The sequence below is a fragment of the Neoarius graeffei genome, chromosome 5 (genome assembly GCF_027579695.1).
Source record: "Neoarius graeffei isolate fNeoGra1 chromosome 5, fNeoGra1.pri, whole genome shotgun sequence".
NCBI classification, from domain to species: Eukaryota; Metazoa; Chordata; class Actinopteri; order Siluriformes; family Ariidae; genus Neoarius; species Neoarius graeffei.
The window spans coordinates 4354354-4426442 of record NC_083573.1 but is presented as its reverse complement, the minus strand read 5'-3'; the positions used below and the strand labels follow the sequence as shown (position 1 = coordinate 4426442).

Genomic DNA, 72089 nt, shown 5'->3' with positions numbered 1-72089 from the left:
ATTTACACTCCATTTACACTCCACTCACACTCCACTCCATTTACACTCCATTTACACTCCACTCCATTTACACTCCACTTATACTCAACTACATTTACACTCCATTTACACTCCACTCCATTTACACTCCACTCACACTCCACTCCATTTACACTCCACTCCATTTACACTCCACTCCATTTACACTCCATTTACACTCCACTCCATTTACACTCCACTTATACTCAACTACATTTACACTCCATTTACACTCCACTCCATTTACACTCCACTCACACTCCACTCCATTTACACTCCACTCCATTTACACTCCACTTATACTCAACTACATTTACACTCCACTCCATTTACACTCCACTTACACTCCACTCCATTTACACTCCACTCTACTTACACTCCACTCCATTTACACTCCATTTACACTCCACTCACACTCCACTCCATTTACACTCCACTCCATTTACACTCCACTTATACTCAACTACATTTACACTACACTACACTTACACTCCACTCCATTTACACTCCACTCCATTTACACTCCATTTACACTCCACTTATACTCAACTACATTTACACTCCATTTACACTCCACTTACACTCCACTCCATTTACACTCCATTTACACTCCACTCCATTTACACTCCACTTACACTCCACTCCATTTACACTCCACTTACACTCCACTTACACTCCACTCCATTTACACTCCACTTACACTCCACTCCATTTACACTCCACTCCATTTACACTCCATTTACACTCAACTACATTTACATTCCATTTACATTCCACTCCATTTACACTACATTTACACTCCACCTCCACTCCACTCCATTTCCACTCCACTACTCAACTACATTCTACTCAACTACATTTACACTACACTCCACTTACACTCCACTCCATTTACACTCCACTCCATTTACACTCCATTTACACTCCACTTATACTCAACTACATTTACACTCCATTTACACTCCACTTACACTCCACTACATTTACACTCCATTTACACTCCACTCCATTTACACTCCACTTATACTCAACTACATTTACACTCCATTTACATTCCACTCCATTTACACTACATTTACACTCCACCTCCACTCCACTCCATTTCCACTCCACTTACACTCCACCTACACTCCACTCCATTTACACTCCATTTACACTCCACTCCATTTACACTCAATTTACACTCCACCTACACTCCACTCCATTTACACTCCACTCCATTTACACTCAACTACATTTACACTCCATTTACACTCCACTCCATTTACACTCCACTCCATTTACACTCCACCTACACTCCACTCCATTTACACTCCACTCATACTCCACTCCATTTACACTCCATTTACACTCCACTTATACTCAACTACATTTACACTCCATTTACATTCCACTCCATTTACACTACATTTACACTCCACCTCCACTCCACTCCATTTCCACTCCACTTACACTCCACCTACACTCCACTCCATTTACACTCCATTTACACTCCACTCCATTTACACTCAATTTACACTCCACCTACACTCCACTCCATTTACACTCCACTCCATTTACACTCAACTACATTTACACTCCATTTACACTCCACTCCATTTACACTCCACTCCATTTACACTCCACCTACACTCCACTCCATTTACACTCCACTCATACTCCACTCCATTTACACTCCATTTACACTCCACTTATACTCAACTACATTTACACTCCATTTACAGTCCACTCCACTTACACTCCACTCCATTTACACTCCACTCCATTTACACTCCACTTATACTCAACTACATTTACACTCCACTCCATTTACACTCCACTTACACTCCACTCCATTTACACTCCACTCTACTTACACTCCACTCCATTTACACTCCATTTACACTCCACTCACACTCCACTCCATTTACACTCCACTCCATTTACACTCCACTTATACTCAACTACATTTACACTACACTCCACTTACACTCCACTCCATTTACACTCCACTCCATTTACACTCCATTTACACTCCACTTATACTCAACTACATTTACACTCCATTTACACTCCACTTACACTCCACTCCATTTACACTCCATTTACACTCCACTCCATTTACACTCCACTTACACTCCACTCCATTTACACTCCACTTACACTCCACTTACACTCCACTCCATTTACACTCCACTTACACTCCACTCCATTTACACTCCACTCCATTTACACTCCATTTACACTCAACTACATTTACATTCCATTTACATTCCACTCCATTTACACTACATTTACACTCCACCTCCACTCCACTCCATTTCCACTCCACTACTCAACTACATTCTACTCAACTACATTTACACTACACTCCACTTACACTCCACTCCATTTACACTCCACTCCATTTACACTCCATTTACACTCCACTTATACTCAACTACATTTACACCCCATTTACACTCCACTTACACTCCACTACATTTACACTCCATTTACACTCCACTCCATTTACACTCCACTTATACTCAACTACATTTACACTCCATTTACATTCCACTCCATTTACACTACATTTACACTCCACCTCCACTCCACTCCATTTCCACTCCACTTACACTCCACCTACACTCCACTCCATTTACACTCCACTCCATTTACACTCAATTTACACTCCACCTACACTCCACTCCATTTACACTCCACTCCATTTACACTCAACTACATTTACACTCCATTTACACTCCACTCCATTTACACTCCACTCCATTTACACTCCACCTACACTCCACTCCATTTACACTCCACTCATACTCCACTCCATTTACACTCCACTTATACTCAACTACATTTACACTCCACTTACACTCCACTCCACTTACACTCCACTCCATTTACACTCCACTCCATTTACACTCCACTTATACTCAACTACATTTACACTCCACTCCATTTACACTCCACTCACACTCCACTCCACTTACACTTCACTCCATTTACACTCCACTTATACTCAACTACATTTACACTCCATTTACACTCCACTCCATTTACACTCCACTCACATTCCACTCCACTTACACTTCACTCCATTTACACTCAATTTACACTCCACTTATACTCAACTACATTTACACTCCACTTACACTCCACTCCATTTACACTCCACCTACACTCCACTCCATTTACACTCCACTTATACTCAACTACATTTACACTCCATTTACATTCCACTCCATTTACACTCCACTCCATTTACACTCCATTTACAGTCCACCTCCACTCCACTCCACTTACACTCCACCTACAATCCACTCCATTTACACTCCACTCCACCTACACTCTACTCCATTTACACTCCACTCCATTTACACTCCACTTACACTCCACTCCACTTACACTCAACTACATTTACACTCCATTTACACTCCACTCCATTTACACTCCACCTACACTCCACTCCATTTACACTCCACTATACTCACACTCCATGACATTCACATTACACTCCACTCCACTCCATTTACATTACACTCCACTCCACTACACTACACTACACTCACATTACACTCCATTACACTCTACTACAGTCACATTACACTCCATTACATGCCACTACATTCACATTACACTCCATTTCATTCACATTACACTCCATTACACGCCACTACATTCACATTACACTCCATTTCATTCACATTACACTCCATTACACGCCACTACATTCACATTACACTCCATTACACGCCACTACATTCACATTACACTCCATTACACACCACTACATTCACATTACACTCCACTCCACTTCACTATACTCACTCCATGACATTCACATTACACTCCATTACACTCCACTACACTAACCCTCCACGACACTCACACTCCACTACATTTACTCTACATTTCCACTATACTCCACTTACACTACAGTCACACTACATGACATTATATTACAATCACGCTACATTCATAATACTACATTACATTCCACTGCACTCACACTACATTCACACTACACTACATTATACGAAATTTACACGACACTACAGTATATTATATACAATTACCTGAGAGAAACACAGAGAGAGAGAGAGTGAGAGAGAGAGAGAGAGATGACTGAGGGTCAGCTGAAATCAATATTTGTCTCACTTCTCTGATATGTCAGTGTTTTGGGTGAAAAAGGAACTGTGTTTTTCTCACACTGCAGAGAAAGCAAGCAAGAAAAAGATGGAAATGTACAGAGAGAAAGCAATAAATAAATCTCATCTCATTATCTGTAGCCGCTTTATCCTGTTCTACAGGGTCGCAGGCAAGCTGGAGCCTATCCCAGCTGACTACGGGCGAAAGGCGGGGTACACCCTGGACAAGTCGCCAGGTCATCACAGGGCTGACACATAGACACAGACAACCATTCACACCTACGCTCAATTTAGAGTCACCAGTTAACCTAACCTGCATGTCTTTGGACTGTGGGGGAAACCGGAGCACCCGGAGGAAACCCACGCGGACACGGGGAGAACATGCAAACTCCACACAGAAAGGCCCTCGCCGGCCACGGGGCTCGAACCCGGACCTTCTTGCTGTGAGGCGACAGTGCTAACCACTACACCACCATGCCGCCCGAAAGGGATGGTGATAAAGAAAAATACTGTGAAACTGAAAAAAGACAACAAAGAAAGAATGATTTTTTTCACCTTGCAACCAAACTGACCAAAATATGGAAAAGAGAAAAAGAAACAAAGGAAGGGAGCAAGAAACAAAACAGCAAAAGAGAAACAAAAGAGAAAGAAGGAAAAATAAAAAATGAAAGTGTGAATTAAGAAAAAGACAGAAACAAAGAAACAAAAGACAGAAAAAGAACAAAGTAAAAAATAAAAAAGACAAAAATGAGAAAGAATGAAAGAAAAAAACAGAGATGAATTATTGAGAAAATAAAAAAGTAAGAGGGAAAGACAGCAGGAAAGCTAGAAGGAGAAAGAAAGAAAGAAAGAAAGAAAGAAAGAAAGAAAGAAAGAAAGAAAGAAAGAAAGAAAGAAAGAAGACAAAAACGAGATCAACAATGTGAAATAATGACAGAACACATCTTTCTTTCTTTCACTTATTTTTCTCCATTCTTACTGCATCCTTATATCCTTTTTTACTCCTTTTTTTCTTTCTCTCATATTTCCTTTCCCCCCATTTTGTAATTGTTCCACACTTTTTCTCTCCTATCTTTCTTTCCATACTTTTTCTTCATCCTTTCCTTGCAAATAATTGACACTTTTTTCCCTTTCCTTAATTTTCCTTTCTTTCCTTTTCTTTCCTGCCTGGGTGTGTCTGAGTGGAAGTCACAGATGTGTCACGTGGCATAAACACCGTAACTCAGTTGGTGTGATCAGAACATGAGGTTTGTTTTGTTTTTCTTCACACTCCTGCGCTGCACATTTTGCTGCTCACACACACACACACACACACACACACACACACTCCTGACTGAGCTGTCTCAGTGCTGAGAATGTGCAGTGCACAGGGATTCCATATCTGACAAATCAATACGAAGAAGTCACAAGGCCTGATTTAGTGCAAGTTTGGACAGAAGAAGCGAAACGGCATGGGGCGCGTTTATAATGTGTCAAACAGGAGCTAATTTTACTGTCAAATCACGGCTGCTTGTGAAGTATGGAATCATTCTTGAACTACATTAAAAAGAGATATGTGATATCTCAGAAAAGTGATATCATCAATGACAATGTGGATCTTATATTATAATGTTTTCCACAGCTGTGTGTTTTGCTTCTGTAGTGGGGAAATTACCGTAAATGCTAGAGTAGTACACCTACCGTAAATACACAAAATAACAAAATGACATAAAAACTGGGTTCTTGAAGTTCACCAGTGGAAGAAATATATCCTGTATGTCTCAAAATACAGTCCTTTTTATTTGCTCTTTAATATATTTAAATTTACTCTTCTTTTTTTTGTAAATTAGCGTGAAAGTCCCAAGCTAAAGTGATGAATCCAGTTCCACGGACACTGTACATTTTCCCAGCGGAATTTTTCCTCGATCGTATTTCTCAATTCGTCGCTTGCAATCTGTGTCATACAGCTGCCTGACCCAACAGCTGCTCCATGTCGTCTCTGCCTTCAAAGCCCCTCAGAATCTCCTGCCCAAGTGCTGCTCTGGGATCAGTGTGTGTCCATCAAACCCTCAGCAGCTGGAGCTCGGTGGAGTTTCACAGCTGCAGATGTGCAATATGCTGCACATCAGCGCTGTGTTAACAAGAGCAAGACTGTGAACACAATTTAAACAAATCCTCATGATGATTGTATATAACTTCATGTTATTATTTTAAACATGGTTTATGTGCAGGAGAAATCGTACATGAGCTGAAATCCTCCTCCTCCTCCTCCTCTCAACCCCACTCTGGATTTCTGTTTACTTTATATATGTTTCAGATTCAAGAGAAATCTTTCTCTCCTAAACACTTCCAACAGAACTGCACTCTGTTTTTTCTTTACTTCTTTTCTCTCTTTTGCCCCATTCGTCTGTTATTTTAAATCCTTTCATGATTTTTTTCTCATCTCATCTCATTATCTCCAGCCGCTTTATCCTGTTCTACAGGGTCGCAGGCAAGCTGGAGCCTATCCCAGCTGACTACGGGTGAAAGGCGGGTGTGGCAGCGGGGGCATGGTCAAGCGCCGGTCTGTGACAGGAGGGCGGAGTCAGGGAAGGTAAGTGGCAGAATCTCCTGATACACCTGATGTCAATTAACCTGTGTTTGTGTGTGTCTTCCCAGTGACCGTGCCCTACTTAAGGAGGGAGAGCGTAGACCAGAGGAGCTCATCCCTGAACCAGACGCCGGTCGTGTGTGTCTGTATAGTTTACGAGTTGTTCACTGAAAAGTGTGGCAATAAAATCCCTGGTTACGAACCTGATCTCTGTCCTGCCGTCCTCTGTGCTCCACCCACCCATACAAACTGTTACAGTGGTGCTGAAACCTGGGATCTGGAGCGCAGCAGCCGAACAGCCCCATGGAGTCCTCCCCGTTCGCCGAACTGGTCCACGCCCTCACCACGGCCCAGCAAAGCCAGCCCCAGGCACTAGTCACCCTCCGAAAGGAGCAGGAAGAGCGGTTCGAGGCCCTGGTGCTGGCCCAGCAAGAAGATCGTCAGGCGTTCTGGCACCTCCTCGCGTCGGCGGGGTCCATCAACGCTCCCACTGCGGGCCCGTCCCACCTCACCCTAACAAAGATGGGCCCGCAGGACGACCCCGAGGCATTCATCATGCTCTTCGAGCAAGTTGCGGAGACCTCGGGGTGGCCGATGGAGCAGCGCGCGGCACGCCTCCTCCCCCTGCTAACGGGAGAGGCACAGCTGGCCACACTACAGCTCCCCGCCGACCGCTGGCTGGCCTACACGGACCTTCGCCGGGCCGTCCTCCAGCGTGTGGGGCGCACCCCGGAGCAGCAGCGTCAGCGCTTCCGCGCTTTGCGCTTGGAGGAAGTCGGCCGGCCGTTCGCGTTTGGCCAGCAACTCCAGGACGCCTGCTGGCAGTGGTTGAGGGCCAACAACCACGATGCTGAGGGGATCATCGACCAGGTGGTACTGGAGCAATTCGTCGCACGCTTGCCAGCAGGAACCGCGGAGTGGGTCCAGTGCCACTGCCTGGCGTCGCTGGATCAGGCCATCGAGCTGGCGGAGGACCATATGGTGGCTGTCCCGGCGGCAGGACAGCAGACAGCCTCTTCTCTCCTCTCCTCTTCTCTCTCTCTCTTTCCTCCTGTGTCTTGTCCTCGCCCCATTCCCCCATCGCGGAGGCGGGGGCCGGCGCCACCGGTGCTGGCCCACTGCACCCATGGTGCCCTCCCATTTCTCCCTTCTGTGTCTGTCTCTCCCCCCCTCAGGTGAGTGAGCCCCAGAACACCGGTGCGGAGAGGAAGCCCGGGCCGGTTTGCTGGCGCTGCGGGGAGTCGGGCCACCTCCAACAACAGTGCATGGTAATGGAGGTGGGTGCGGTGGTTCGGATCCCTGACGCGCCAGGAGCCGCCCTCAATCGGGCCGGAGCGTATCGCATACCGGTGAGTATTCAAGGGGATACATATCGGGCGTTGGTGGATTCTGGTTGTAATCAGACCTCAATTCACCAAAGCCTGGTGCAAAACGAGGCATTGGGGGGAGCACAGGGGGTGAAGGTGTTGTGTGTGCACAGGGACGTTCACAGCTACCCTTTGGTGTCGGTCCACATTTTTTTTCGTGGGGAAAAATTTATAGTGAAGGCGGCGGTTAATCCTCGCTTTACCCACTCTATAATTTTGGGGACTGATTGGCCGGGATTTCGGGATTTAATGACACACTTAGTGAAGAGTGGGTCCTGCCATTTAACAGGGGGAGGTCCCGGTGTCATTTTGGCGGGAGCAGCTGTCACAGAGCCGTCTACGTCATCTCTGCGTCAGAGTGAGGAGCCGCCAGCCCCTCCTCTCTCTGTTGGGGAATCCCTCGCGGATTTCCCATTAGAGCAGTCGCGAGACGAGACTCTGCGGCGTGCATTTGACCAAGTGAGAGTAATCGATGGTCAAACGCTCCAGCCGAACGCCACCCCATCCTTCCCCTACTTCGCAATTATGAAGGATAGATTATACCGAGTGACGCAGGACACTCAAACTAAAGAGCGAGTCACGCAGCTTTTAATTCCGAAGAGCCACCGGGAATTGGTATTCCAGATGGCTCACTTTAATCCCATGGCTGGACACCTAGGGCAGGATAAGACACTAGCCCAAATAATGACCCGATTCTATTGGCCGGGGATTCGCGGCGATGTCCGTAGGTGGTGTACGGCGTGCCGCAAATGCCAGTTAGTAAATCCAGCAGCCATTCCAAAAGCGCCTTTGTGCCCGCTACCGTTAATTGAGACCCCGTTTGAGAGAATTGGGATGGATCTCGTCGGGCCATTAGATCGGTCAACACGAGGGTACCGCTTTATATTAGTTCTGGTGGACTATGCAACGCGATACCCGGAAGCCGTGCCTCTTCGCAATATCTCAGCACTCAGAATTGCAGAGGCACTCTTCCGCGTCATCTCCCGAGTTGGAATCCCGAAAGAGATTCTGACTGATCAAGGCACCTCGTTTATGTCACGAACACTGAACGAACTGTATGGGTTATTGGGTATTAAGCCGATCCGCACCAGTGTGTATCACCCACAAACGGACGGTTAAGTTGAATGGTTTAATCGCACCCTCAAGAACATAATTAAAAAATTCGTAAGTGAGGACGTACGTAACTGGGATAAATGGCTCGAACCCTTGTTATTTGCAGTGCGAGAGGTCCCCCAAGCCTCCAAGGGGTTCTCCCCATTTTAATTATTATATGGGCGTAAGCCACGCGGCATTTTAGATGTGCTGCGAGAAAATTGGGAGGAGGGACCTTCACCAAGTAAAAACGAAATTCAATACGTTATTGACCTGTGTGCAAAACTCCACACACTCACGCACCTAACCCAGGAGAATTTGCAGCAGGCCCAAGAATGGCAAACCCGCCTGTATGACAAGGGTACGCGCCTTAGAGAGTTCGCACCAGGAGATAAAGTACTCATACTGTTGCCCACATTGAGCTCTAAATTAGTCACCAAGTGGCAAGGACCCTTCGAGGTCACACGGCGAGTCGGGGACGTCGACTATGAGGTGAGGCGAACGGACAGGGGTGGGGCGCTACAGATTTACCACCTCAATCTACTCAAACTCTGGAACGAGGAGGTCCCTGTAGCGTTGGTGTCGGTGGTTCCGGAGAAGGTGGAGCTGGGGCCGGAGGTTCAAAAAGGCGCACTGACATTGCATACCTCTCCGGTCCCCTGTGGAGACCACCTCTCCCCGACCCAACTCGCGGAGGTCGCCCAGTTGCAGACCGAGTTTTCGGACGTGTTCTCGCCCCTGCCCGGCCGCACCAACCCCATAGAGCACCACATTGAGATGCCCCCGGGGGTGGTAGTGCATAGCCACCCTTACAGGCTACCCGAACACAAGAAAAAAGTGGTTTGGGAAGAACTCAAGGCCATGCTCGAAATGGGCATCGTCGAGGAGTCCCACAGTGACTGGAGCAGCCCGGTGGTCTTGGTACCCAAGGCCGATGGGTCGGTCCGGTTCTGTCTGGACTATAGAAAAGTCAACGCGGTGTCTAAATTCGACGCGTACCCAATGCCTCGTATTGATGAGTTGCTCGATCGACTAGGCACTGCTCGCTTTTATTCGACACTGGATTTAACAAAGGGATACTGGCAGATCCCCTTGACTCCACTATCCCGAGAAAAAAATGGCCTTTTCCACACCGTTCAGTTTACACCAATTCGTCACATTTCCGTTCGGGCTGTTCGGGGCGCCCGCTACATTTCAGTGGCTGATGGACAGGGTCCTCCGCCCCCATGCCACCTATGCGGCCGCCTACCTCGACGACATAATCATCTATAGTAATGACTGGCCGAGGCATCTCGAACATCTGAGGGCCGTCCTTAGGTCGCTGAGGCGAGCGGGTCTCACAGCCAACCCGAAGAAGTGTGCGATTGGGCGGGTGGAAGTACGGTACCTGGGCTTCCACTTGGGCAACGGCCAGGTGCGTCCCCAAATTAACAAGACCGCAGCAATTGCGGCCTGCCCGAGGCCCAAGACCAAAAAGGGGGTGAGACAGTTCCTGGGGCTGGCTGGCTATTATCGGAGGTTTATACCTAATTATTCGGACGTCACCAGCCCGCTGACTGATCTCACTAAAAAGGGGGCACCAGATCCGGTCCAGTGGATGGAGCAATGCCAGCGGGCTTTTTCTGAGGTAAAGGCCGCACTGTGTGGGGGGCCACTTTTACACTCCCCTGACTTTTCTCTCCCCTTTATGTTACAGACGGATGCGTCGGACAGAGGGCTGGGGACTGTTTTGTCCCAGGAGGTGGAGGGGGAGGACCGCCCAGTCCTATACATCAGTAGGAAGCTGTCGGTGCATGAGGGGCGCTACAGCACAATAGAAAAAGAGTGTCTGGCAATCAAGTGGGCGGTCCTCACCCTCCGTTACTACCTGCTGGGGTGCCCTTTCACCCTCTGTTCGGACCAAGCGCCCCTCCAGTGGCTCCACCGCATGAAGGATGCCAACGCGCGGATTACCCGTTGGTATCTGGCACTCCAACCCTTTAATTTCAAGGTGGTCCACAGGCCGGGGGCGCAGATGGTCGTGGCGGACTTCCTCTCCCGTCAAGGGGGGGGGAGTTGGCTGCAGGCCGGACGGCCGCCCGGCCTGAGTCGGGCGGTGGGGGTATGTGGCAGCGGGGGCGTGGTCAAGTGCCGGTCTGTGACAGGAGGGCGGAGTCAGGGAAGGTAAGTGGCAGAATCACTACACCTGATGTCAATTAACCTGTGTTTGTGTGTGTCTTCCCAGTGACCGCGCCCTACTTAAGGAGGGAGAGCGTACAGTAGAGGAGCTCATCCCCGAACCAGACGTCGGTCGTGTGTGTCTGTATAGTTTACGAGTTGTTCACTGAAAAGTGTGGCAATAAAACCCCGGTTACGAACCTGATCTCTGTCCTGCCGTCCTCTGTGCTCCACCCACCCATACAAACTGTTACAGCGGGGTACACCCTGGACAAGTCGCCAGGTCATCACAGGGCTGACACATAGACACAGACAACCATTCACACTCACATTCACACCTACGCTCAATTTAGAGTCACCAGTTAACCTAACCTGCATGTCTTTGGACTGTGGGGGAAACCGGAGCACCCGGAGGAAACCCACGCGGACACGGGGAGAACATGCAAACTCAGCACAGAAAGGCCCTCGCCGGCCACGGGGCTCGAACCCGGACCTTCTTGCTGTGAGGCGACAGCGCTAACCACTACACCACCGTGCTGCCCTTGATTTCTTTCTGTATTTTTTCTTTATTTTTTCACTCATGGATCATTCTTCCATTTTTATTTCGCATTTTTAATCCTTTCATATTTTCCTCTATATTTTCTTTCTCTCTTTTGCCCCATTCATATTTTCTCTATTCTTTCTTTCCTTCCCAGTATTTTAACTGTTTATAATCCTCACATCACTGTCTTTCCACTCTTTTTGTGCTTCCATCCTGCTTTCTCTTTCCTTTTTCTTCCTTCCTTTCTTTTGCGTCCTTTTCTTTCTTTTTTTTCCTTCATGTATTCTCTATATTTTGTTTCTTTTGTTCATTATATTGTTAGTTATTTCTTTATTTTATACTTCTTCCCCCTCATCTTTTCTTCTTTCTTTCTTTCTTTCTTTCTTTCTTTCTTTCTTTCTTTCTTTCTTTCTTTTGCAGTATTTATTCATTATCTTGACAAAACTCTTTCCACTGTTTTCTGCGCTTCCTTCCTTCCTTCTTCATATTGTTTATTTCTTTGTTTTACATCTTTTTTCTTCTTCATTTTTCTCCAATTTCTTTCTTTTGTTGATTCTGTTGTTAGTTCTTTTTTCTTTCATACTTTTTCTTCCCCATCTTCTTTCCTTCTTGCTTGCCCAGTATTTATTTATCCTTACAAAACTCTCTTTCCATTGTTTTTGTGCTTCTTTACTTCTTTTCTTTGTTCTTTTGCTAGTTCTTTCATTCATACTTTTTCTTTTTACCTTAGCTGTTCTTTCTTTCTTTCTTTCTTTCTTTCTTTCTTTCTTTCTTTCTTTCTTTCTTTCTTTCTTTCTACTGATTTATTATCCTTACACAAATTTCCACTGTGCTCCTTCCTTCCTTCCTTCCTTCCTTCCTTCCTTCCTTCCTTCTTAATATTCTTTCTTTCTTTTACATCTTTTCCTTCTTTTTTCATTTTTTCTCCAATTTCTTTCTTTCTTTTGTTGATTCTGTTGTTAGTTCTTTCTTTCTTTCATACTTTTTCTTCCCTATCTTCTTTCTTGCTTGCCCAGTATTTATTTATCCTTACAAAACTCTCTTTCCACTGTTTTTGTGCTTCCTTACTTCTTTTCTTTATATTTTCTCTCTTATTTGTCCTTTTGTTACTTCTTTCTTTCATATTTTTCTTTTTTCCCTCAGCTGTTCTCTTTTCTTTATTTTTTTCATTCTTTCTTTCTGAGTATTGATTTATTATCCAAACATAAATCTCCACTGTGCTTCTGCTTCCATACGCCTTTATTCCTTCCTTCACTGTTCGTTGTTAACTCTTGACAGCACATACCCTAAAACGACATGGACAGTAACCTCAGATAAATTTGGTTTTGTAAATATTTATCATCACAGAAAAAACCCAAAGGCTTTTCTCTTCAACTACACCATATTAAACGTGTTTTTTTTTTTTTTTTTTACTGTATAGTCTACCCTTTGGAACATTCCTCAAACCCAGTAAAAGCATCTCCACTGGATCTTCTCCCACTGCTCACGTCTGGACTGCTGAGGGAGCAGGGTGGAAATTCAGGTGACCTGAGAAGAGAGCAGAACTGACTGTCGATGGCGTGCCACAATAAATAAATAAATAAATAATTGAGAGGCGGCATGGTGGTGTAGTGGTTAGCGCTGTCGCCTCACAGCAAGAAGGTCCGGGTTCGAGCCCCGTGGCCGGTGAGGGCCTTTCTGTGCGGAGTTTGCATGTTCTCCCCGTGTCCGCGTGGGTTTCCTCCGGGTGCTCCGGTTTCCCCCACAGTCCAAAGACATGCAGGTTAGGTTAACTGGTGACTCTAAATTGAGCGTAGGTGTGAATGTGAGTGTCAATGGTTGTCTGTGTCTATGTGTCAGCCCTGTGATGACCTGGCGACTTGTCCAGGGTGTACCCCGCCTTTTGCCCGTAGTCAGCTGGGATAGGCTCCAGCTCGCCTGTGACCCTGTAGGATAGGATAAAGCGGCTAGAGATAATGAGATGAGATGAGACGTATGCTACGCTAACTCAACATGATGAAACACTCATCCGGGATGGCGTCATATGTTATGTACATGTTTGCCATTAAGTATAGCAGCACTAAAAAAGTGTTTATAAACACAAGCGTAAAGTGCTTATAACACAGGGAGGTCCAAGTTATCATATAAACATGGAGGAAAAAAAGCACATGGCTAATGTGTACTAGCATTGAAAACTGGATGTCTCGTTCTTGTTTCATGTATATATATTGGGGTATTTCCAGTGCTGTGTCTCTTACTGGTGTTAATAACATGCTTGGTGTGTAATTAATCCTTTCCAGCCAAGGAAATGCCATGATGCGATGACTTCCTGTTTTAATAAGTGACGTGTTAACATTATTAACTCAGAAAGACATGAACGGTTAAAGATTTAGCTGGTGGGAAAGAATTTCCAAGCTGTAGATGTAGACAAGATACGAAAATGCCAGATATGTATGTACAAGATTACAATGTTATTGTTCTGATTTAATTATTACATTTTAATTTCACATGGCTGCATGTTGCCCCTCCCCCAAAAAATCCATAGTTTCTGATATTACATGACACAGATTGCTCGCTACAGAGGATATTTTACTGCTCAAAGAATCATCTTTTATAAACTTATATCCATTAAAAGTTGTGATTTTGAAATAATTACCAAGTTATATGTTATTGCAGTTTATGAGCATTATGTATGATACAGTAGTGCTTGAAAGTTTGTGAACCCTTTAGAATTTTCTATATTTCTGCATAAATATGACCTAAAACATCATCAGATTTTCACACAAGTCCTAAAAGTAGATAAAGAGAACCCAGTTAAACAAATGAGACAAAAATATTATACTTGGTCATTAATTTATTGAGGAAAATGATCCAATATTACATATCTGTGAGTGGCAAAAGTATGTGAACCTTTGCTTTCAGTATCTGGTGTGACCCCCTTGTGCAGCAATAACTGCAACTAAACGTTTGCGGTAACTGTTGATCAGTCCTGCACACCGGCTTGGAGGAATTTTAGCCCGTTCCTCCGTACAGAACAGCTTCAACTCTGGGATGTTGGTGGGTTTCCTCACATGAACTGCTCGCTTCAGATCCTTCCACAACATTTCCATTGGATTAAGGTCAGGACTTTGACTTGGCCATTCCAAAACATTAACTTTATTCTTCTTTAACCATTCTTTGGTAGAATGACTTGTGTGCTCAGGGTCGTTGTTTTGCTGCATGATCCACCTTCTCTTGAGATTCAGTTCATGGACAGATGTCCTGACATTTTCCTTTAGAATTCGCCGGTATAATTCAGAATTCGTTGTTCCATCAACGATGGCAAGACGTCCTGGCCCAGATGCAGCAAAACAGGCCCAAACCATGATACTACCACCACCATGTTTCACAGACGGGATAAGGTTCTTATGCTGGAATGCAGTGTTTTCCTTTCTCCAAACATAACGCTTCTCATTTAAACCAAAAAGTTCTATTTTGGTCTCATCCATCCACAAAACATTTTTCCAATAGCCTTCTGCCTTGTCCACATGATCTTTAGCAAACTGCAGACGAGCAGCAATGTTCTTTTTGGAGAGCAGTAGCTTTCTCCTTGTAACCCTGCCATGCACACCATTGTTGTTGTGTTCTCCTGATGGTGGACTTATGAACATTAACATTAGCCAATGTGAGAGAGGCCTTCAGTTGCTTAGAAGTTACCCTGGGGTCCTTTGTGACCTCGCTGACTATTACACGCCTTGCTCTTGGAGTGATCTTTGTTGGTCGACCACTCCTGGGGAGGGTAACAATGGTCTTGAATTTCCTCCATTTGTACACAATCTGTCTGACTGTGGATTGGTGGAGTCCAAACTCTTTAGAGATGGTTTTGTAACCTTTTCCAGCCTGATGAGCAACAACGCTTTTTCTGAGGTCCTCAGAAATCTCCTTTGTTCGTGCCATGATACACTTCCACAGACATGTGTTGTGAAGATCAGACTTTGATAGATCCCTGTTCTTTAAATAAAACAGGGTGCCCACTCACACCTGATTGTCATCCCATTGATTGAAAAGACCTGACTCTAATTTCACCTTCAAATTAACTGCTAATCCTAGAGGTTCACATACTTTTGCCACTCACAGATATGTAATATTGGGTCATTTTCCTCAATAAATAAATGACCAAGTATAATATCTTTATCTCATTTGTTTAACTGGGTTCTCTTTATCTACTTTTAGGACTTGTGTGAAAATCTGATGATGTTTTAGGTCATATTAATCAGAAATATAGAAAATTCTAAACAGTTCACAAACTTCCAAGCACCACTGTATATAGGAAGTATGGACGCAATTCTTTTTCACATTACCCAGTGCATAGCAGCAGCAAAATTACTACAAATTCTTTGTTTTTTTGCTTAGCAAGTTAAGTTGCAAAGTTAAACAAGTTAAATGTTGCAATTTAAACACAAGTCACAAAGTTAAAAATTATAGTTTGCAAGCATCACAAGTAATGTATTTGTAATTATGCATTTTTTCACTTGTAAGTGATAAACTACAAAATTATCTAAATTATAAGGTAGAATTTCAGTATGTTAGATTAGTTTATGAACATAACATGATGTATTTGTTTTTTTTGTGTGTGCCATTTTTTCTACATTATCCAGAAAGCTTGCTCCATTCAGTGCTTTACTATCGTAAATTATGAACAACTTCTTGTTACCAACAAGTTTGATGTCACAAAATTATAAAATAAGTTCTAAGCTAAAATTTCAGTTTATGAGCATTGAGAATGCTTTCCTATAAAATGATAATGATTTTTTTTCTTTTTGCACATAAATGATAGTTTATGATCATTTATAGCTGTTCAAAGCTTGAATTTCAGTGTAGGTTATAGGCTATATAGGTTATAATTTCATTTTACAAGCATTACGTATTACTTATGAGTTATGTACTGTGCTTGGAAAGAAGTTCTCTGTTCTTTTTTCACATTACCCAGCAAATAATAAATTTTTCTTTGCTTTGCAAATGATAAGTTACTAAGTTCCATAAGCTACAAGCTGCAATTACTCGATATGTAACAAATTGCTAAGTTGCATAAGTTCCAAGCTGCAAAAACAACATAAGTCACAAATTACTAAAGTTACATAAGTTGCAAGTTGGAATTACAACACAAGTTAGAAGTTATATAAGCTACAAGTTGTAATTACTGCGTCAGCTACAAATGACGAAGTTACATACGTTACAACACAAATTATAAAGTTACCAAGTTACAAGTTGTAATTAAAGCATAAGTCAAATTACTAAATTGCAAACTGCAATAACAACATAAATTACTGAGCTACAAGTTGTAATTCGAGCATAAGTCACAAATTACCAAGTTACAAAAGTTACAAGTTGTCATGACAACATAAGGTACAAGTTACTAAGTTCCATAAGCTACAAGTTGTAATTACTGCATCAGCTACAAATTACTTCTTGCAAGTAATAAGTTACAAAGTTACATAAGTTCCAAGTTGTAATTACAGCATGTCACAAATTACAAAGTAACAAGCTGTAATTATGAAAAAAGTTACAAATTACGACATTACAAGTTGTAATTAGAGCACAATTTATGCAATACAAGTCATAATTATGGTTTATGAGCATGACATGGAACGTTCATTTTTGCTTTATAAATTACTACAATTTCGATCTCAGCCAAGCATTTTCCAGGTTTTTTGTTTGTTTCTTTGTTCTGTTTATTTATTTGTTGATTTATTTCAAGCTTTTTCATTCAGGCTTTTCCTCCATTTGTATATTCAAAATTCACATGAAACCTTATATCGTCAGTGAAAAAGTTATTTTATCATTTTAAAACTTAAAAACAATATTCGCTTGTTCTGGATTTTCTAGGCATAACTTCTTCATTCATTAGCTCTTTGCTTGCCAAACTTCTGTGGAAACGTTTGCTAGCTATGTACTATATTAAACATCAGGGAGCCACTCAGTTATTTCTTATTTCTAGTGCTTGTCTTTTGTGTCAGCTGAACGCTATTGTAATATTTATATTCAACATTACAAAAGTCTAGTGTGCCTGAAACAAGCATGAATAAACCTCATGCTGTGTGCCATAAAAAGCAAATGACACGTTTGAAAGCTATTTTGAAAGCTGTTTTGCAGACATTGCTGACATGCGTCTTGAATTTCAGTCATATCAAAACAGACAACTGGAGACAGTGTGTTATCTTTGACCTTTGGAGGATGGAGATAGCCTATCAATTTCATTCCTTGCGGTTTATTCCCAATCACAAGAAGCTCCATCTTATCTCAGTTCGCTGAATTTAGCCCAGAAACATCCGAACACTGATTTTATGACTGCAGCATAATCAGGAGCGAAGGAGACATCGTCGAGCTGTGCGACATCAACATGTTATTTTGATTTTAGACCATGGTGCTGTTGAATTCTCAAATCAAACTGGTCAGAAGTTGTTTGAAACATAATTGTCGATCTGGTGAAGTTTCCTGAAGGAGACATTTATTTACAGTTATTCACGAAATGAGTCTCCAGAGTCAGCAAGTTTTTTCAACATGGAAAAGTCTTCTGTTTTAAGATTGCTGAAATGGACATTACTTTTGAAGTTGGAGATAAGTCACCAAGTATGGAAAAATCCAGATTTTTTTTTTAAATAAGGGGCCAGGTGAAAGGATTGGTGTAAATCAATGCCTTGTTGAAGTGACTCGCTGAGCGAGATTAGCAGACGCGATGAAAGGGAGATTAAGGCTTGCGATAAAGTGAGCAGTTCGAGTGTCGAGAGCACAGCTGGAAGAACTCAATAATGTAATGAATTATGGAGGAGATGAAGTGCAGAGTTGGACATAATGCTGTTTGCATGGTCGATGCTGGAGGAGTCAAGAGCTCTCCGTTTTTCTCGTACAGTAACAGTGTTAGTATTAAAGAAAGCTGAAAACTCTGCATTTGAAAGCTGTTCAGATGAGGTGAGGTCATGGCTCAAATTAGATCCTATGACTTAATACTTCAAAGTATTTACCATGTACTAGTAACTTGTGGGGCGGTGTAGTGGTTAGCACTGTCGCCTCACAGCAAAAAGGTCCTGGGTTTGAGCCCAGTGGCCGACGAGGGCCTTTCTGAGTGGAGTTTGCATGTTCTCCTCCTGTCGACGTGGGTTTCCGCCACAGTCCAAAGACATGCAGGTAAGGCAAATTGGTGGCTCTAGATTGACCGTAGGTGTGAATGTGAGCGTGAATGTTTATTTGTGTCTATGTGTCAGTCCTACGATGACCTGGCAACTTGTTCAGGGCCTCTCACCCATAGCCAGCTGGGATAGCCTGCGACCCTGTTCAGGATAAGCGGCTACAGATAATGGATGGATGGATAGTAACTTGTGAGTACTTAAATACAAACATAAACCAATTCAATCTGTTTGGAACTCAAGCAAAATGGCCAAACTTCTCATTTTATTGCTGCTAATTTGACTGTTTAAACAGATCCAAAATGGCAAAATGGTAAGAACACTAACTCGTCATGAATTCTACCATTTGAGACAACCCTAAAAATTTGCCTTCAGAACATTAACTCGACATCGAGTTGGAGCCAATTTAGCTAGTAAGAACGTTAGTGTTGAATTCTAGCATTTGGGACAAAGCCAAAATATTTGACTATGATTAAGAAAGCAAACTAGTGATGAATTCTTGAGTTTGGGACAGAGCCAAAAGGTGAACTCTGAGTTAACAAACACTCCCTTGTTATAAACTGCTCGTGTTTGGGAAAGAGCCAAAATGGCTGACAAACTCGAGAATTCAGGAACAACTACTTATGTAAGAATACTAATAGTCAGACAGTTTGGTTTTTGTCACAAATGGAAGTCCTATTTGTTGTCCTGAAACACCATTTGGAGGCAATAGGGCACCTAACCACATCCAGTGTACTTAATTTTGATTTTATGGCCAGAAGTCACCATTTTTTTTTAGCCCCTTTTTTGAACTCAAATTGTAAAATACCAACTAGTTCAAAATTCTCACATTTGAGACAGAGCCCAAATGTCTGAATATTAGTCAGAACACAAACAGGTCTGATTTCGGGTTTGGGACAGAGCCAAAAAGCTGCTTTCGAAACACGAACCAGAGCATTCTCGAGTGTTCGAGACAGAGCCAAAATGGCTAATTATTCAGAACACCAATTCATTCGTAATGAATTCTAGTGTTTGGGACAGAGCTGAATGGCAATAGTGGGGTTTGATTAAATTTTGGGATGTTCTGTCCACCCTATCGAGGGCACTAAACTGCGTATTTGTGGTGGTTGTGTGTGTGTGTGTGTGTTTTTTTTCCACAAAAGCAGAATAAACTCAGGAACACTGCACCTTGTCTCTCTTCACATTCCTTGTAAATGTGTATTTTACCTCAGCGTCACTTGTCCATAGTCCCGGGTGACGCTCTGCACGCCTGTAAATATTTATCAGACGTTTAAAAAAAAAAATCAGCAAATTTGTCTCTAAACGTGCACCATCTCAAATTGCCATCTGTTGATTCACACTAAAACCATCTGCACTTCAATTTGTTTACTTAAATCTTGGCTCCAGGGAGGACTGGGTGGAAATTCTAAAAAAAAAAAAAATCCCTAAACTCAGAATGAGATACACTAGAAACAACTGGGCGTTTTACAAAGTATACCACACTCCATCATGTTGACAGAACGGACCATAAATTGGAAATAAAGTGCAAGCAAGACGCCCTACAAAGTGCACAAGGAACAAAGCATTTCTGTTCTTGTAACTAGTCCACTTGACGCCCTCCAGGTTATACTCAAGGGGAAAAAGGTAGGAAGAAAGAAGTGAACACTCGCCATCAAATCAAAATTGCGTGCAGTGGAAGTACAGAACAAAAATGCTTTGGGACAGAGCCAAAATGTCTGAACACTAACTCGGTCTTGGTGAATTTTGGTGTTTGGGACAGAGCCCAAACGTCTGACGATGTTTTCACGGCGAGCCAGACCAAACAAAACTCAAGGAATCAACTTCAGATAAAATGGATACTTCAGAAATGAGCGTGCATAGTCGACCGGGTAGTTGAAACACGTCCAATTCTCCTCAGGCTGTACAAATATCAAGCCTTCAGCATGTCAAGCCCAAGTCCAGACCCAAATGTCTCCAAAATACACACGAATGTGTTTTGCAAAACACATTCTAGCCACTATTTTTTGACCTTTTTCACCAAACACACAAACTTTGGACTGCATCTCAATTCCAAAAGTACACAGGCCCTAACAGGGGTCACAGTCCAGCGTGGAATGCCACACAGCTCCACTTATTGTTTCAGCCACTTGTTTTAGCTTTGTGGTCAGTTTATTTTTACAGACGGGTTAAAAAAAAAGAGAGGGGCAGGAAGGGAAGGGCAGTGTATGCCCTGAGGGAGCTATATTTGGGCAGTGACCCTTTATCTTGTTCACTTGACTGACTGTCAGTGAGCGTGAAGGCAACTGTTTATCTCCTTCGGATAACAATGTGGTGTAAAGCTTTGTAGTGCGCATGATTGGGGAAAACCTGGTGGAGTGTGTGTGTTACATCAGTGTTTCCATGTCCCTGCTCCTGTAGTTCCCCTTCTCTCTGTCTCAAATTACAAACTATTTATTCTGTACTTGTAACTTTTAAGTGGCTACATTCCTGAGAGTTCAGTTCCATGATAAACCATCTTGTTCGTAAGAACACGAACCAGTTGCAAGTTCTAGCATTTCGGACAGAACCAAAATGGCCGACCTGCTAACTGTTTCGTGATTGGGATGGAAATAAAATGGTTGATGTCATAAGTACACTAGTTCTGATTACAAACATTTGTGACAAAGCCAAAAAGCGACATTAGGAACACCAACTAACCGTGACCTTTAGAATTTGGAATGAAACCAATATGGCTCATGTTTTAGGAGGAACATTAACCAGCTCGAATTTGGCTGTTGGAACGGAGTGATTATTTCAAACACTAATCATGAATTGTAGCCAAAAACGAATGTGCTTTCGGAACACTAACTCGACACAACCTTTCATCAAAACAGCCGCCATTGTCGAACATTCACTCAACACTTCTCGCATTTAGGACACAGCCAAAAAAACCAGACACTCATGCCTAATCAGTCATTTGGTGCAGAACAAAAATAACCAACTTTCTCATGATATGCTGCCAATTCTGCGCAGAGACAAAAGACCCGATGCCCTCGTAGAAACACTCGTTATGACTTGTAGCATTTTGCTACAAGACACAACCTCGAGCATTTGGGATGGAACCAGAATGGCTGGCATTCAAGTCAGAACAGTAACTCGTTCTTGAGATTGCTAGAATTTAGAAAGAAACCAAAATAGCTGACTGTTTAAAGGTCAAGTCTTGTGTGTGGTACAGAGCCAAATCGCCTGGCATTCAAGTCTCATCTCATCTCATTCTCTCTAGCCGCTTTATCCTTCTACAGGGTCGCAGGCGAGCTGGAGCCTATCCCAGCTGACTACGGGCGAAAGGCGGGGTTCACCCTGGACAAGTCGCCAGGTCATCACAGGGCTGACACATAGACAACCATTCACACTCACATTCACACCTACAGTCAATTTAGAGTCACCAGTTAACCTAACCTGCATGTCTTTGGACTGTGGGGGAAACCGGAGCACCCGGAGGAAACCCACGCGGACACGGGGAGAACATGCAAACTCCGCACAGAAAGGCCCTCGCCGGCCACGGGGCTCGAACCCGGACCTTCTTGCTGTGAGGCGACAGCGCTAACCACTACACCACCGTGCTGCCCCTGGAACAGCTAATGAGATGCAACCTCTTGTATTGGTGAATGAATAAAAATCTTAATCTGAGCCAAAATGGCAGCTCGTCCATCAAGAACACGACCTATTGCCAGGTGGATAATTTTACAGTAGACTTTGTGCCTCTGGTTTATTTTATTTTTTTTTAAACCTGTCAGTTTGGACGTTTTTCACACTTCAGTCATGTAGTCGATGACTATAAAATGTCGATCCATTTTATCAGACAGTCAGGATTATTATAAATGCATAACTTTATAGTGAATTTATAACTCGGAATTGGTGACTCAGTTCTCGGGTGTGATTCGAGTGAAGTGTGAGAACCTGACCATGGTCACTGAAGCAGTGTGTGCTGGATTGTTAAAGAGCGGAAAACAGATTATATCTCTAAAGGAGCACAAAGAGAGAGATGAAGAGAGATGTAGCAAATATGACTAAATTTGGAAAAAGCGAATAAAGTGTGTTCATGAAAACAGGAAACTCTGAAAGCACGTTTCTCTAATTGAGAGAAAGCAGTGGACTGGAAACAATCAGAGTCACTCAGAGTGAGACACACACACACACACACACCTAGTCGAGGTCAAAACACACTAGCACTCCGACAAGAACATAACACTCAGTCAAAAGTCTAAGAAGGGTGCACACACAACCAAAACATGGCCAGACTACACACACACACTTGCTTGACAGAAAGGTGAGAAAGGTTCAAAGTCTGGTTGTTCCACATGATGAGTTGGATACAGAGGGGGAATTCTGTGTGTGTGTGTGTGTGTGTGTGTGTGTGTGTACTCAGTGACGTTATTCCTCTTGCAACATCAACATTCTACATTTTGTCCCAGTTCCTCCAGTCTCAATACACACACAAATTTAAATCAGGTCAGGAAAGACGCTCATGCAAGACGCTCATGCATGCTCTCTCTCTCTCACACACAACTTTTAGTTTTTATAAAACACACCACCAGAACATAAGTGTTCCACTTATAATGTATTAAATATAGAAATAAGATTTTTAAGGCTGAAAAACTGTACTCATGATTTTCGAATAACTTTTAATACCCGAATTAAATGTATGTTGTTGTTCTTGGTACGAAGACTCCGTGGTCATTCTGCACCTTCTGATGTCAGGAAAGAGCTTCACGATAGCGTTCTCTCTCCTACAAAAGAAGCGATTCTTCCTCCAGCTCTCCAGGTCACCTGAAGTTCAACAGCTATTATTTTTAGCTGGAGGGAACCAGAGCCAGACAGAGTGGCCATGAAAACCAAGCCTGAGTGTCACACTGCTGCTGTGGAAGCTCATTTTTAATAACAACCATCTTCATTCTTAATAAATGAGACACTTTCATCATAGAATAAAATTAGTTTGATTTGCATGAGCATTCTGTCATGGTTTTGCAAAGGTAAATATGAACGTCTTCCTCTTTCAGGACTGTAAAGAGTGTGTTTGTCTGGCTTGTTCACCAGTTATTCACTAGTTGCTAGCTACTTCAGGAGCACAGCCTCTTTTGGTTTAACACGAGCTTATTGAACCTGCAAACACACTGAAACTCTAAACTAGGGCTGTCGAAGTTAACGTGATAATAACGTGTTAATGCGATCTCAATTTATCGCGATTAAAAAAAGTGCCATTAACGCAAATTCTAATTTGGCCCTGCGAGTCACCCGTAGTTCCTGTTGAGGCTTGTCGCGCGCTGCTTCAATAAGAGTAAGTGTGAGTGATGTTAAACGGGAAGTTTCATTTCAAAAGTAGAGTGTGATTGAGCATAGACATATAAACATAGACGCCGCCTTCTGCGTAGAATCATACGTCATCCTCACCGCCATATTGGATGTGGCAAAGTGTAGATTCTTCAACCGTCTCTGGTATAGCGTCTAGACAGTAGCCGAGAATAAAGATGCCTCGTTCATGTGCTGCGTTTAACTGTACCAACAGGTTTACCGTCCAAACGAGATCACATGGGATTACCTTTCACAGGTGAGACTGGAAAAATACTTTTCATTGTATTTGGTCATTATAACGTAATTTTACGAACAGATTTTCCTGACTTTGTGGCTAATATGAAGTCTCGCGCATAATAGCCGCTCGGTGAAACCTGTCTCCAAACAACGAAGTATTTCCTTCGTAACTACGCTGATCACACTTTGTGTTTTTGTCAAACATTGGAGCTTTGTATTCATTCTGAAGGTTTACGGTTATTAATATTGAATAAAAAGTAACCGGGATATATCATTGTTAATTATCATTCACATTTTAGGTAAGTTATTTTAATTTGCATCTTATACGGATTTTATAAGGGAAATACGGATTTTGGAGGTTGGTTATACAGGTTTGATTGACCAAAGGTTGACATGTATGTTTATAACCATCACATTAAAAGTTGTGTTGTTTTGATGCCTGTTTGTTTCCCAAATATATACGTGTGTGTGTTAATGGGTGAATAAAAGGCATCGAGTTAAATATTATTGTAGAAAGGGGCTTTATGAAGTTCAGTCCATTTACTTGCATTGGTTTACGGGGAAGATTTGCCACATCCAATATGGCGGACACCCTGACGTATCCCAGCAACGGGCCACCAGCTCAATGCGGCGTCTATGTTTATATGTCTATGGTGATTGAGTTGGTTTTGGTATGCACTTATATTTTTGTAAAGTGAGACGTCAGTATGCTGTAGCACTGTGATACGACACTAAATGTCTTTATTGAAGTCCAACTGCAACTTATTTTTGTTTGCACAGCACTGTGAAGTCGGCTGTGACTGAATACAACTCCAACACAATTGAAGTTTTATTTCATTTTTATTTTCTTTTGTCACATGTCTGAACTGAGACACAGTAGTATGTGACCACGTTTTATATTTGAGACTGCAGCTCCCTAATCCATCACAAAATCCAATTTTGTGCTCATGTTCAGTACTGCCTACTAGTATGTGAGTGAATAAACTCCCTTACCATTTTCTCTTGTCCCAGCAGTTTTTAACAAGTACTTTTAGCATAAAATGTGTTCACCATTTTAATTGTAACATTTCACTTTAAAAGCCTTATTCATTTACATAGATTTTAAAAAATGCGATTAATCGCGATTAACTATATGAAATTCTGAGATTAATCGCGATTAATTTTTTTAATCGTTTGACAGCCCTACTCTAAACATGTCCATGAGTGATTATGTAGAGAAATAAATCAATAAAAGACGAGGTGGTGTGGAATGTGCTGTAAAGTTTAACAGGCGACATGACACACGCAGTCTGAAGGAATGTTTCTCACACAACAGGAAAGGATTCTCCAGAACATGCGTGAGATAATGTCAGCTACATGTTGAACATCCTGCAACAGTCTGGAGCTTATTTTGAAATGTATTCATCTTTAGATTGCGAACCCGTACCGCCACCGATATCTGGCTGTTTATATTGAAAGAATAAAGCTACAACGACGCACATTTATGGTGTTTTCTTTTGTGTTGCAGTCCATGTGTACAGATCGTTCCTAAAGGCACAAGGCATTGTGGGATATCATTGAACACAAAGCACAAGTACACGTTCATAAATGACATTATTTTATTATAAATATCATACAGTAGTGTGGATGACGGAACATCTCGCTCTCGCGTCCTCGCTCACACACACACACCTCTGTTCTGAGAGGTTTACTACTCCTGCCATGAAACAGAGCGTGTGTGTTTTAGAAATCCTCCTGGTTGCTGCGCGTCTCTCGAAGCTCCATCAGTGATGTTATTACTTCCTCCAATGACCTGTGACCAAGTTGTTTCCCTCCTCTCGTCCTCACACTGACTGACCTGCTCTGTCTCTCCTTCTCTCCGACCACTGCGAGAGAGACACACACATGAGGAAGAAGAGAGGTATAGAGAGGAGAGGATGAAGGACATGAAGAAATAGAGAGAAAGAAAAACTAAACAGAGAGAAAAGGAAAGCGAAAGAAAGCGCGAGAATGAGTGATGAGGAAAAAGAGGGGAAAAGGGAGCAGGAGAGGATGAAAGACATTAAGAAAGTCCAACAGAGAGAAAGAGGAAAAAAGAATGAGTGACGAGAAGAAAAAGAGGGGCATAGAGAGCAGGAGAGGATGAAAGACCAGAGAGAAAGGGAAAGAGAAAGAGAGGGGCATAGACAGCAGGAGAGGATGAAAGACAGTAAGAAAGAGGAGAGAGAAAGAAAAACCCAACAGAGAGAAAGAGAAAGACCGCGAGAATGAGCAACAAGAAGAAAAAGAGGGGCACAGAGAGCAGGAGAAGATGAAAGACAAAGAAAAAGGGGGCATTAGAGAGCAGGAGAGGATGAAAGACAGTAAGAAAAAAAGAAAGGGCCATAGAGAGCAGGAGAGGATGAAAGAGGGAGAAAGAAAAAGAAAGGGGGCATGGAGAGCAGGAGAGGGAGAAAGAAAAAGAAAGAGGGGGCATAGAGAGCAGGAGAGGAAGAAAGAAAAAGAAAAACAAAGAAAAAGGGGGCATAGAGAGCAGGAGAGGAAGAAAGACCGTAAGAAAGAAAGAAAGAAAGAAAGAAAGAAAGAAAGAAAGAAAGAAAGACGATAGAGAGGAGGAGAGGATGAGAGGGAGAAAGAAAGAAAAAAGGGCAATAGAGAGCAGGAGAGGATGAAAGACCGTAAGAAAAAGAAAAAAGAAAGGGCCATAGAGAGCAGGAGAGGATGAACGAGAGGGAGAAAGAAAGCCATAGAGCAGGAGAGGATGAAAGAGAGCGAAAGAAAGAAAGAGCCAGAGAGCAGGAGAGGATGAAAGAAAAAGGATCAAAGACAAAGAAAAAGAGGCATCGAGAGCAAGAGAGGATGAAAGACAGTAAGAAGGAGAGGGTGGGAGAGAGTGAGGGAAAGAGAAAGAAAAAGGATGAAAGACAGGAAGAATAGGGACAGAGAGCAGGAGAGGATGAACGACAGTCAGAGAGAGAGAACGCGATTGCACAGCCTTTTTGGAGGGAGACACAGCAACCAATCATATGCCCAAAATGTCACCCGGCAACCAATCATGTGTCACCAGTAAACCCTGGCAACCAATCATATGGAAGCAGTGAAGTCTGATATCCAGGCCTGTGCAGCAATCAGCATTGAAGCCCAGCAACCAATCACACATCAGCATTGAAGCCCAGCAACCAATCACACATCAGCACTGAAGCCCAGCAACCAATCACACATCAGCATTGAAGCCCAGCAACCAATCACACATCAGCATTGAAGCCCAGCAACCAATCACACATCAGCACTGAAGCCCAGCAACCAATGACAAGTTAAGTTTGTTCATTAAATCACTCAGTACAATCTGTGTGTGTCTCTCACCAAATATATAGTTGTATTGGGTAAGTTGTGCTGAGCGAATCTTTTTATTTAAGGTGGAACCGTGGTCATCGTCAAGCTCAGCCATAAAGCCTGCCTCCTTCAGTCTCTGGACCACCTTAAATTTCACACAGGGGACAAAACAACTGCTTCTGAGGACAGGAAACATGTCTTTCCTTCAATTCACTCATTACATTCAAGTCAATTAAATGGACACAGGTTTTACTTTGTGCAGCAGTAGCTTGTAAACTCTGAATACTACGATACACGGTGCACTCACGTCCCGGGCGTACTGCTCACTTTCACTCCCTACTGGCAAAACCATGACCTGCGCTGGGGAAAGCCAGAACGGCCTGAGAGAGACAAACAACCCCACTTTGAGTCAATAGCACGATCACAACACACCTGACTGAACAGTGGAAATCGAACTGACGAAACATTTCTCACCACTTGCCACCAAAGTTCTCAGCCAGAATAGCAATCATTCTCTCCAGTGAGCCCAGAACCGCACGGTGCACCATCACGGGTCTGTGCATCTGTCCATCCGCTCTGTGAGAGAGAGAGAGAGAGAGAGAGAGAGAGAGAGAGAGAGAGAATGAATGTGTGTTATAGTATCAGAGAGAAAGAAATAAGCAAGATAAAAACCGAGACAAAGAAAACAGGGAGATGGAAAAATGGGAAGTTTGACAGTGGAAGAGAGAAAAAGTGAAACATGGACAGACAGCGATGGAAGGAGAGGAAAGGAGAACAAGAGAAGGTAGAGCCACAGAGACAAAGAAGAGGTAAAAGAGGGGGAAAAATAGAGTTTTCTCAAAGAACGAATGTTTGTGTATGCACGCACGTACCCTGCATACTCCAGGTTGAATCTGATTGGCAGCTGGAAGTCCAGCTGGATGGTGGCACACTGGTGCTGTCGACCAATCGCATCTCGGATCTGGATATCAATCTTAACACACACACAAGGATGAGATCAAAAAGTCTGGGGACAACTCTGTGACACTGTCTCAAGTCAGGGTTTGTGTGTGCATGCCTAATCATGGAGTAGATTATTGATGACGGTCTATTCTGGAATGTGTTCCTCAAGGCTCTTGGTGTGCGCGCGCACGCACGCGCACACACACACACACACACACACACACACACACACACACACACACACACAGCATGCAACATTTTCTTATTTATTCTCCAATGCTGAATGAGGCCATCTTGGCTGAAGGTATGATTGAAACAGTGTGCGTTTGCTTGTGTATCACCTTTGGACCATAAAAAGCACCGTCACCGGGGTTGACCTCCCAGTGCTCGCCAAAACATTGCAGACTCTTCTCCAACTGCTACTCAGGAGAAAAAAAAAAAAAAAAGACACGCACAAATTTATTTCAGTTCCAGGAGCTTTTGTGATGAAGGTTTGACTGACATATGATCGAGGTGTTACCTGTTCTGCGGTATCCCACAGGGCGGAGTCTCCCAAAAACTGGGCGGGGCGAGTCGAGAGCAAGCAATGGAATGTGAAACCAAACACACGATACACACTCCTTACAAAGTCCAAACACGCAGTCATCTCTTCTTCTAACTGCAGAGATAAAATTACACGTAAATACACTGAGACTGACTGACACAGAGGCCACTCCCACTCTACTGAGACTGACAGGCCACTCCCATTCAATTGGGACTGCCGACACAAAGGCCACACCTCCACTCAGACTGAGTACGCAGGCCACACCCACCTCAAACTGAGAGGCCACGCCTCCTATACTGACTCAAAGTCCCCCTGACTGGGAACCAACATGCCAAGGGCACGCCCCCTTCACTGGGAGTGGCAGGCACAGTATTATAGGCCAGGCCCATTTGACTTGGAAAACTAATTGAGGTTAATATAGTGTAATTTAATTGTTATTTAGAGATACGTGACTGGAGCACATGCTCAAAGATTTCAGACTCTATCAGATTATCGGCTGTGTTCTGTACCTGCTCAGGTGTGCAGAAGATGTGTGCATCATCCTGACAGAAGCGTCGTACCCGAGTTAGGCCCCCTAGTGCCCCCGAGTGCTCATTGCGATGCAGCGCGCCAAAGTCGGCCCAGCGAAGTGGCAGCTCACGCCACGATCTCACTCTCTGCTCATACATCACACTGCAGTGGGCGGGACAACATCAATTAACTCATTTACATATATTTAAATACAACACAGCTCATTTTATGATTCGCACACTTTCAACAAATATCAAAATTTGAAAACAGTTGGTTCAAACAAGGAAGAAAAAAAAATTCAAAACCTACAATATGTTTATTATCTCATCTCATTATCTCTAGCCGCTTTATCCTTCTACAGGGTCGCAGGCAAGCTGGAGCCTATCCCAGCTGACTACGGGCGAAAGGCGGGTATGTTTATTATAAAACATTGAAATTTTTCCCAAATTTTTAAATCAAATCTGGAAGAGAAGTTTCTAATTACAACTTAATATTCAAAAATATAAATAAATAAAATTTCACTGGGTCCCCCCCATTGTGTAACTCGGAGGGGGCGTGTCCTACTCACCAGTGGGCAGGGCAGTTCATGGGCTTGAGGGCAAACGTGTGTGGCTCACATGTCACGGTAAACATGTTCTCGCTGTAGTGTTCCCAGTGACCTGAGCGTTGCCATAACGACGTATTATACAGGGTTGGGGTCATGACCTCACTAAAGCCCCGCCTCCTGTACTCACACTGACAGAAAAAGGAAAAGACAGACTGTTCCACTGTTTAAAAAAAACAAAAAACACACCCTTTTATATATTAAAAAAAATATTTGAAAAAGGCCTGAGCTGTTACATGCACATTTCTAAATAAAACATTTCAACAAATGTATTTGGATTCAATATATGAAGATGTGGCTTGGTTAATAATTGAGACCTTGAGATAATTAGAACATAAGTAAATAAACAAATAATGAAATTTTTTTTTACCTTTGTTTAGTTTCTTATACATAAAATGCATATTAAATTTCAAAATTTCAATTGAAATAAAATAAACCAATACACTAGCCTAGTAAACTAGACCCACCCGCCTAGCGGCCAAAAATATTTTTTGCCTAGCGAATGGGTCTAGCCTCGCACCATATAAACAAAAACACCCCGGGCATCAAATCGTGCCCGCCAATCACAACGCAAGGTTTTTGTTTGGATTCTTCGGGCGGGCTTTTGCAGGAGTGACGACAAAGCTGCGCGACGCTGGAGAAAGCGCAACAGGAAAGATGGCTACGGCTAGTGAACAGCGCGCGTTTGACTCCGCTTTGGAATCAGTTTTAGAAGAATTAGACTTGGAGTTTTCGTTGAAACATGAGCAGGAAGAGGCTCTCCGCTCATTCCTTTTCAAGAAGGACGTTTTCGCTGTTTTGCCGACCGGCTATGGCAAAAGTCTGATCTACCAGCTGGCTCCGATCGTAGCCAAAAGGATGGGGCTAGTTTGTGCAGTACGAAGAATTAAACAAACAGCTTTGAAACATTACTTTTTGATTGTTTATTATTTTCCCATTATTTTAAATTTAAGGGAAATTATTTCACCAAACACCACTAAATAAAAACTCTCAAAAACGGTTTAAGCAAACCCTTGAAAAACACTTGGAAAAAATGTGTATGTGGTACAGACTCCAAACTTGTGGTCATTATCTCCAAACTTCTTAATATCTAGAACCTGTTTATTAATTAATATGCATTTTGAAAAATTATTTATTTCAAGGCCTCCCCCACTGCTTTCTGTCGCTCTGACTACGGCACAGTCACTGTTGCGCTGATTGGTCAGAGCGTTGGCCTATACGCACAGAGACAGTTTGAAAGACAACGGTTTGTTCCTCCTACCCGCTTCGGAAATGTCTACGGATCGAGGCCAGACTAAATATTCACATTTAGTCTGGCTTGCCAGGCTGCCAATACACAGGTCTTGGGTCAGAAGTGTGATCCACAGTTCTATTTAAATTAATAATTTTTAGATATTCTACAATAAACAAATGTTAAAAGTCATTGATTTCGATAATTACTTAAGTTCAATTCTTTAAATTTATTTTCTTTTATTTAAAATAAAATTAAAAAATAATTTGCATAATAAAAATATCCAACAAAAGTACATGCAAAAAAAAAAAAATTCAGAATAAATAGTTGAAATAGATTTTTTTTTTACCTTGACTGTCTCAGCGCTCTATAAAGAACGATCACGTTCAAGTGAAGGCTGTTACCTTTATAAAATCAGTGAGCGTGTTGTAAATATGAGCTCCTTTGGGCAGGAAGAAGCAGCTTCCTGGACTGACATCGTTAAAGAAGAACAGCTCCTGCTCCTGATTTATAAAAACAAAAACCAAGACAATACAATTAACACCACACACCGAAATATTTCAGAAAAAGACGTGCATTATTCAGATGTGACCGAACCTTTCCGATGCGTCGATGGTCTCGTTTCTTGGCCTCCTCCTGCTCGTGTTCCCACTGCACTCGCTCCTTCTCACCGGGAAACGAAACTCCCATCATCCTCTGCACACCTGCTGTGTCCGGATTGGATGATAGAGTCACGGGAGAAACCTGCAGCACGAGATTGTTGAGAAATGACTCGAATGGAGAGGCGGAGGAGTTTAGGACCCTGAAGGTTTCGCAGTGACTCACCTGTAACATCTTAAAGGAGCGCAGGAAGCTTGTGTGAGGGAGGAGTGGACCGGAACACACACCTACACACACTCCACACCTACACACAGGTACAGGTTTAAAAAAAAACAAAAAAAACCCAACGTGTTTAAAATTAGAGAAACCAGCCACAACTCTCAATACTGACACCTAGTGGCCTGATCACAGCACAGCACCATCATCTCATCTTCCTGTCTGGTGTTATTGATTATGGAGTCCCTGGCTGTGTTCGGATTACAGTAAAACTGACGCAGAATTTCAGTGCAGCTCAAGTTAACGCTGTACTTGGATTTTATTTGACATTAACGAACACTCAAAACATTCCCGATTTACTGCCAAGGAGAACATCTAAGGGACCACATGACGAAGACATGATGGGAGAAAGGGGCGGAGCTTCCAGTAGCATCAGCTATGCAAACATCATGACATTAGTTGCTTTCATTATGAATTAAATAATGACAATTTTTGTCCATTTCGTTACTTTTCATGTTTTGGATTGTCATTTGGCCTTCATTTGCTGATTCGGGGCTTGTGTAAGGCTAATGTGTGTGTGTATGCACGATACACACCTGTAAACGCCGACTGTGTCTCCGAGCATCAGAGCCTCCTCAGCACACTGCAGCCTCACATCATCATCCTACCACCAACACACATTACATCACACAACTTCGTCCTCAGCATTACAGCATGCAGCAGGTGAAAGGTCATGATATGTAGCTGACCTGGAAGAGCTGTCGGAGTTGGTGTGCACTCAGTTGTGTCGTGATGATGGGGAGTTTTGATGCCGCTGCCTCCACACACCTCCGCCCCACCTCCTCCAAACACACCGAGCTGTGACACAGATAACAATAATAATAGACAACTACACTTGCAGGAATTTTAAGATCACATTCTGTTTTTCGCTCTGACTAATCCTAAGCCCCGCCCATGCTCAGTTACAGTCGCCATGCAGGTCAAACTTCACAAGAAACCCATCCGAAACCATTTTAACAAACATGAGAAATATTTCCATGGTTATGTCACATAAAAATGATAAAGTTATCTGTTTATTCAGAAAAAAAATTAGGATTTTTAAAAAGTGAATAAATTAAATCAAATAAAAAGAAATCTCATTGTGTCATATGAGTCAGTGTAAAAAAAAAAAAAAGGCAAATCTTTTAAATTAAACATTTAAATAACCATCAACACATACTACAAAAAGACATGGTTTATATTGTGAATGAAATTCAAATAAACGTACAAGATTTAAAGTGAACGTAGTGACGTATTTCAACCTTACGCAACATTACAAAATCAAAGTGCTGAACACAGACAATAAAGCCTAGGTCACAACCGGACGTACGATTTTTTGGCCGTGCGATTTTTGGCGTTTCCCAAATCGCTGCTTTTTTTTTTGTTCGTGGAGAAAGACACGCGTCGGCCGCAAGTTTGTCTTGCAACCTGAAAAAAACATAAGCGCCCGTAGAGTTTGTTTGACATGACGAAGAACCTCTGCGGCCGGTCTGCGGCCAGTCTATGGCTCGAAAATCAGCACGTCACACGCGCGCCCTCCGTGCGTTTCTTGCGTTTTTTGCATGTAGACCGGCCGTAGGAGCACGCACGGCCAGTTGTGACCGAGGCTTAATGTAGAAATCATAAAAGAAATGATTGATAAATAAACTCCTGATTGAAAGAAGACAGTAAATACATGTGCAATACAACCCCAATTACAAAAAACTTGGGACGCTGTGTAAACTGTAAATAAAAACAAAAACGCGAGAATTTGCAAATCATGGAAACCCTGTATTTCATTGACTACAAAGACAACACACAAAATCTTGAAAATGAGAAATTTTATTGTTTTACGAAAAATATATGCTCATGTTGAATTTGATGACAGCAACACGTTTCAAAAAAGTTGGGACGGGGCGTGTTTTCCACTGTATTGCATCACCTCAACTTCCAACACCACTCTGTAAATGTTTGGGAACTGAGGAGACCAGCTGCTGTAGTTTTGAAAGAGAAATGTTGTCCCATTCTTGCCTGATATACAATGTCAGTTGCTCAACGGTTCAGGGTCTCACATCTTTGTCAATATTTTGCGCTTCATAATGCACCAAATGTTTTAAATGAGAGACAGGTCTGGACTGCAGCAGGCCAGTTGAGCACCCGAACTCTTACTACAGAGCCATGCAATTTTAATATGTACATTAGAAGTCTGCGCGGGTCAGATTTTTCAGTCCCGCTCCCGCAAAGAATTATGATTTTTCAGTCCCGCTCCCGCCCACAAAGAATTATGATTTTCAGTCCCGCTCCTGCCATATTTTGTCCCGCTCCCGCCCGCAAATCCCGCATGATGCAGACATTCGCGTTATTTCTCAGGAAAGTTCTTGTCTTGACACAGCGTGATGGTGCCCCGCCCCCTACTTTGAGTGGATTTGAGCATAAATATCTACAGCTCACGTTCACGTTTGTTATTATTTACCTTGTTTCTGAACTCGGAATGTTGAAATGGCAGCATGTAGACCTAATAATAATTATTTAAGTAGGCTAATCATTTAAGTATGCGCTCTCCCGTGGTGCGTCTCCTATGAATAATTAGTGTGAAACGAGAGATGGATCGCACTCTTGAACTTATTCTTTTAGTTACATTTCTTTTCAGTTGTTTTTAGCAGCAGAAGGAGACAAACGTTTCGGCTGTTGCCTTCGTCAGTGTCTCTAATAATAATAATAATAATAATAATAATAATAAACAATTAAAAAAAAAAAAAAAAAGACAGGCGAGCACATAATTCCAAGTGGAAATTTGGTATATTTATTGTTCAGCCATACAAAACATTAGGCTAACCCAGTTTACATTTGTAAAGCATTTCTAACTAAAATGTCCGATTTCAGGACTCTTGACTTTTTAACGGTAAATGTACCTCTTTTTAAAGCAGCACTTACTTTTGAAGCACTGTGAGCTTCAGTAAAGGAGCTCTGCTCTTCTGCCATGATCGGAGATCTCAAACACGGAAGAGGAAAGGAATCGGAAATGTACGAGAGTTATTTATCCTCTCCTGGATCAGAATCAGAATTCTGATGACCAGCTCATCTAAGGTGTCATTGAGGCATCATGTTACTGTGGGTCACTGGAGGCTGGGGCCAAGTTTACAATAGACCGTATCTGTCTCATTTTCTTCGCGGATGCACTGTCCGTTTACATTAAACCGCCTGGAAACGCCGGGAAACGGGAATCCGCCAGGGTCCACGTATTCAGTCCAGATCGTGTGTGGTCCGGTGCTGTGTAAACATTGAGAATACGCGGATACGCTGTGCTGAGCTCTAGCTGGCATCGTCATTGGACAACGTCACTGTGACATCCACCTTCCTGATTCGCTGGCGTTGGTCATGTGACGCGACTGCTGAAAAACGGCGCGGACTTCCGCCTTGTATCACCTTTCATTAAAGAGTATAAAAGTATGAAAATACTGCAAATACTGATGCAAATACTGCCCATTGTGTAGTTATGATTGTCTTTAGGCTTGCCATCCTTCCACTTGCAAGTGGTAAGTGATATGCACTGAGATCACACACACAGCGGCTCAGTCCCAAATCACAGCTTGTGCACTTCACTCACGCGCTCTGTGAGCTGCGTAGGGCCGGAGTGCGCACCCTCCAGAGGGCACTCGCTGTTCAGGGCGGAGTGATTTGGAGCGCAGGATGCCTGCGGAGCCGAGCGTATCCGTGTATTGGTGTTGCTGTGTGCACGTGAATCGTGTATTGGTGTTGCTGTGTGCACACTAATCGTTTTAAAAACGTTAATCTGATGATCCGCTGATACGGTCTAATGTAAACCCCACCTGGGTGTGAAAGGCGAGTCATTAGAGTGATCAAAGGATTGCCCGTTAGGGTGATCAATGGCAAATTTAAGATGCCATTCCTCACTCAATCTGGCAATCTGACTCTCTCTGCAAATTTAGGCATCTTAAAATGTTTTTATTAATGCCAAATAAAATATCCAGCACAAATTATATATGATAGACATAAATTAATAATTTATAAATTTTATTTTAAACACGTTTTTAGTTAGCGAGACTGCAGCTTATCACCGCTCCCGCCCGCATATGTGCACTCCTGCTCCCGCCCGCATATGTGCACTCCTGCTCCCGCCCGCTCCCGCAATGAGCTTTCAAAATTTGTCCCGTGCCGCACTGCTTTGCGGCGGGTCCTGCGAGTCCCGCGGGACTGCAGGGCTCTAATGTACATAAAGCGGTTTGACGTTGTCTTGCTGAAAGAAGGAAGGCCTTCCTTGAAAAAGATTTTGTCTGGATGTCAGAATACTGCTCCGAAACGTGTTTATATCATTCAGCATTAAATGATGCCTTCCCAGATGTACAAGCTACCCATATCATGTGCACTAATGCCCCCTCATACCATCACAGTCGCTGGCTTTTGAGCTGTGCACTGATAAGCCGGATGGTCCCTCTCCTCTTTAGCCTGGAGGACGTGGTGTCCATGCTTTCTAAAAAAAAAAAAAAAATTCTAGTTTTGATTTGTCAGACCTCGGGACAGTTTTCCACTTCACCTCAGTCCATCGTAAAAGAGCTCGGGCCCAGAGAAGGGGGCGGGGTTTCTGGATATTCTTTATATCTGGTTTTAACTTGCATTTGTGGATGCAGTAATGAAGTGTTTTCACAGACGATGGTTTTCTGAAGTGTTCCTGAGCCCGCACAGTGATTTCCACTACAGACACGTGTCTGCTTTTAATGCAGCGTCTCCTGAGGTCCTGAAGATCACAGGCATCCAATGTCAGTTTTCAGCCTTGTCTCTTGCACACACAGATTTCTCCAGATTCTCTGAATCTTTTAATGATATTGTGGACCATAGATGATGTGATCCATAAATTCTTTGCAGTTTTACATTGAGAACGTTACGTTATTCTTAAACTGTTGCACGGTTTGCCCACGCAGTCTTTCACAGCGCGGTGAACCCCGCCCCATCTTTACTTCTGAAAGACTCCGCCTCTCTGGGATGCTGTTTTTATATCCAATCATCTTACTGACCTGTTGCCAATTAACCAAATTAGTTTTTTTTTAAAGCATTACACAACTTTTTCTGCCGTCCCAACTTTTCTGAAACGTTTCTGACATCAAATTCAAAATGTGCATATATTTTTCCAAAAACAATAAAATTTCTCAGTTTCAACATTTGATATGTTGTCCTTGTACTGTTTACAATTAAATATACACAGTTTCCATGATTTGCAAATCTTCATCTTCTGTTTTTATTTCATGTTTTACACAACATCCCAATGTTTTTGGAACCAGGGTTGTAATAAACAATTAATAAAATCAATACACAGCAAGAAAAAAAAAAAACCCCACAATTTCTCATCTCATCTCATTATCTCTAGCCGCTTTATCCTTCTACAGGGTCGCAGGCAAGCTGGAGCCTATCCCAGCTGACTATGGGCGAAAGGCGGGGTACACCCTGGACAAGTCGCCAGGTCATCACAGGGCTGACACATAGACACAGACAACCATTCACACTCACATTCACACCTATGGGCAATTTAGAGTCACCAGTTAACCTAACCTGCATGTCTTTGGACTGTGGGGGAAACCGGAGCACCCGGAGGAAACCCACGCGGACACGGGGAGAACATGCAAACTCCACACAGAAAGGCCCTCGCCGGCCACGGGGCTCGAACCCGGACCTTCTTGCTGTGAGGCGACAGCGCTAACCACTACACCACCGTGCCGCCCACATTGCCACTTAAAAAAATAAAAATACTGGACACAACTGTGATAATGAATAAATAATAAAATTATCAAATTAATCAAAACAATAAGTAGTAATACCTATTTTGATAGAAGTCTCAAACAAATACATTTTATACTGTAAAAAAAAAAAATTACATGGAATAAAAACAACTAAATTCGAATAAAAGCGATTGAGAGACTGTCCCGTGTGTGTGTGTGTGTGTGTGTGTACCTGTTGTCCAGTCTGTAGTCACAGTACAGTCCAGTGTCTGAAACTCCTTCACGACACACCTGAGCACCAAACTGTGTTTCCATCACAGTCGCTAACACACACGCACCTGTCCTCCACACCACCTACAGACACACACACACACACACACACACAGAGTAAGATGTTGGGAATTCATTTTTGGAATCCCTTATTCTCTCTCACACACACACACACACCTGTCTTCCCTCTGAGGAGGCGTAGTCGAGCAGCTGAAGCTCACAATCATCCTCTAGAGGGCGAGATAATTCCCACAATGCACCACTCACCCTGCTCACAACAGCTCCTTTCACCCTGCAGAAGGAATGACAATTAAGCTCCGCCCTTTTTGACTGTCAGTCAGTCAGTTAGTAAAATCAGTGTGTGTGTGTGTGTAGGAACTCACCGTGTATCTTGAGCGATCTGTAACGGGGTCGTGACCCCTGACACTGCTTTCACCATTCTGCCATCAGCCAATCGGATGCTCAGCTCTCGTCCAGGCTCCGCCCTTTTCTGGTCTGGCCTTTTTGCAAAGGCCAGAAAGAGTCGCAGGCGCTCAGATTGGCTGGCCGAGGGCTGAAGCTACAACACACACACACAACTTGATGTTACAATGCAATATTTAACACACAGATTAAAGAGAAATCATTCTGGGGAGACAAACAAACAAACAAACAAAAACAAACAGAAGCATGATATAATGATGATTATCAGTTGAAGTGGAACATCCATTTTTATGTCCAAACCTGGACAAATATTTCTGCCTTCAATGATGCAAACCCATAATACACACAGACTGATGACTTTTTCCACTCAAGGGATTTGACATTTGGGCAGCAGCCATGAAACATCTCCAGTTATTCTTCTCCACACAATGTAAAGCAGTGTGTGCGCGTGCGTGTTTCAACTTTAATGTCTGTATCATATATTTTCCCCTTAAACAGCACGTCCTGGTGTTTTATTCCTCCTCTGCCGCAGCAATTTAACAATTAAAGTTGATTTTTTTTAGTTAAATAAACAGTCTGAACTTTTGAACCCATTTCGATGGAAAACAACCTTCTGACCAATCAGAATCCAGAACTCACAGCATTGGGGGGGGGTCCTCAATGCCAACCTGTGTTTAATGAGAGGGGTTCCTTCATAAACTAAGGAATAAATCACTAACTGCAGAATGTTGATGCAGATGTGATGCTCCGGCTTCGTCCTCTGGATGGTCACATGACCCAGTGCATCGCCATGATGACACTAACCTTTAATCCAACACGCTTTGATTGTAATCTCACCTGATTTATCAGATCTTTAACACAAACCTGCGAGTGTGTGAGAAAAGGAAACGCTAAAATATTCCATTCAGAGTTAGGACACAAGCATGGCAAAGTGCAAAAGTTTGTACACCCTGGTTATTTTTTTGCATCCCTTGTAAAATCTTTAACAACTCCAAGAAGGGGAAAACCATACAAGTTTAATCGAAGAAAATGCTCAGAAAGGTGATTTCTTACAAAAAGAAAAATATTTTATATGAAGAAACTAGAAATAAAATGTGTAAAAATGAAAAATAAAATCCACAACAGAAAAGAACATGCAGAGAGAGGATATGAAGATGTTTGAAACAGTGATGTGATATACACACAACCTGATCAATTTTGGTAACCTACTGATAAAGGGACACGAACACACAATATCGTGCTGCTACAAGTGCAATTCTTTGTCGCAAGGTTGTACAAACTTGTGCATTCTGCTGTCCACTTCCACACGGAACAACAGACAAGTCCTTTCTGATGGCTTGTTGACTTGCTTTTGCTCCACACACAACCCTCATTTGGTGTATTTTCATGCACTGAGGAACTGAATCAGCGTTTTTAAAATAAAGACTTGAACCTCCACTCCACTGAAGGTCTTAGTAAACCGTAGGTGCCAAAGAAGGCAACTGGACTTGGTTGAAATTCTTGCAGATGTTTCAGGCTTCTTCAGTTCTGTCTGACTCGTGAGGAGTTCCAGGTATTTTTCTGGAAGTCTTCTCATACTCCTGCACCAGTTCAAGGGTTCTCATCCCAAAGTGCATGGAAGTTATGTCTGTAAAGGTTCTCAGTAAGTCATCCAGAGGAGTGCCTGGGACTCTCCACTAGTCAGACAGAACTGAAGAAGCCTTTCGGATGAGAGATGAAACGCCGCCTTTAGCGCCTCCAGTGAACACGCTCTCAGGCCAGTGGTGATGAAGAAGAGGGAGGGGAGCAACTTGAGATTTATTCATGATAAATACGCTCAACGTGTATTGATCTCCACCGCCACCGGTTCCAGTCCGATATCCCCACTGCATGAAGGAGGTAAAGGACGAAAAATGTGCAGAAATCTGTGATCTCAAAGAGGTGCATGAAGAAAAGAGCATCATCACTTCTGGTTATCACCAAGCAACCAGCTGTAGTGTGTTGTGAGCTTGGTTTTCCTGGTCAGGATGAACACTGAAGCATCTTGGAACTCAGGAACACACTCCTTTAAATGCGCACGTGCTGTGCTTCCTGGACATGTTTACATCATCATGATGAGCTCATCACCATCTTCACGCCTCACGTGCACAACAACGAGCTCTGGGCAACGACTGGAATGCGGAAGTGAGGGACGGAAATCAAACATCTTTTTTCGTTTTGAATATGTATATATATAAATAAACGAGTAAATAAGAAGTTTAATAACCTTGCTGTAGCCTCTGTGGCTCTTCAACGCCGACCTCAGGGGCTCGTGACACAGCGCTCGCCGCAAACACAACGCCACCATCATCTCCTCAGAATGTTCACAAGCGCTTTCAAATATTCATCATTTAAAAAACAAACAAACAAAAAAACCCTCACTATTTCTTTTACTATTTATTCCTACAACGCTGTTCCGTGTCGTCCTCTCTGTGCGCCGCCATGTCACCGGAACAAAACGCCAAAGAGACACCTGATTGGTCGGACCGTTCCCAGGGGTTTGACCAATGAGAAGGCGAGAAAAAAAAAAGAAAGAAACGGGTCCGGGCGCACTTGAACGCGTCAACCATGCACACACACTGCGCATACAATAGAAAATCTCTTTAAATTTATTTAAAAAAAAAAAAAAAAAAAAACTCATCCCTGAGGTAAATTTCTAGGCGCTGAAACTATTTTAAACACTTTAAAAAAAAATAAAACCCACAAACACACGACGCTGTACATCCACAAGAAATGCGACCAAAGTGAATCCTTATTGGAGAAATACTGCACTAGATAAAGGATTTAAAATCTATTATTTGATTCAGGAGGAACTAAGATGTTATTTTTCTCCCCAGCCTTCTGAGTCAATTTATATGCTCGTCCTGCTCATACAACCAAATCAACAAGAAATTGAAATACGCTATGAGGGATTCGTAATCAAATATGTTCACCTTGACAGAGAAAATACCCCAAGTTTTTTCTATCTTTCTGATCCCAGTGAGTCGAGGTCAGATGTTTACACGCTGGCCTCACAGTTCTCAAATACACGTTTATCAGGAATCGAAGAGATTTCAGGGACAGAAATGGTCAAAGAACATTCTGGAACCTGGATCGCTTACATCCCTGTTGCAACAGAGTTTTGTTGTAAAGTGATCCATCTAATAAAGATCAATCAATCAATCAGGCTGTCTACTCTGAAGTAATCGACACACTGGAAAGGAAATGGACTCGTGTGATTCAGAATCATCTCAGCCCACATTTCGTTCCTGTTTAACCGACTTCTCAATGGGTTGGAAAGATGGAGGAAGACAGAATGCTATTTACTTTGATAAGTGGTCATCGTGAGGGTTCTTTGGATTCATCAAGAGTCCTTAGTTTATGACAAAACCCGATCAGTCCCACCCTGCTAGCTTAACTGAGAAAATACTAAATATGTGTTGGGACTGAGGGTTCTCCAGGCCCAAGGTTGGGAACATGTGACCTCCATCGGAACAAATTAACCCTGAAGAGTTCTAGATCTGACTTTTTTCACCCCCCTTTAAAAGGAGTGTACCAGAAAAGGAGGAGAGGTTAAAACAATAACTGGAGTCCTGACTTGAAACCTGAACAGTGGTGTTTTTGTACATTTCGATAATGTGGAAAGTGTTTCATGTTCCTGCTGAGAATGGTTGGTGTCGTGTGCGTCATACAGAGTTGTATGATAAACAAAAACAAAACAAAAAAAAAAAACAACCCCCAAACAAAAAAGGAATTAATTCGCTTGGAGGATGGAGTGTGTAGGAATGCAAGCAGATATACGGATAAGACTTAAATCATATGTAGTCTTGTCAAAAAGCAGTGTATGAAGAAGCTAACAGCTATTTAGCACATATGGATCAATAACTGTCTCCCAAACACTAGCGCATCATGGAACATTTCTTCAGAACATCACGTTGTCGAAAACTAGAAAATCGCTTTCTCAAACGTACGCTGAGGTAAATCCTGACTGGTGATGAAGAGATGCGAAAACCATGGTGCTGTGTGTTACATTTAATGCTCCTCAGAGTAAAAAAAAAACCCTCAATTTGATACCACAGAATTACCTCGTCACTCATTTCGCCAGGTTAACTACTAGCTGCGAATGAGCTAGCACAGTAAAAATGAGAAAAACGTGTGGACATACAGCTCAGAAAAAAAAAAACTTAATACCTTTGAGCTTTAATAATTAGCAAGCCAATAACCACCCAAAAAGGCTAATTTACCTCAAATAAATCCACACCCTGAGGACACAGATGCTAAATACGTGACTGCTAGCTCTGTGATCCAGAGAACACAGCGAGCAAGCTAGCTAGCTACACATGAAACAACACGACTAACAGATGATACATGATGAAATTTGTGAGTCGACAATAGAGACTTTTGCAAACACGTTAGCCTGGTTAACATCTGAGATTAACTTTCTCAATGAAGCAATACACTCAGCTTAGGACACAGGGATGCTTAACAAGTCCAAGCACTCGCCCTATGATCAGACCGCACTGCTCATATGAAGTCTAGCGTTTGGGACACAGCCATTTTGTTCTTGGTGACAGTTCATGTGTCGATACATGAAACCTTAACATATGGATCGTAGTTATGTCATCAGTTGATCTTAAAAAGTGTATGCATTTAGGACAAAAGAAGACACCGTATAATCACCACCACGTTCCTTAAATGTGCACATGTTATGAACCAAAATGAGAGGGGGGGAAAAAAAACAAAATCACATCACTATTTGTACAAGCAGCAATATGTACATTAATGAATTACAGTTCAGTTTTCTCCGTGCAGGTGGAAATCAGTAACAGGACATTCTTCCCAGCACTCACTCCTCAAATCTGAAGTGTTTGATACACATCCAAGGTAAAAATCGAATCTGAACTTTTGTTTTTAGATACACGTAAATACTGACGAAGATTTTGACCCATGTGTCGATACCGTTTCCTCGAGCACACCTTCGTCCACTTGGAAATGCGCAATAACGACAAATCACAAAAGTCTGTCAGAAGATTGAAACGCTCCATTTTACTTTTCTGACTAGCTGGCATGCTAACTAAAGTAAAGTGGAGGAAGAGGCTATATCTTTTGAAAAATCGAAATTTTATGCTAACTCGCCGGCACAGTAACTACCAAGCAGACTGAAGCAACGATTGTGCGAGACAAGTAAAATTTCCTCAAAGTCCATCTCCTAACATTTCAGCGAGCAACGTGCAGCTTGAGCTTGTGTGTGTGTATCTACACACTAACTAGCAGACTGAAGTTTATGTTCTGGTGAGCAAAGTTTCCTCAGCTCACACATTAAAACTGATGGTGAATTTGTGCTGAAGAGTTGGTTGACTAACCCGCTGACAGATTGAAGTGGAATTCCAGCTCGCAAAGTAAACGTTGTGTTCTCGCTCGCTCTCAGGAATTTGTGAAAATAATTATTTTTTTAATTAGCAGTTTCATGCTAACTAGTCGGTACGGTCACTAACTCGGCCATGGAAGCAACACTGCTGTTCGGCTCTGAAAGAAAAGTTCAGCTCTGATGGAGGAAGAAAACCCGATCTCCAAACTAGCTGACGTGAAAATGCGCTAGGCAGAATAACATTCCAACTAGCGTTCGTGTTCTGCTAAAACTGATTTTAACTTCAGGCAACGTTTATTAAATATTACACTGTTTACACACCTAAAATATCTTGGGTGACATTTTGAAAACAGATCGCAGCAATGCCTTCTGGGTTCTGCGTCACTTGACAGAACAGAAAGTACGTGCCTAAGACGCGAGGGAGCATCGCAACAGGAAGTCGACAAGGGTGCGTTCGAAACGGTATTCAAAAGTGACTTTGGACTCTTAGGAAAATTACAAAGATGAAACGTGTAATTCAAAGGAAACAGACAAAATGCAGGAGTGAGAGTGCCTCTTCTTGAACCATCCAATCACATTCCTCAGAAGGGGTAAGAATTTTGAAAGAGCTACGTGTACGATTTCGCCATTCATATTTTATCGCCTTGTTTGAAGCAAAACACTGAAAAAAGTTGAACAGTTTAACAAAGAGGTTGGCGTGTCAGTGCGTTTAGACCAATCTGACATTACTGCGGTCCTCGAAGCTCTGGCAAGTGGGTGGAGCCAAAATATCAGTAGACATATCACCAGAGCTCGTCGCCCCCAAGCAAGATCACAATGGATCTCAAAAATGGGCGTGACAATTACGCAAATTCGATATCTCCCGTCATTGCCAAGTGCTTGCTTTTTTTTTTTAAACAAATCGTACATGTAGCTCACTTGTGTACAGATTCAGAAACAGGTATTCTTCTTCATTTAAACAAAACAAACAAACAAACAAAAAAAGGTTGCACAGTTCGTATTCACATTTTTCTTCCGGGGGGGAACCCACACCAAAAAACAATCATCATAATCATTATGATAAATAATTGTAAGCCCCCGATCATTCTTGTTTCTCAACGCAGGGCTTTTATTCATCAGAATACAGGCGAGAACTGGGGGGAGCAAACAAACAAACAAACAAACCAAAAAAACCCAGAAGACAGGAAGTAGAAAGAAGGAAGCATTAAGATTGATCTGTGTTGTGGGTTTTTTTTGCGAGATAAATTCTGCTTTCATTCAAAGCTGAAATTTGTGATTGTTTAACCGAGCTGTTGAGCAAAAATAAGCCTGCGTTTACATGAGCAAGTGACATAGCCCCGCCCACAAATTCTCAACTCTCAAGAATCTGCTTGCGTTTATTTTCTTTTCCGAACTGGAGTACAGAAATGTGTTTCTCGCAAAAATAACGTATAAATGATACAACAGACCGTGTATCTTTTGGCTACTGCTGTCAATTTCTAGTGTGAACAGAGGTTTAATCCAGATGTTTGACATCAGTGTGAAGCAGAGGTGAAAGTGTTTTTACAGGAAAGTGATAGAGTTTGAGAGCAGGAATGCAGAAGCCACACAGCAAAGAGAGAAAGCTTCTATTTACATTATTAATTACAGACCTAGATCATTAAGAATAATCTGGTTTTACTTGTTCTCACACACACACACGCACGCACACACACACACACACGTGTGGAAATGATCAGAATAACCACCTTTTCTCTCTCTGTTCATCTTCCTTTCTCTCTGAGTTCAATTCCACCTTCCATCTTGTCTAAGTGAGTGGCTTAAAGGGGAATCAGGCTGGGGCCGGGGTTTAAGTGTGCATGTGTTTCGGCAGATACCACGTGACCTTTGACCTCAGTAGAAGGGAGCAGGGCCAGCGCAAACGCATGCATCCGATTAGACAGCATCGTAACCCTTAATAGCGAGGAGGCAAAAACGGTCGTTTTGGAGCATGTAACGATCCACCTCGGTAGGCAGGGCCAGGCCGCTTTGCGCCTGGCAACAAGGGCTCTCGGGGAAGGGGCAACGGAAGCCTCTGTGAAGGCAAGCGAAGAAGAGGTCGGGGTGGGGAAGGCAAAAGTGGGCGGGGCTCTCTGGAGGGGGGAGTGGTTGTGGGTGTGGTTGGAGTGGTGGGTGAAGGTGAAGTCGGGCTTTGCCCCAATAGTGGGCGATGAAGGGGGCGCATCGAGTGAGATTTACCCCTGACGTTGTTAGAAGAAGCGACAGCCCCACCCCCATGGGCTGCCACCGCCTCTGGACGCAGATTAGCAGGTGGGAGGGGCAATACTCGGTCAATGGGGACCAGGATGCCACCCACCATCACAGCAGTAGTAGTAGGAGAGGAAGGGAAGTCCCTCGAAGGGGTCAGTGGAGGCGGAGTGGGCGGAGCAATGTGAGGAGGAGGAACGACTGGAGGGGCTGGGGTTTGAGAAGGCGGGAAGAAGGGAGGGGGAGGTGGTGATGAGTATTGCCCCTGGGGAACTACCAAATGAGCTGGGGCAGATGTGGCATGGTCTCCAGAACTCTCAGGGCCATGATTTCCAGGGTGAGGCTGGGGCGGGGCTTCCATAAACTCCGCCTCTTCATACCACACCCCACCCCCTCTGGTGGCACCACTGGACCTTCTGGGACCTCGACCAATCACGCGAATGCTCTCAACTGTCTGGATGCGGTTGCTGTAGCCGAGCGGATCTACGGTTGTGGCTTCGACGCTGGTTGCCGGAGTAACCACGGTTTCGATGCGATGATAGCGTTCGTTGTCTCCTCCCATGACTTCCTGTTTCTTTGTGCCTTTCTTCCCTCCTTTTTCCTCCTTGCCTTTTTCTCTCTGAGCTCCGACACTCGCTCTTCTCCCTTCAGTTTTAGCTTTTGTGGCCACTTCCTGTGCAGAGAAGGAAGATGAAGTGGACGTGGAAGGGGTGGTGGAGGAGGAGGAGGAGGAAGGGGTGTGACCAGGGGATGCTTCACTCCTCCTCTTCCCGACTTCTTGCTCCTTGTGTTTCACTGCACTCTTTGCCGATGGGGTTCGGTAGTCTCGGTCTTTCCGGTCGTCTTCGGTGCCCCACGATGAAACGTGGGCTTTGTGGCCCACCACGCAAGGACTGTCAATTATTTCATCCTGTGTCGGTGTCCCACCCCTTTCATCTCGAACTGGTGTAGCGTCTCCGCCCACAAGCAGTGGGCTGTTACTTTCCGCTTCGAATACGCCTGCAAAGCCAGGATTTACTTGCAGAAAGTTGTTGATTTTCGACTCCAAGCTCGGCATCACGACTTCCTGTCTATCTTTCTCCCTCTCTTTCTCCCACTCTATCACTCTCTCTCTTTCCGTCTCACGGGTCACGGTGTTGTTTTCAGAAGCCTTTGGAGTCTTCGGGGTGGTCGGTGTTGTTGGAGTAGTGGTTGTCGTCATGACTGTTGCTGTCGCTGTGGTGACAGCAGAAGAAGAGGGGACAGAGTTCGAGGAGGTGAGAGAACCAGCGCGGGCGGAGGAGAGCAGAGAAGACAAACCTGAAAGAAAGAGAGAATATGAAAGAAACACTAAATGTGTGCGCGTGAAGGTGTGAACGAGTGTGTGTCTGTAGTTGTTACCAGCATGTGTGTGCGTCTTTGTGAGCGCGTTCAGGATTCCCTCTGGTGAAATATCCACCCTCGACAAGATGCTGGCCAGCGGATTGGGCGCCGCAGTTCCAGCAGTGGGTGTGGCTTTTGCTGTAGGGGTGTGGCCTGGCTGTGTAGTGGGAGTTCCTGGAGAAGGGCGGGACACTGGACTCACACCTATGGTCGCAATTACCAAAAGGAGGAGAGAAAAAAAAATTATAGAAATATAATTTCAATAAATAAATTAAAGTGTGTCATGTACATAAATGAGGAAATATTCTTTCATAAAAACATTCATACAAATATGGAAGTACTTAATTTTTTTTTTTATATAAAATATTGCAGGTAATAAACCCTGATTTAAAAAAAAAAAAAAAAAGCCTAAAATCACAATGGCAGGGAAATAAGACATTTATTAAAAAATAATTTCAAAAAGCTAAAAAGGAAAAAAAAAAAAAAAAGTCAAAATATGCTACTTAAAGAAGAATAAAATCAGAAAAAATAGCAACATCTGAATAAAAAATTAAAATGAATACGTGAGAAAACTTCAGAATAAAAGTTGACAATATGAAAATGAATAACCAAAAAAACCCCACACAATTATAAAATATTCAGCATAGCTATTATAGTCAGTGTAAAAACATTTCATTTTTATTTGATTTTGCTCACCGGTGTTCTTCATGGCGTTCGTGATGCTGTTCAGGATGGAGCTGATCTTGCCCAGATCCACATTGGCCAGATTTAAAGGGGCGGGGCTGAGAGTACTGGTGGGTGAGGTCGTCGTCGCCGTAGACGAGGATACTGTCTGAACAGCTGTGGGCTCAGATGTCGTTTTTGCGGGAGGAGCTAAAGTCGGGGACTTGGCAGCTGTTGCACTGGTGGCTTTGGGAACTGTCGAAGAAGACGCCTTTTCTTTTTTGTCTTCAACTGAAAAAATAAAAGTTGAAAATACGCACACAAAGCACTAAAATGATTTAAAAAAATTAATAAATGAATGAAAAGCTCACCAATAATGCTTGCTGTGTTTGCAGTCTCCTCATCAGACATGTCCATGTCCTCCACGTCTCTGTTGTCCTTCTCCTCTTTTGTACGTTGGCCGCGTCCCAATCCGTGAAAGGGCGATTCGGAGCCAGAGGGTGAAGGCGCATCCTCCGAGGGGGAGGGAACCGGAGACTCGACGTCAGGTAGCGTGGCTTTCAGAGCGTCCAGCTTGCGTTTCAGATTCGAAACGCGGTTCGCAAACGTCTTGTATGCCTGAGCAGAGACGGAAAGACAGACGTGTCCAACAAGAAGCGGTTTAAGATTCTGACGTGCGTTTTAGATGCATGAACGCACTTCATTTGACACTGGAGGTAATAAGATAGATCTTCGACCCCAGTTCAGGGGTGAAGATGAATGCTTTGACAATTTGTTGTAGTTAAACCCGTTACTCCGAGTCCGAAATAACCATCACAACAACAGAACTGACTTACATTCGCGACAATTTTGACCTCTTTGTACTGCATTTCGTAAAATAAGTCGGCGTTCCCCAGAGCCTCGAGCAGCGCTGGTCCGGCCTCCTTCTGTCCTTCCAGAAACTTCACAACCTCCTGCAGCTTCATGCTGCCTTCCTCAAAATCCTTAGAAAATTTATTTCCTCCTGCTTTGTCTGGAAAAAAAAAAAATTATCATGCAGGTTTAAAGCGTGTGATGAAATCTTGATCATGATGAAAAATTTGGTGTTTCTGCGTCAGAACTTTCTAACAGTCCAAGGGGAAAGAAGGATAATCGAACAAACCTTTGAGTCGCTTGAGAGCTTCGGTGCTGCAGACGTCGACTCTGAGAGCAGCGAGTTGTTTCTCTTTCAGCTCGCACTCCTCTAAGGAGCGTTTGTACGCAGAGAGGCGATCGATAAACGCCTGAGGCTAAAGCACAGAGATGCAAAAAGATCACAAATTAGGACAAATTTGCAGAAGAAAAGAGAAAAAAGTATATTATAGATACACAGTGCTCAGCGTAAATGAGTGCACCCCCTTTGAAAAGTAACATTTTAAACAATATCTCAATGAACACAAACAATTTCCAAAATGTTGACAAGACAAAGTTTAATATAACATCTGTTTAACTTATAACGTGAAAGTAAGGTTAAGGCCCAATCCCAATTCTAATTTCTACCCCTACCCCTCCCCCTTCCCCTTGGCCCTTCCCCTTGAAACGAGGGTTATGTATATAACCGCGGTTCTATGAGTTTCGGATGACCGCCAGAGGCGGTGCTTTCAGCACATGGATATCCATCACACGAACGTGCAGGTCGAGTAATAGTAACAACAAAGTCACGTGTGACCTGGGTGACGTCACCCCGTGACCCCGGCATAAAAGACCGGTAAACCCAGGAAGTGACCTCTTGGCAAATCTTCTCGTGTACACTCCGAGTGACTGCCAAGCTCTGGCGGTCATCCGAAACTCATAGAACCGCGGTTATATACATAACCCTCGTTCTATTTCGTTTCTACTGACCGCCAGAGGCGGTGCTTTCAGCACATGGATGACTAATACCAACCAGGTCATGAGGAGTGCCTACCCGTACCCAGTGATGCTGCGACGGGCCTGGAATGACAGCCGTCGCCACAGGATTATGTGGGACGACATTAAGACGGTAAAACCTGGTGAAGGTGCAGCTGGAAGCCCAGGAGGCTGCGCTGCATATGTCTGAAAGGGGCACGCCCTTCAGTGATGCCCATGAGGCCACCACGCCTCGTGCAGAGTGCGCCCTGACAGCCGGAGGAATCGGGAAGCCACTGTGCCTGTAGGCATGTAATATGGCCTCGACTATCCACTTGGATAGCCTCTGCTTAGAGAGTGCCAGACCCCTCGTTGGTCCTGTGTGGCACAGAAACAGGGCGTCACTCCTACGGAAGCCCTCTGTACGCGACACGTACACCCTGAGGGCGCGAACTGGGCACAAAAGTTCCGACCTCTCACCATGGCCCGCCTCGAACGCCGCAAGGCTAAGGGGCTGGTTGACGAAGGTAGCAGAGAGGGTCTTCGGGAGGAAAGAGGGGTTAGGCCACAGGGTGACCCCACTGTCGCCGGAGTGCCACTGCAGGCACTCCCCACTGACTGACAGCGCGTGTAGTTCCCCGACGCGCCTCGTCGATGTAATGGCCAGAAGAAAAGCAGTCTTCAGGGAGAGCCATGAAATGTCTGCCGTGAGCAGGGGCTCAGAACGGTGCGTCGCAGAGAGCCTGCAGCACCAATGAAGGTCCCATGTGGGTACCCGGCTCCGTCGGGGGGGTCTCAACCGGAGAGCACCCTTCAAGAAACGTGCCACCAAGGCGTGGGACCCCACGGTCCTTCCCCCAACTCTGGCATGCTGAGCAGAGATGGCAGCTGCATAGACCTTGATGGTGGCAGGGGTAAGACCCTTATCAAAGCAGAGGCTGGCGGAACAGTCGAATGGTCGGCAGGGGGCAGCATGTAGGCTCCTCCCCCCGAGTTAAGCACCAGTTGGAGAAAAGCCTCCATCTGTTGGCATAGAGGGCATTGGTGGGGGGTGCCCGAGAGCTTGCAATGGTGTTGACCACTGCCGGCTCACAAGGACCTCGCAGGGGGTCCGGCCCTTCAGCGGCCATACCCAGAGCTGCAGATGGGCTGGATCCGGGTGCCAGATCTGCCCTCCCAGCTGTGATAGGTCAGTCCTCACTGGCAGGCACCAGGGGTCGCCGTTCAGAAGTTGCAGCAACTTGGGAACCACACTCGGCCCAGCCACCGGGGGGGCGACAAGCAGCAGCCCGTGGTGGTCCATCGCAACCCTGTGTAGGGTTGGCACGATCAGCAGCAGGGGGGGGGGGGGGGGGGGAGGCATACAGCAGTTGCCTCGGCCAAGCATGCGCCAGCGCATCCTGGCCCAGGGGACTGGGGCCGTGGAGGCTGAACCACAGAGGGCAGTGTGTCAACTCCTGGCAGGCAAAGAGGTCCACCTCTGCCCTGCCAAAACGTTTCCAGATGGCGAGAACCACCGCTGGGTTGAGTCTCCATTCCCCGGGATCGGGGTCCTGGCGGGACAGCAGATCTGCTGCCCTGTTGGCAGTGCCTGGCAAGTACATGGCACGCAGGCTCAAGAGATGTCGATGGGCCCACCGCAGAAGTTGGCCAGCCACTTTCAAGCACTGGAGGGACTTTGTGCCTCCCTGGTGGTTGATGTAGTACACTACCGTAGCGTTGTCCGTCCGCACCAGAACGTGTCTGCCGGTCAGGCCTGGGAGGAAGTGCTGTAGGCCGAGGAACACAGCCCGTAGCTCCAGCACGTTGATGTGCTGCGCCCGTGCCGCACCGGGTGGAGGTGGAGACCGTTGAACCACCTCTGAAGCGGCGTAAGTCCAGAAGTCCCAGCGGGACCAGAGAGGAGGCTGCCGTAAGCATGCCCAGCAGGCGCTGAAAGGTCTTCAGGGCGAGTGACCTACCCCGTCCGAAGCGGCCAAGCAGTAGGCGGATGTTGTGGATCCTGGTCTGGGAGGGAGTTACCATCAACGACCTTGAATCCAGGTGCATGCCCAAGAAAGTCGTCTCCTGGCTGGGCACCAGCGAGCTCTTCTTGTAATTCACCCTGAGCCCCAGCTCTACGACATGCGAGAGCACAGTCGCGATGTTGGTGCGGGCCTGAGCTGCTGACCGTGGACAGACGAGCCAGTCGTCCAGGTAAGGCAGGACACGCAAACCCCTTGCCTGAAGTAGTGCCGCTGCCGCACACCCGGTGAACACACGGGGTGCCAGCGATATCCCAAAGGGCAGAACATTGAACTCGAAAGCCTGGCCCTCGAAGGCAAACCGCAGGAACTGCCTGTGGTGTGGCACAATGGGAGCATGGAAGTAGGCGTCTTTCAGGTCGAAGGTGACAAACCAGTCGCCCGCCTGGATGTGGTGTAAGACATCCACTGTACGCAGCATGCGGAATCTCATGGTCCTCAAGTGGGAATTGAGGGACCTCAGGTCGAGGATCGGGCGGATACCGCCGTCCTTCGGAACCAGAAAATACCTGGAGTAGAACCCACCTTGCTGTCTCTGCCTGTCGACGGGAGAGACTGCTCCTTTCTCCAGGAGGGTGGCGATTTCCTGCCGGGGGACGAGGGACTTCCCCGGATGGCTCACGGTGGTGTGTTTGACCCCATGAAACGTGGTGGACGGCGGCAGAACTGGATGCGGTAACCCTCGGTGAGGGTCACCAGCACCCAGGGGTCAACGCTCTCCAGCTTTGGAGCTGTTCGCTGGAAAAGCGGCCGACCGCCGGCGCGCTGATGTCAGCGCCGTCCAGAGCGCCCCCGTCGGTCACCATGGGGGCGACGAGGAGCAGACTGGGTGTAGGGGGCGGCACCGCGGGTCCGGGAGGTGGTGGGGCGGCGAAAGTCATCAACCCGTCTGGTCTCCTGGCGGGTGTGTGGCCGAGACAGAGTCGGTGTGGGCCCCCTGAAGGACTGGGCAGCATTGCCATGGTGGTGGGCCTGGCGGGGCCAGCGAACTGCTGTTACGCCTAGATGACCTGGGCACTCCGATCCAGGGCTTGCTGAGTGGCTTCGCCAAACAGCTCCCCGGGGACAACAGGGAGAGAGTGCAGCACACGCCGGTCGGGCTCGGCCAGAGGGGACTGTGCCCGCCATATCTGCTGGCGGCCGAGGGTGAGATACGACATCAGCCGGCCCAGTTCCCGCGACGAGTAGGCAAAGGCCTGGAGCCGTGTCACACAGCTCCCGTGATGCCGCGCTTGTCCCCTCCAGCGTCTGGGGGTCCATGACACCTGGCTGGCAGAAGGGAACTTAAATAGGGCGAGAACGCTCCAAGTAAGTAGCCCAAAATAAACTATCAGGTGGAAATAAAAAATAAACGACCGGGCGAACACACCCGTGGTCGGGAATATTAACAAGGATGGCGCCGTGCGCTACAGAACTGATAAACAGCGGCGAGAAACACCGCTTTAATTTAAATGAATGAAAACCGCTTACCTGAGCGACAACAAACCGGCCTCCAGCAGCGAGGACACGCCTCGGAGGGCTAGTCAGCTAACTCCACCGAGCGAGAGCGCTCAGCTTAACGGAGTAACAAACAATACGAATATAACACACAAGACAGCCGGCCCGTGAGCAGGCCGGAGACAAGGCTACACAAAACAAGCGGTTGATAATATTAACAAGGATAGGCACTGTGCGCCACAGAACTGATAAACAGCGGTGAGAAACACCGCTTCAATTTAAATGAATGAAAGCCGCTTCTCAATGTTGGGCATCTGCAGGAGGCCATAGGTAGGGGTGTCCTGCATTGCCGCCAGGGCCCTGCAGTCACTAGGGAGGTGGGAAGGCATCTAGGGTCCGCCCAACACCTCTGTAACTCCTCGATGTATGAGGCCGAGGGCGGAACAGACAACGAGGAAGGCTATGTGGGACCTCTGAAGAAAGCGCTCTGATGCTGGGCCACCGGGGCGTGTCCAACCCCAGACGGGCCAATGCAGCCCTCAGCGTTGGCTGGATGGATGAGCATCCGCCTTCCGACGCTGCCACGGTGCCATGGCTGGTGGCCTGGGAACCGGCCGGAGAGGTGGAGCCGTGACCATCGGACCCACCGCAGTCAAAGCTCTCCGAAGCCCGGATCGACAGTTCATCCAGGCCGCGTGCATCAACGGCCAGTGACAGAAGCGGTGGTGATGGTGAACAGTCGGGCTGCCAGGCAGAAGGGGTGGCTGCGGGAACACTGCCCCCTGTGGCGGAGGCTGAAGATTCGCCAGCAGGGCCTTCATCTCCTCCAGCTCGGTGGACATCACCTCCACCTTCTGAGCCAAATCGCCCGAGCGCTTCTTTTTCGCCTTAGAAGCGAAGACGTGTGGGGGAGCCCACGGCGCTTGCTGGGCCCCGCTGCTGCAGCCGACACCGTGTCCTGTCCCCCCGAGGCCCGGGGGATGTCAGACGGAGAATCCAGCCGAGCCAGCCTGGCGGTCCGCGCAGCCACGCTCAGGCACATGCAGTCTGCGCAGGCCATGTCCGTCAGCCCCTGCCGCAGGTGATCAATACCCAGGCATGAGGGGCACTCGCGGTGGCCGTCCTCCGGTTCGAGGGGGACCAGCAGTTGGCGCAGCGAGAGAAGAGGTCCATGACGCCTGGCTGGCAGAAGGGAACTTAAAAAATAGGGCGAGAACACCCCAAGTAAGCAGCCCAAAATAAACAATCAGGCGGTAATGAAAAACGACCAGGCGAACACACCCGTGGTCGGGAATATTAACAAGGATAGGCACCGTGCGCCACAGCACTGATAAACAGCGGCGAGAAGCACCGCTTTAATTTAAATGAATGAAAACCGCTTACCTGAACGAAAGCAAGCCGGCCTTCAGCGGCGAGGATACGCCTCGGAGGGCTAGTCAGCTAGCTCCACCGAGCGAGAGCGCTCAGCTTAACGGAGTAACAGCAATACAAATACAACACACAAGACAGCCGGCCCGTGAGCAGGCCGGAGACAAGACTACACAAAGCAAAGCGGTTGATAATGTTAACAAGGATAGGCGCCGTGCGCCACAGAACTGATAACAGCGGCGAGAAACGCCGCTTTAGTTTAAATGAATGAAAACCGCTTACCTGGGCGACAACAAGCCCGCCTCCAGCGGCGAGGACACCGCCCCGGAGGGCTAGTCAGCTAACTCCACCGAGCGAGAGCGCTCAGCTTAACGGAGTAACAATACGAATACAACACACAAGACCGCCGGCCTGTGAGCAGGCCGGAGACAAGGCTACATGAAATAAGGCGGTTAATAATATTAACAAAGATAGGCGCAGTGCGCCACAGAACTGATAAACAGCAGCGAGAAACACTGCTTTAAATTAGATAAATGAAAACCGCTTACCTGAATGAGGACAAGCCGGCCTCCAGCGGTGAGGACACCGCCCCGGAGGACTAATCAGCTAACTCCACCGAGCGAGAGCGCTCAGCTTAACGGAGTAACAAACAATACAACACACAAGACCGCCGGCCTGTGAGCAGGCCGGAGACAAGGCTACATAAAATAAGGCGGTTAATAATATTAACAAAGATAGGCGCAGTGCGCCACAGAACTGATAAACAGCGGCGAGAAACACCGCTTTAAATTAAATGAATGAAAACCGCTTACCTGAATGAAGACAAGCCGGCCTCCAGCGGTGAGGACACCGCCCCGGAGGACTAATCAGCTAACTCCACCGAGCGAGAGCGCTCAGCTTAACGGAGTAATAAATCAATACGAATACAACACACAAGACAGCCGGCCTGTGAACAGGCCGGCGGCGAGGCTACAGAAAACAAGGTGGTTAATAATATTAACAAGGATAGGCGCCGAGCGCCGGAGAACTGATAAACAGCGGCGAGAGGAACGCCGCTTTAATTTAAATAAATGAAACCCGCTTACCTGAAGCGAAAACAAGCCGGCCTCCAGCGGTGAGGACACCGCCCCGGAGGGCTAATCAGCTAACTCCACCGAGCGAGAGCGCTCAGCTACGGAGTAATAAATCAATACGAATATAACGACAAGAAGAAAAGAGTTGGTGGACTTAGCGCAGTTTCTTGGAGGATGCGTAAGCACAGCCCCAACCCTACGGGTAACGAAACTACCACAGCGCTTTGTCCAAATTTCAATCCAACTCGCAACCTGCAAACGCGAGAAGATGTAAGAGGTCACTTCCTGGGTTTACCGGTCTTTTATGCCGGGGTCACGGGGTGACGTCACCCAGGTCACACGTGACTTTGTTGTTACTATTACTCGACCTGCATGTTCGTGTGATGGATATCCATGTGCTGAAAGCACCGCCTCTGGCGGTCAGTAGAAACGAAATAGAACTGAGCTACAAGGGATAGGGCTTGAAATTCAACCCTTACGTATTGGGATAGCCCTTCAATGATCGCATACGTCATCGCGTACCTCCGTCAGCGTTTACGTTAGCAAAACGCGACCAAATGCGTCATTGGCTGCGACCAGCCGCTACAGTCAGAGCCAGAGCTCTCTGCTGGCAGGGTGTGATTTGTTAACTAACACCACTGAATGGGATATCTTTGGCGCTTCGTGCACCACATCCGACAGAATGTGGTGTCAGAACACTCATGTAAACAATAAAAGCGAGAATAACAGAACAAAACGTACGCAGTCAAGCAACCGAAAACAATACTCACTCCCAAAGCTTTTTAGCAGCAGCTTGGATTTCAGAAATCGCTGCTCATTCTCAGCTCGAAAGCGAATCAAGCGGCGCGTTTCCTCTGGATAACAACTTAAAACACGTAAATAATGGAGAAAATACATTTATGACAATCTTTCGCCGCGGGAACCGCCATCTTTCTGAAACCCGCATGAAATCTCGCCGAAATCCGCATGGCATTGTGGGAAATCACTCAAACCCCTTCGTTCGGAGTCAGCTCCAGGAAAATCTCCATTTGGAGGGGTACAGAAGCCCTACCCCTTCCCCTACCCCTCCGCGTTAACTGGGATTGGGATACCCCTACCCCTTCACGTGAACGCGCAAAATGGAGGGGAAGGGCCAAGGGGTTGGTCCAAGGGGTGAAATGGGATTCGGCCAAAGTCTTCTAGGCATGGAATGAACAAGTTGGCGACATTTTGCAACATCAATCTTTTTCCATTCTTCAACAACGACCTCTTTTAGTGACTGGATGCTGGATGGAGAGTGATGCTCAACTTGTCTCTTCAGAATTCCCCAAAGAAAATAATTCCTTTACACCACAAAGGTGAAGGCTACAAGAAGATCAGCAAAGCTTTACTTATCAGTCAGAATACTGTCGCAAAAGTGGTACAAAAATTTAAGAAAGGTGGAACTGCAACCATCTCACAGAGACGTCCAGGTCATCCACGGAAGTTAACACCTCGACAGGAGCGTCTTCTGATGAGAAGGGTTGAAGAAAATTGGCATGCAAGTTCACTGCAGTTATCTAAAGAAGTAGAAAACCAAACTGGGGTGACTATTTCCCGTGACACAATACAGCGTACACTGCAGAGGAATGGCATGCATGGATGCCGTCCACGAAAGAAGCCTCTCCTAAAGCCCAGGCACAAAAAAGCCCGCCTAGAGTTTGCCAGGGCCCATGCTGACAAAGATGAAGACTACTGGGACTCTATACTCTGGAGTGATGAGACCAAGATAGATGTTTTTGGAACTGATGGCTTCAAAACTGTATGGCGTCACAAAGGTGAGGAATACAAAGAAAACTGCATGGTGCCTACAGTGAAACATGGTGGTGGCAGCGTCCTTATGTGGGGCTGCATGAGTGCTGCTGGTGTCGGGGAGCTGCATTTCATTGATGGCATCATGAATTCACAGATGTATTGCTCTATACTGAAAGAGAAGATGCTACCATCACTCCGTGCCCTTGGTCGTCGTGCACTTTTCCAACATGGCTAAACACACATCTAAGGCCACTGTTGGATTTCTGCAGAAGAACAGGGTGAAAGTGATTCAGTGGCCAAGCATGTCTCCTGATCTGAACCCAATCGAACACCTATGGGGAATTCTGAAGAGACAAGTTGAGCATCACTCTCCATCCAGCATCCAGTCACTAAAAGAGGTCATTGTTGAAGAATGGAAAAAGATTGATGTTGCAAAATGTCGCCAACTTGTTCGTTCCATGCCTAGAAGACTTGGTGCTGTCATTAAAAATCATGGAGGCTGTACAAAGTACTAGATGTAGTAGTTTTTGTTGTGGGGTGCACTCATTTTTGCACCACCCTAATTTGAGTAAAACTGAAAAACGTGTAATTAACCTTACTTTCACGTTATAAGTTAAACAGATGTTATATTAAACTTTGTCTTGTCAACATTTTGAAAATTGTTTGTGTTCACTGAGATATTGTTTAAAATGTTACTTTTCAAAGGGGGTGCACTCATTTACGCTGAGCACTGTATATCTCAAGATCCTTACTGCAAACTCTGCTACGATCTTGGACTTGAGGGCGGCTTTTGGGGTCACTGGAGATGCAAGAAACGGAGGAAAAAAAATATTTGCAAGCGCACATCACTATAGTTTAGTACTTTTCACGCTTATAAAATGCCCAATTTCATTTCATTTTTGAACAATGAGATGTATTCACCTGAAGGGGGCGCCGTCTCTTTTTTCTGCAGATTTGCCTTCAGCTCGGTGATCAGCTCCTCTGGGTAAACACTCCGCTCCTGCCAAATGTTGAAGATTCTCTCCACTGACTTACGCACTTTCGCATCCCTATGTCCAGACAAAACGGAGATGGTTCATGCATTAAAATATCACAAAATAATGAACACCTCCCCACCCACCACACCCACACACCTGACCAGCAGGGCAGCACTGGGCAAGATTTCAGCAAACGTGCTGCGGTAAGCGATGGCGTTTTTCCTCTTGCAGTTCTGAATGACATCATTCGCGAGGTAGAAGAGATTCAGCCTGTGACTGGCATCCGCTAAAGAGACACAAACCAATCACCCACAGATGTTAGCGAGACATGTTCCAATAATTGTAGCAATCATGGCATTTTACTTGTACGTTTGGAATTCTCGTCACTGTTCTTATATTTGTAGCAGTTTTAAAAAAAATAATTTATTAATTAAAAATTGATTTATGGTGCAAGTGAACATCTGGCTTCATAAAAAAAAATATTCTGAGTAAAACAAACAGCCACCTCCATTCACCTAGAAATCTGACCCAACCCCCCCGCCGCACCGACTTTGCCTGTCTTGGAAATAATGTCTCTCCTGAAAATAAATACTTGCAATCTTGAACAGGATCAAGAATTCGTTCTCGGCTCAAGCTTATTTTCTCAAACATGATCGTTCCAAGTGGATGTCCTGTGCTGGTCATCCCCACAAACAATGAGCTCTTTTAGTTGAGACACTATTTAAAGTAAACACCATGAGGCTTCTCGATTCAACACAAACACACTTGCATGTGTGCAAATTCGCATGGGGGGGAGGGGGGACAGAATCTGGATCAAAATTATTTAACATTATGTGCAATCTACACCCATAGAAACTTCCAAATCAATTACGAACAGTGAAATATCTTCACCATAAACGCTAGAAGCCAGTTAAAAAAAAAAAAAGCTTTTAAAATAAAAGCTTCAAAATGTGTATGAATGCATCACCAGTACGACTACAATCACAATGTGGGAGGTTCAAAGTTGCACTGTTTTATCAACTAAGAACTTTACGACCTTACGAACACCCCATTAACACCTGCACTGAACATGGTATATTTTCTCAACGTAAAGCAACGAGCAGCAAAAATATCAGTATTTATGTTATGAGCAGCCTTAGCTTGAACAAAACAAATGTTCAGGAACAGGAGTAGGGGCTACCAAGTGGCACACTCATCCCATCATCGATCATGAGTTAAAAATGGCTAAAATTGGCTCATCACTGAAACTGACCTGTGTGTGACTCCGCCCCCTAACATTACATTAGCTGGGTGTCATGTGCCTCAGAGGAAGCACACAACCTTCTCTCTCCTGCCCCTTTTCCACCAAAGCAGTTCCAGGGCTGGTTCGGGGCCAGTGCTTAGTTTGGAAGCGGGTTTTCTGTTTCCACTGACAAAGAACTGGCTCTGGGGCCAGAAAAACCGGTTCCAGGCTAGCACCAACTCTCTGCTGGGCCAGAGGAAAGAACCGCTTACGTCAGCTGGGGGGCAGAGTTGTTAGGCCCCGGTCACACCGCCTGAACTTTGCTGGAGCGTTCCTTGAACGGTGGGGGGGGGGGGGGGGGGGGGGGGGGGCGAATTTCGACAACGCTCGTCACCGCGCACAAAATGGGAAAAAAATTGAAAACACGGGCGTTGGCTTAGCGGTGCACCGCTGAAGCCGGCGTTGCTTTAGCGTTGGTTTAGCGGTAGCGAGCGTTGGTTTAGTGGTGACGCGAGCGTTGGTATAGCGGCGTTCTGCACATGCGGGCTTTGGCTCGGCGGGGGTATAAAGTTGGTTTAGCACCAATCATAGCAAGTCTCTCAGCATCCATGGTGATACAGTTTTACTGTAACTTTGAGCAAATTCGATATAGATGAGGTCTGAACTCAACGGTAGCTCGATTCCAAATGAGCTCCTGGTCCATTTCTCCCCGTATTTATAGCCAAATTCTGGTCCCGCTCCGACACCTCTATACCAACGCCAAACCAAAGTTCATCGCCACCATGGATAGCTGCTTCAACGCCCGACACCGTTCCAGCAACCCCATGTCCGCTCGTAAAACGCTTACAACCGCTCCACTGAAGTTTGTGCAACGTTTAATCGCTGCCCGGGCAACGCTGGCGAAGCAGCGGTGGTCCAGCGTTCAAGATTTCTGCGTTGGCCTAGCGGACCCAAGCGTCCACGAACTTGCGTCTAGCAGTGCCAAACTTTGACTGGGCGTTGATGGAGCGGGGGTGAACTTTGCCGGGTCGGAAAATTGCCCCCTCCTCACCGCTCGCAATATTTTGTGCAGCTCAAAACTTTCAGAGCGGTAGGAGGGCCCCTTGAGAAACATCGGCGGTGGCCGAGCGTATACGGCGTTGCTTTAACGGGGGCCAACTTTTGTTAAACGGTGGTGAACGGTTACGAGCGGTGATGAATTTTTTTTCACCGCTCCAGGAACGCTCCAGCAAAGTTCGGGCGCTGTGACCAGGGCCTTAAGACCAACAACAATAAGACCGCGAAAGATCGCCATTTTTAAGCGACGAGAGGCAGCAGCTGTACAAACACGAAGTCATCCATTATTATTATTATTGTTGTTGCTGCTGCTTCTTCCGTGTTGTTTTTGCTTCGATATTCGTGCCAAGGTTTATGCAAACGTAACGACGTAACTGACGTATACAGCGATGTAATGACATGGCTTCCCTTAGCACCGCGAGCTATGGAAAAGCAAACTGGTTCTCAGCTGGCTCGCAAGTTGAACGAGTTGTGAACCAGCACCAGCCCCGGAACTGATTTGGTGGAAAAGGGGTATCCTTGGTTGGAAGATGGTGGGTGGGAATTGACCATATCGAAATTGAAAGGGAGGGTAAACGGGAAGAGAATTCTCTTGACTGGTGCCATATCGCTAACTCGCTTGGACTTTTCACAACAATGGACATATCAATCTTGCATGTTCTTCATGGCTCGCGGAGGTTCGTTCTCCAAAGAATTCTGTTAAATACAGTCAGGGAGGAATACATGATATCCATTACTTTTCAGTGATGGAATGCTGAGTGGGAATTGAAATTTATCATCCGTCCTCTGCTGTTTTGACCTCAAACAATAATGGGTTTCTGATGCGAAAGGGGCTTAACATCCCGGCTCGACCACCTCCAACAAGCAAACATACGCGACACCCTTGAACGTGGACCAACACATTGTTTCCAAAAAAACAACCCACAACAATTCACCCCTCAACAACACAGCACCACACTTGCTACTTGCTCGAAACATGTACCAACATGACCACAGACCTTCTACCATTTCTGCAAGGCCCTCCACCATGAAGCTCAACCACACAGTAATATCCTCCACTCTGCACGAAGAACCTCGACCATTAAACAAGAGCCTCCACCACAAACCAATACCTTCTGCCATGCAGCAAGACCATCAACCACACACCAAGGCCCTCGACCATTTGGCAAGAACCTCCACCATACAGCCAGACGTTCCCCCGTGAAGCAAGGCCAGCTACCATGCAGCAAAACTCGACCCCAGGCAGAAAGGCCATCTCCCACAAAGCACCCCCGAAAATGGAGTAACACACCCTCAACAAAACAAATACCAAAACAAGTGCCAAGGAAATCTCTCAAAAACATAACACCACACTTGCTTCAAAACACCAACAGCAACATCAGCCTTGCAGCAACACCCTTGCTCAAAAAGACACAGCAACATGTTCCATGAAGCATCCGAGTCCCTCTGCCAATACGCAAGAGCCTCGGCCACACAGCAAGAGACTCCACCTTGAAGCAAGGCCATCTACCATGCAAGTTGGTCCTGTATTACCCAGAAGACCAAGTCCCATGCAACACTGTACACAAGCAGCAAGACCCTCGACCAAAGGTTGCATGACAATAGATAACTAAATGAGCTAATGGTGCTAAATGAGCACAAAGGGATTTTCTGCTGGTAAAGCGCTGCTCCAACAGTTTGGATGTCCAGCACCAGGCAAAAGTTCGACACAACTTCGAATTCAATGTCTTGTCTTGTTATTAAAAGTAATGATGGATGTCGTTTCTCTTTACTTGGTTGAGCGGTTCTTGACATCATATGGATTACTACAGTTGTGGATGGAATAGGGATATTTCTTGAATATTTATTATTGACTGTTGGATCTCAAACACATTAAGAAGGAAAGAAACTCGTCCACCAATTAACTTTTGATGAGGCACACCTGATTATTGAAAAGCATCTCAGGTGACCACCTCATGAAGCTGGTTAAGATAATGCCAATAGTGTACAAAGCGTCATCAAGGTAAACGCTGGCTACTTTGAGGAATCTAAAATATCAAAAGTTTTTTGTTTCACCACATAATTCCAGATGTTCTTTCACAGTTTTGATGTCTTCGGTACTGTTCTACAATGTAGAAAAGTCAAAATAAAAGAAAACCTGATGAGCGTGTCAGCGTGGCCAAACTTTTGATTGGTACTGCATGCCTATGAAGGAATACCGTGCACACCACTTCAATGCCTTATTCCGCATCCGTCAAAACGATGGCTGGCCTTCAGAAATGTTCAAATCAACCAACGCTTTTAAAATTGGAAATTATCTGACATTCTTGGTGAACACAACCCCTGACAATGCGGCAAGACCCTCTGGTTTGAAGCAAGTCTCTCTGGTACACAGTGATACCCTGTACTACGCAGCAAAACCCACCTCTACCATGCAGCAAGGCAGTCTTCCAATCAAGACTCTCTACCATGAACCACAGCAAGACCCTGCAAATCTTTCGACCAAGCAGCAAACCCCACTCGCTACCTTGGCAGCCGAACAGTCCAACACTTAGCAACAAGACCCACTATCAGCAAGCGTCTCCATCACGCCGCAGCCACTATTAGGAACACATTCCATCAAACTACCATTACAGCCCACCAAAAAAAAAAAAAACCCTTACAACAAGGAACCAGCAGAAATCACTCATGGCTTCTGAAACTGTTCTATTCCAGAATTTGGCATCATCAGCCTTTTACCATGGAACTGTGCATGTCCACAGAGCAGCAGGATTAACCTCCCACAATAGCCCGCTGTGGAATGCGGGATAAAGCTTCGAGTTACCGAATGCTCCCAGGAACCCATGTTCTCGCATTTCATCCCTCTTTTATTCCTTCCTAATTCAGACACTGAAGTGAAATATAATGTATCCCTGCAAGCCACAAAAAAAAAAACCTTTCCACGTTCAGATTTGACACGATGATCGAGAGCAGAAGTTTGCACACCCAACATGTTGACAGAAAATGTATTATCGTGGAATGATATTTCATTTATTTTGTTGCACAGACGTTACTTCATTACTCCAAGGAACAAACATGGATAAATAGTGTACGTGAAGGTATAACTACCCTGTCGTCCACCTTCCAGCACACGAAATCCATTGATATTTCTTTGTGATATTTGTAGTTCTCAGTCATGAACGATTCCTGGGAACCAAGGAGGGAAATAATTGCCCAATCAATGTGGTCCAACATGTTGTTTCTCCTGTCTGGTTAGTTGAAGCGAGGCGAACACAATGAAGGCGTGATGGCACCGATGCCGATAACAAGAATGGTCCGATTTCTGATAACCGATAAAATATTGTGAAAAATACTCAGACCAAAGACGGAAGCATAGCTCGCAAGCTAAATACACGTTACGTACGAGTCCAGATAAGTTGCTGGAGTGGAACAAAAGCCCCAGGAAAATCTGATCGTGTCGAATTCTGTTCACACCGATCTTGGGATCATATCATATATGCCTTTACAAATTCTGAATAATTTCGAGCAAAGCTTTAACCTCAAAGTCTCAGGTTGATTACTCATCCTGCCTACACTGTAGTTATCATGACCGTGCATGCAAACGGGATCCGAGGCCATGTGTAACCCTTCACAGATTCATCTGAACAAGTTATGTTTGTGGTGTTTTTTTTTTTTAAGTTGAACTCCCCCAAGATATGTAACACTTCGATTAGTTTTTAATACTTTCTAATCACTTCCCTCAGCCAAAGTCCACATTAATATATGTTTTCGTTTGAAAACAAAAAACCCCATCTCCTTCCAGAAAAGCGTTTTTGCTTCAGATCAGAAAGAACCTCCAGACAGACTAACCCGCCTGAAAAAGTACACCATGTTACGTGACCATTCACGTGTGACGGTTTGTTTTCTTATGAAAAAGGGTCACATGATAGGGAAGGACAGAAGAGCCAATCAGGAAGCATGCATAGGTGTTTGCGTCACTGGTTCAAAAATGACCTGCTTCTGCTCCATTCTGAATAAAACCCAAACCTGGAGTTCTCAGACTAAAAATGGGCCCTGCAACGTTTCTGAAAAAAGTTTGTTTCTTGGGGCTCGGAGACTCCGGAGTAGCATGGATGCCAGAAGTAAATGTTGCAAAAGTTATGCGTTTTCAAACTAAAACACGAACGCAGACGTTGTAACAAAGGATCACATCGTTCAGAGCCAATCACATTACATTCATCGAGCGTGCACTGGGTAGGCTGTACTGATTCTCACTTGCGATCTTCTCTGCATAGCTTTTGCAGGTAATGACGGCTCGAACCCACAGTGATATTAATACATACAAATTTATCAGTTTTATCATGACCTCTGTCTCCGGCTCTGACCTCACAACCTTCCAAAACTTTGTGATCTCAAAAAAAAAAAAAAAAGCGTGCATTGGTGCATTCTGAGAACTCTAAAAACTAAACAAATCAGCCGAATAATGAAGGAAAATTAATGAGTTACAATAACTTGTATAGTTTCTCTCACTCCTTCGAGCTTTTTGTCATCTGCACCAGTGGCGTGCACAGACATTTTGGGGGGGCAAGTGCTCTGGGGGAAAAAAGGGCACTTTTTTGCGCATGTGGAACACCTTATCATCAAAGTGTGAGATTTAACCCTCCTCTTGTGCTCATAATCATATCAAAGTTCTGGGTATTTTTCTGTAGTTCCATCTTTAAAAAAAGTCTGATCTTCCCGTCACTGACTTGAGTCTCAAGACTGTGTTTATTCACAGATTTCCATGAGATCATCTTAAAATTTGGAACGAAATATACACACTCAATGGGCTCAGCGGAGCTCTCCTTTATTTGCATAACGGCGTACATACTAGCATAACGTGATATTCTTAATCACGTTATTAAAAACAGGTCGGAATTGATGGAGAGTGGGGTTGCCTCAATGGTTTAGGCTACATTTAAAACGTTGTTCAGTTTGTTTCTCCATATGGAAAGGGAGCAAATAAGCTGGCAAAGGCTGCCATGTGCAGTTGTTTCTGTATGCGACGGGCTACTTCACGATAAAATAATTACAGCTTGGGCTTAGAGGGCAAACAATACATTTTCACTCGATTCATGTGTTACCTGGCTGGTGGGGCAGGGGAAGAGCTGACTGACTGCCCGATGTGTTGTCTGCGCTACGACAAGGCCGTGGCTTCCAGGACGCTATGCTGCTGCAACCTCACATTGAATGCACTGCACGCTTGTTCACGTGACAGAGCAAGAGAGACAGAGGTCCGGTGTGTGTGCGGAGGGGGCACACATCGGGACATTATTTTCACACACGCTTTTAATGCCGCGGCTTTTCTAAAAGACCATGTCGACATTGGCCTCAGTAAACCGTAAAAAAAAAAAATTCAAAAGGGCACTTTTTTGGACAGAGGGGCAGGTGCTTGAGCACCACCTCGTGTCTATCTGTGCACGCCACTGATCTGCATGATGAAAAAGTGATGAGTATCAATAAATACATCATTGTGTAAAAAAAAAAAAGTGTTCATCGGGTCTCATTAGCAACCAGAAGAAAGAGAAACATTTAATTAGTGCTGTCAAAAATGTCACGTTATTAACGCGTTAACTTGACTCAATTTTAACGGCGATAATTTTTTTATTGCGAGATTAACGCTCTGTGACATGATGTAGGTTTTTCATAAGCTTTTGAAACTGCCAGGAACTTGGAACATTGACTTTGCTTAGAAAAACGATAGCAGCTAGACTGTAATGCCACGCCCTGCACAGCCAGAGCCCTCTGCCCCCCCCCAAAGAACCAGCGTGGGCAGGGCGTGCTAGTAGAGATGGGATTTACGGCTCTTTGATGGGATCCGCATCTTTGTGATCCGTTCTTTGAAAAGAGCCGTTCAAAAGACCGGCTCATTTGGCTCTTTTTAAATATTTATTCAGTTTTAAGAAGCCAGATCCCTCTGAACTGTAAACTCAATGCTATCCCAGAAATCCTTCCTGTAATATGCAAATTTGCCCACCTCTGATTGGACAGCGCGACGCATCAACAGGCAGAAAGTGTAAAAGTACAAAATGTGTTAAGTGAGCTGAAACAGTAAAGATCAGATTCAATGCAATATTTATCAACGAACAACTTAAAGTTAATATAATAGTGTACTTTATATTATAATCAAGCATGTCAAGCCTACCGGCACTGTGTAACCTGTCTCTCTGATTAGAGTTGTAGACTAACTCAAGCAGTAGATCACTTCACTCATGGTTCTTTTGTTAGCCTCGGGACGAAGAGCCACGGTGCTCAGCTTAGGTTTCACTTTGCAGTGGCTGTGTCAAGACGCGTTATGCTTTGCAATAAAAAAAAAATTGGTACAAAACAAGCCCATTCACTTTTTTATGCTGGTAAGAGAATTACAATGGTTTTTCATGTGACAAAAATGTGCGATTAATCGCGAGTTAACTATGACAGTCGCGACATTAATCGCGATTAAATATTTTAATCGCTTGACAGCACTACATTTAATACTTTTGTACGTCCTTGCGCATGAAGGAGAGGGAGTGTGTATGAATGTCGCCTCACAGTAAGAAGGTTCCGGGTTCGAGCCCAGTGGCCGGCGAAGGCCTTTGTGTGGAGTTTGCATGTTCTCCCTGTGTCTGCGTGGGTTTCCTCCACAGTCCAAAGACATGCGGTTAGGTTGATGTGGGGCGGCCTTGGGCTGAGGTGCCCTTGAGCGAGGTATCGAACCCCTGACTGCTCCCCGGGTGCTGTAGTGTGGCTGCGCATGTGTTCACTGCTTCAGATGGGTTAAATGCAGAGGATGAATTTCACTGTGCATGTGACGAATAAAGGTTTCTATCTATCTATCTATCTATCTATCTATCTATCTATCCACACATATATATATATATATATATATATATATATATATAAGTGAATGTGTGTGTGTGTGTGCTCTGTGGAAAAAGTAACTTAAATAAATGCCATGATTGAGGTTTGATACTCGGTGCTGCAGGTTTGATGGAGTGAGCTGAAGGTGCAGAACCTCCTGTGTGCTGATTTCCCAGCCTGGCCTACAACCCAAACACCAGCTGTGTAGCATGCTAGCAGCTCTGTGTGTGTGTGTGTGTGTGGACGCTGAAACATTCCAGCTCCATGCAAAAACACGAATTAAACATGCACATCGAAAACCGAAACCCCAGCTGCACTTTGCATGAATTAAACACACAAAACAGACCCCAAAAGCAGCGCCTCCCCACAGCCCGGCCCGGCGGCGGCGGCGCTCCTCCAGGAGCCGCTCGGGTTTGTGTTCCAGCCGAAGCCACTCACATTTTTTGAGCCACTTCATCCAGAAGCGCACTACGAGCCCGTGGTGTTTCTTATTCTCGAGGCACCAGGACGACAAGCTCTGAATGGACTCCATCGTGTTCGTAACTCCTTGAAATCGGCGGTCCAGACTCGCTTCCAGAGCCGCCGACGAGCCGCTGCTGCTGCGACCGCCGCTGCTGGCCGCTTCGGCTCCGGCCGCCATCTTTCCTTCCTTCCTTCACTGCTCTCCGGCCTGCAGCGCTTCATTTACACACAGCACCGCTAGAGGGCGCACGGAGCAACAACCTTCACTCAGTCCGCCATTTTTAAACTGGCAAGCTAAACATCCCATTTGACACTTAAAGTGCCATTCCACCATTGGATGTATTCTTTGGCATAAAATATAATATATTTTACGACAACATGACTGGACAGAGAAATCTTTTAGCTTCAAAATGATATATCAAACATAATTTTTTGACAACGACAAGTATATTAATTTTGCGACCAGTCACCTACCCTTTTAATTTCCGCGCGGTACTGAAACGTGATGTCATCGGCAGGTTCCCCTTCTTGTGTGACGTGGCACAGATTATCAGCAATGGCGGATAGAACGCGATTTCCACTTGTCGATTGCTGTGCCGATATTCACCATCGACCGTCTCCTTTGGGCATCACTTGCTATTTTCCTTCGCTTCTTTTCCGAAGCTGACAATCGCGTTCTATCCGCCATTGCTGATAATCTGTGCCACGTCACGTACACAAGAAGGGGAACCTGCCGATGACATCACGTTTCAGTACCGCGCGGAAATTAAAAGGGTAGGTGACTTTGGTCGCAAAATTAATATACTTGTCGTTGCCAAAAAATTATGTTTGATATACCATTTTGAAGCTAAAAGATTTCTCTGTCTAGTCATGTTGTCGTAAAATATATTGTATTTTATGCCAAAAAAATACATCCAATGGTGGAATGGCACTTTAAGGAGCGTTCATGCGCTATGGGAATTATGGTAAATGCCAAACGCAGACATGGAAAGCACACATGAACGCCCCCTCTTGTGGTATTTTCCACTGGGCAACTCGTAGAAAATTTTGCTACACGAGTTGCCGAGATGAGATGAACTTTAATCTTTTTAACATGGCGGCGAGCGGTACAAGACTAGCTTATGAACCAAGAAAGAAGTGGTTTTCACCTACGAAAAGCTGACTCTCACCTTTTAAACGAGTCATGTTATGTATATTATATTATTATAATATGTATATTATAGCCTAATACAAAATATTCTGTGGCTGTCCAAAGAACGCCAACAATGATCGAGATACTGGCTACTCTCATTGTGGCTACAGCCAAAGTTCCAAAAACTGCGTGGCATTTCAATGTGTTAAGAAAATCTCTACTTGTCATGATCAGGAAATATTCAGCATTATTTACCTTTTGACTTTTGATAACTCATATTCCTGCTGCAGCTGATGAACAAGGCAATCTATAATTGTTTTAGCCAAATAACAGGCCTGATTCTGAATCTGGTCCACCATCTTTAATTTGTCAACAACAACAAAAGCATGTGAACACAACACACTGGTAAATACCACTTCCCAACTGGAAAATATCATCTTCCCATAGCACATGAACGCAGCATTATTATCTTCAATATCAAAAGGCTTGACTCAGGGGCGGATCTAGAAAAATATTTATGGGGTGGCAAGAGGGGGGCAGGAATTTTTGAGGGGCGGCAACCACTGGCGGCTCGTTAATAGGGGCGATTTGGGCGACCCACTCCCAAACAGGGAGGGAGATTTTTTTTTTTATCTACTCCTACTACCACGGCAACAGTAATGTCATTGTCCAATCAGGCTAAGGTCGCGCCTGGTGTAGCCATGCCCTTTTGGAGCGATTTCTGTCAGGTTCAGATTTGCCCCAAAATCTCCCATTGACAGTAATGGTACATATGTTTTTTTCGAAAATCATGCTCCCAATGCATTTTCTATTAGGTTTTATGTGCTCACACAAGCAGCGTGCTTACGTCATGCGCCTGTTGCGCCGCACAAGTGTTGCCAGATTGGGCGGATTTAAGTGCTTTTTGGCGGGTTTTGAACATAATTTTGGGCTGGAAAACGCAACTTGCGCGGGAAATGTGTGAACATTCTATGAAGAAGATGACGGCGAGTGTTGAGTGCAACAATACGATAGCGTCTCTGAAAGAAGTTCCCTTTAGTCGTCGTACCAATGAGGAGAAAATGGCAATCAAACAGCTAGGACCTCCTAGACCGAATTTAAACATCAAGCAAGTGTCTACGAAGGGGGAGAAGACCTACTCAAGAGGTTTTAACAAGAACTGGTACCACCGGAAAACTTGGCTAGCTGGCTGTGATGTAGTCAATGCTCTTTTTTGCTACCCTTGCGTTCTCTTCCACCCTGGAAGTAGCACAGCAGACGGTACAGTGATATCTGATATTTGAATTTACTAGGCAAAAGTTGTTTTTGTGTGTGTGTTACCAATGGCAGTTTAACATTGCCATGTTTTTGTTTTACCAATGGCAGTTTAACATTGCCATGCTTGGAATATTTTAGTAGCCTCAAGTTCTCTCTGACTTGGTGTAAATTAAGCATATTTTCAGTTTTTATATATTGTACAGTATATGTGTTCATTGGAGCCAGCAGCACCTTACCTTTTTTCCAACTTGTTAAGCCAAGTTGCACTGACTACAAAACCTTGTGTGTATATAGCTAAATAACTAAAGCCTTTTGTGTTCATTGACATGCTTGTAATACTTTAAATTTCCTTTTAAGGCATGGCTTTCTGGAGGAATTCTTGGGAAAAAAAACTGCAGAATTTATTTAGAATTATTTGTTGTTAAAATGGTGCAATTCCATATTAAAAAAACCACATAATTAAGCTGCACATGTTTGTTTGATGGTTATGCTTTTCTTCATCTTTTTCAAAACTTAAATAAACACTTGTTTTGGATTTATATCCTGCCACTTTAATTGCATTCTTTAGAATGAAGAAATTAGAATATGTTTATAATTAAGAATTTGTGTCTACTTATTATAGAATACTGGAATATGAGAAAATAAATGAGTAATGTAATATTAATTGATTGTGATGCCAGATGTTTTGCTTTGAAGGCTTCACAATGAATCTTCCTTAGTTTTAGCCTGGCAAGCCAGACTAAATGTGAATATTTGCCACTCGTAGGCAAAAATATTTTTGGCCGCTAGGCGGGTGGGTCTAGTTTACTAGGCTACCTTAGTTTGCCACCTTTAACTTGTTCAGTGTTGCCACCTAGTGGAGAGAAGATATATTGTCTATATTGATATCTGAATTTACCAGGCAAAAACAAGTTCGGCCAATTGATTTGCTACCTAGGTCAATTTACTTCAGTCCTGTGGACATTTACGGTCCGTGTAGACATAACGGGGGAAAATTGCCCCCCCTGAAAAAAAATTCAGGAGCCGCCACTGGCGGCAACGTATTACAGACATA

General features: G+C 44.7%; 2 protein-coding genes across 3 annotated transcripts; both read right to left on the bottom strand.

Moving 5' to 3' along the window:
- Positions 1-26138: 26138 nt before the first annotated feature.
- Positions 26139-41437, bottom strand: tars2 (threonyl-tRNA synthetase 2, mitochondrial). The gene is made up of 18 exons (XM_060920986.1): positions 41202-41437; positions 38917-39092; positions 38711-38825; positions 38496-38617; positions 33263-33371; positions 33110-33177; positions 32523-32601; positions 32295-32441; positions 32102-32200; positions 30431-30597; positions 29862-30024; positions 29329-29466; positions 29150-29227; positions 28739-28839; positions 28341-28442; positions 28174-28246; positions 27897-28011; positions 26139-26419 (listed from the first exon to the last, which is right to left on the bottom strand). Exons 1-18 carry the CDS (start codon positions 41283-41285, stop codon positions 26277-26279), a joined length of 2079 nt encoding a protein of 692 aa, XP_060776969.1. The 5' UTR covers positions 41286-41437; the 3' UTR covers positions 26139-26276.
- Positions 39007-68838, bottom strand: rprd2b (regulation of nuclear pre-mRNA domain containing 2b). 2 transcript variants are annotated; one of them, XR_009654697.1, is made up of 11 exons: positions 68623-68838; positions 59226-59355; positions 59014-59141; positions 58845-58891; positions 49714-49840; positions 49409-49584; positions 48944-49190; positions 48606-48863; positions 47928-48113; positions 46049-47846; positions 39007-39092 (listed from the first exon to the last, which is right to left on the bottom strand). XR_009654697.1 is itself a non-coding variant. In XM_060920984.1 (10 exons), exons 1-10 carry the CDS (start codon positions 68822-68824, stop codon positions 46255-46257), a joined length of 3093 nt encoding a protein of 1030 aa, XP_060776967.1. In that variant the 5' UTR covers positions 68825-68838; the 3' UTR covers positions 43641-46254. The 2 variants fall into 2 exon arrangements, 1 of the variants encoding a protein (XP_060776967.1); XM_060920984.1 differs by lacking the exon at positions 39007-39092 and having other exon boundaries at positions 43641-47846.
- Between the last annotated feature and the right edge of the window lie 3251 nt (positions 68839-72089).

Excerpts from the sequence above, each read along its gene's own strand:
- tars2 (XM_060920986.1), bottom strand. The coding sequence starts at position 41,285 with ATGATGGTGGCGTTGTGTTTGCGGCGAGCGCTGTGTCACGAGCCCCTG. Across the intron at positions 28,840-29,149 it reads GTGCTTTTTATGGTCCAAAG|ATTGATATCCAGATCCGAGA; the intron begins GTGATACACAAG and ends GTGTGTGTTAAG. Across the intron at positions 28,247-28,340 it reads GAGAACTTTGGTGGCAAGTG|GCCGTTCTGGCTTTCCCCAG; the intron begins GTGAGAAATGTT and ends TGTCTCTCTCAG.
- rprd2b (XM_060920984.1), bottom strand. The coding sequence starts at position 68,824 with ATGGCGGCCGGAGCCGAAGCGGCCAGCAGCGGCGGTCGCAGCAGCAGC. Across the intron at positions 58,892-59,013 it reads AGAGACGGCGCCCCCTTCAG|TGACCCCAAAAGCCGCCCTC; the intron begins GTGAATACATCT and ends TTGCATCTCCAG. Across the intron at positions 49,585-49,713 it reads AGCTCTCAAGCGACTCAAAG|ACAAAGCAGGAGGAAATAAA; the intron begins GTTTGTTCGATT and ends TTTTTTTTCCAG.